Source organism: Amphiprion ocellaris, chromosome 16 (genome assembly GCF_022539595.1).
Source record: "Amphiprion ocellaris isolate individual 3 ecotype Okinawa chromosome 16, ASM2253959v1, whole genome shotgun sequence".
NCBI lineage: Eukaryota > Metazoa > Chordata > Actinopteri > Pomacentridae > Amphiprion > Amphiprion ocellaris.
The window spans coordinates 8,180,364-8,252,452 of record NC_072781.1 but is presented as its reverse complement, the minus strand read 5'-3'; the positions used below and the strand labels follow the sequence as shown (position 1 = coordinate 8,252,452).

General features: G+C 39.0%; 4 protein-coding genes and 2 long non-coding RNA genes across 7 annotated transcripts; 3 read left to right on the top strand and 3 right to left on the bottom strand.

Annotated features, from left to right (window-relative positions):
- Positions 1-1,657: 1,657 nt before the first annotated feature.
- On the bottom strand, positions 1,658-3,944 carry LOC129350851 (uncharacterized). Its single transcript, XR_008604407.1, has 3 exons — positions 3,864-3,944; positions 3,075-3,232; positions 1,658-2,152 (listed from the first exon to the last, which is right to left on the bottom strand). It is a non-coding gene; the product is annotated as an uncharacterized LOC129350851 (long non-coding RNA).
- Positions 3,945-16,132: 12,188 nt separating this feature from the next.
- On the bottom strand, positions 16,133-36,866 carry sgms1a (sphingomyelin synthase 1a). Its single transcript, XM_023299021.3, has 6 exons — positions 36,707-36,866; positions 22,640-23,515; positions 22,410-22,527; positions 20,979-21,132; positions 19,992-20,158; positions 16,133-18,609 (listed from the first exon to the last, which is right to left on the bottom strand). Exons 2-6 carry the CDS (start codon positions 23,251-23,253, stop codon positions 18,436-18,438), a joined length of 1,227 nt encoding a protein of 408 aa, XP_023154789.1. The 5' UTR covers positions 23,254-23,515; positions 36,707-36,866; the 3' UTR covers positions 16,133-18,435.
- Positions 36,867-40,054: 3,188 nt separating this feature from the next.
- LOC111588571 (multiple inositol polyphosphate phosphatase 1-like) lies at positions 40,055-44,445 on the top strand. The gene is made up of 5 exons (XM_023299015.3): positions 40,055-40,697; positions 40,775-40,969; positions 42,674-42,771; positions 43,421-43,551; positions 43,987-44,445. The coding sequence occupies exons 1-5, from the start codon at positions 40,118-40,120 to the stop codon at positions 44,366-44,368; spliced, it is 1,386 nt and encodes a 461-aa protein (XP_023154783.2). The 5' UTR covers positions 40,055-40,117; the 3' UTR covers positions 44,369-44,445.
- Positions 44,446-48,436: 3,991 nt separating this feature from the next.
- Positions 48,437-57,121, top strand: LOC111588570 (multiple inositol polyphosphate phosphatase 1-like). Its single transcript, XM_023299014.3, has 5 exons — positions 48,437-49,076; positions 49,154-49,348; positions 52,238-52,335; positions 53,842-53,972; positions 56,334-57,121. The coding sequence occupies exons 1-5, from the start codon at positions 48,488-48,490 to the stop codon at positions 56,710-56,712; spliced, it is 1,392 nt and encodes a 463-aa protein (XP_023154782.1). The 5' UTR covers positions 48,437-48,487; the 3' UTR covers positions 56,713-57,121.
- LOC129347256 (uncharacterized) lies at positions 53,484-68,271 on the bottom strand. 2 transcript variants are annotated; one of them, XR_008604344.1, is made up of 3 exons: positions 68,130-68,271; positions 57,597-57,837; positions 53,484-56,180 (listed from the first exon to the last, which is right to left on the bottom strand). It is a non-coding gene; the product is annotated as an uncharacterized LOC129347256 (long non-coding RNA). The 2 variants fall into 2 exon arrangements; XR_002748189.3 differs by lacking the exon at positions 68,130-68,271 and adding an exon at positions 59,165-59,302.
- Positions 59,306-71,559, top strand: LOC111588569 (bifunctional 3'-phosphoadenosine 5'-phosphosulfate synthase 2-like). Its single transcript, XM_023299013.3, has 12 exons — positions 59,306-59,494; positions 62,178-62,292; positions 62,405-62,640; positions 62,807-62,945; positions 63,149-63,267; positions 65,452-65,565; positions 66,239-66,350; positions 67,770-67,975; positions 68,171-68,306; positions 69,555-69,823; positions 69,916-70,145; positions 70,635-71,559. The coding sequence occupies exons 1-12, from the start codon at positions 59,306-59,308 to the stop codon at positions 70,774-70,776; spliced, it is 2,007 nt and encodes a 668-aa protein (XP_023154781.2). The 3' UTR covers positions 70,777-71,559.
- Positions 71,560-72,089: the final 530 nt, after the last annotated feature.

Genomic DNA, 72,089 nt, shown 5'->3' with positions numbered 1-72,089 from the left:
TTTTTAGCACCACAAACCTTTAGTATCACACTTTATTATCCTTTATTAGGACTTTCATGGAATCCACCAGCAGATTTAGTTTGTGTTGAGAAACTTTATTCTTGTCGTCGTGGGACTGCAGTATTTAAAACTGTTCCTTCTATTTGACCTCATGTTTATTAGTTTTAGTGGAGAAAGTTTGAATTGTCAAATAGTCTCTTAAAAACTAAATAATAAATTGGATTAGTCAAGAGGTTCAAATTTCTTACTTTGTCATATTTTAAATATGACAAAAAAATATAAAAATAAAGCATCTTGCGACAATTTGACCTGTAATTGGCATTATATAAATAAAATTGAATTAAAATTGTATGTATCTTGTAATGTTGGAGTAATTCAGTAATATATGTTAGAGAACACATTTTCTTTGTCCATTAATCTGTCGTTTTCTCTAGTAATTCATTTCTTGTTTTGGATTATAAAATGTCAAGCCCAAATATATTCAGCTTACGGTCATAAAAACTAAAAAGATTTACATTCATGACGCAGGAATCAGGCAGTTTTTCACTTTTTATCTTAGTTTAGTCAGAAAGATAGTTGATAATGTGTGAATTGTTGCAGCTTGTGAGCCGTAGAAGGTTTTAATCTTTGGGGCCGAGTGTCAAAAAACATTTAGAATACAACATCAACAAAGCACTCAACAAAGGGAAATCCAACTTTTGCATGACAATGTCTAATTAAAGGACATTTATTTCCAACGTAAATGTGTGATATTCATCCTCTGGAGCTTTCTCTTCGCGTCGTCTTCCACCTGGACTGGTTTGGTTGGGAGCATGTGCAACAAACATTTGAGAAACTGCACTTTAACATCAATGAATGACACTGAAGTTTAATCTACATAAATGAGACTGAGTCTGGATGTGCTGCTCTGTCATTAACTCTTAAGTTTAGGGAAAGTTAAAACAAAAGAAGACAGTTCAGATAAGACTTGAGAATGAGCTTATTTTGAACAAACATCTCAGACTTTCTGAGCTTCAGCACCTACAGCAAGATAATTTAACAACAAGCAACTAAAGAGATCCAGAAGTTGGCGAGAGTTAGCTTTAGCTGAGCCAAAGAACATGTGGGATGCTAACCTAGCAAACATTTCAGACTTTTCTCTGTGAATTCTGAGAAATAATTTCCTATTTAATGACAGAGCTACACATCTTAACTCAGTCTCATTAAAACAGACTCTAATTCAGTGTCATCCATCCATATTAAAGTGCAGTTACCCAAAATGTTTGTTGCATGAGCTCCAACAAAACCTGTCCAGGTAGAAGGCCACTTTGACAAACAGGAAGTGGAAGATTCCAAGCAGATTTATAGAAGGGGGAACCAGACTGTACTAAATGATGTCGAGTATAGAGGGGTGTTTTGTGGGTTTTTAAGGCTGATAATGATTATTAGTGAGACATTTGGAGTATATTCATTTGGATATTCATTTGCAGTAAATGAAAGTATTTAAAATCTTGAGTTAAACTTAGAAGAACACAAGCTCTAACAGAAAACTTTGATACGTTTTTGTTTTGTTTACAGATGTTAAGTTAAAGGAGTTTTATTCGTGACAGATAACCAATCAAATCACTCCAGAAGACAGAGCGACCACAGGTAGATAAAGGTTCAGAGCCGAAGTAGCGCCATTTTTAAATGTATTTATTACCGTAAATCAGTAAAAAATAAAATACTGATAATCAGTAAATCAGTCAGCCCACAATTACTACAATTCTACAATGTATGTCTCTTTCCTTTGACTTCTTATATGTACAATATACGATGATATGATGGCGTTTTTTCATACCAAAGGCTATACTATGATGTTTTCTAAGAGACATACGATGCTACTCTGGTTGTTCTGGCCCTGCACTCCTCCTGTGTTGTTTTCTGGATTGTACTCAGCTTCATGCCTTCGTCCACCAGGCCTCCGTTGACTCGTCCCGCCTGCCGTCTCTGGAGCTGAAGCTGGATTGGAACAGACCAAAGTACAGTCCAATCACGATGCCAGCTGCCTCTCAAAAGGCTCCTTCATCTGGCAGGTGGCAGCACTTCTTCTGAGGGGAAGCTGAGCTGGCCCGGCAGAACTTTGGAGATGTGTTCCAGTGGTTGGTGGATGTGTGGGGAGATAAAGAGGGACCTTTGAATTGTTCACAAAGGAAAACAGGGAACCCATTAGTAGTTTTAGTTTAGGGTGCTACTGCAGTGTGTTTTTGGGTTTTAAGAGGTGAACAGGAAGAGGTTTTTTTTGTATTGATTATCTTTTACTTTGTTCCTGGTTGGAATGCCCATCAATGTCAACATGAAGTTAATTTTTAGTTCTGTTCATTTATTTTTATTTTACCAACGCCCATTTGTTTTTAACCCCCTCACATGTTGTGTTGTTGTAAACTTACTCTTTCAAATAAATTCTCGTCTAACCCTCTGGAAACCAGCGTTTGGACTGTTTTTGTGTTGCTCCTCACCTACTGACAGCTGTGGACTAAAGGCTATACTGTGACGTTTTTAGAGTGACATGCTATACTATGATGTTTGTTGGGCGACACGCTATACTATAGGCTTTTTTAATTGACATATTACTGTGACTTTTTTTGTTTCAGTTTTTTTAGCAACATAAGAATTCGAACAGTTTTAAAAGTTACTATACTTTTACTTGTGCAATGAAATTATTATTCTATGGCATTTTTTAGATGACATATTATACTCTGTTTTCTTGAATTACATACTATTTTGACAATATACTGCACTATGACATTTTTTGAACCACATATCATACATGACAATTTTAGGCAACATCCTATCATTTTGCGCTTTTTGAACCACATAATAATCTATGTTTTGTTTTTTTTCTTGCCAAAATGCTGTACTATGAACTACAGGCCACACTATGTTATTCTTGAGTAAAGCATACTATACTTTGGCATTTTATGAACTACATCCTATACTATGGTGTTACACACAGAGTGCTTTGGTTACATGTTGATTTATAATCTCGATTTTTTTCTGTTTTGTTTTTTGACGGGATTACCACAGACCTGACCGTGAACACCGTCGACACCCACCTCAGGGAGACGCTGTCTAAGATCTCAAGGCTTTTGGTTGTGGTCTTTCTGGCACGTACTCTTCCAAGATGAGCCGGGAAGTTTAACACTGATGGAATGACACCAGATCTAAGCCGACAAACTTCCACTTCCTCCTCAACCCATAGTCTCTGGGAAACCTACAGGGAGTAAGAAAAGTAGACAGAGAAGTAATTAAGTCTGTACACAACATATTAAAAAGAAATCATGCTAATAAATTAAGTACAAAGAACCGAATTCGCCAATATACTGGAGACCAGAGCTATTTAATTTGATAAGTATAACCTTGTTTAGTAACATTTCAATTATTTGAGAGCAGTCCTAAAGAACTGCCTGTAATCCCAATCATAAAATGGGTTTGGAGGAAGAACATAGATGGTAATCTGGATATACATGAGTTAGGCTTTATAACTACTATTGGTAGTATTGGTGGTAGTAATAGCAATCTGACTACTACTAGTAGTAGCGGTCTTACACCCAACTACTGCTGCTGATACTGGCACTGCTACGACAACTTGTAATATTATTACAAATACTGATACTACTTCTACGACTCTAACAGCTGTTTATACTACTACTACTGCTTGTACTTTTAGTATTACTACTACTGCTTGTACAACTATACTACAGCTACTATTAATCGTCTGGTATTTGGTTGTCAAGCTGCTAGCTCGCCTTAGTGTTTTGCTAGTGGCTAACTAGTTAGCTCTCATAGACTGGAAGCTCTCAACAAGATTTCATAATGAAAAAAGAGCTAAAAACTATTCTTACCTATGAGAAGTCATTCCAAGTTTCCTTGTCTCAATCGTACGACGTAGTGTGTAATTGTATGCAGCACAGTGAGACGGCATACTTGTTTCCGTTTTCACGCCGTCTACATCAACGGAATGCACTAAACTTTGCCCCCACTAGCTTAGCCTCGCTGTAGCACGCAGCTCAAAGGGGCGTGTCCTATCTACTCATTCATATCTATGACAACAACGGTAGCTACACATAAGGACGCCTGACGTTGATTAGCTGCGTAAATACCATTATATACAGTCTATGGTAAATACGTATGTGAATCGCATCATTGGCTGCAGCAGCCAGTCACCGGTCACTCACTGACTCACACTGAAAAATAGCACAGAATGAATTGTTACGTGTTTATTTTATTTACAATTTAGGTTGGATTTTTTTTTTTTTTGTGCGCAGCGCAGATTTTCTGTGCGTGGAGACCGTGTCAGCAGTGCGCAATTGCGCACGCGCGCAGCTTAGAGGGAACAGTGGTCTGGAGCCAGCTCTGACAACAGTACCTCAGCGCGCCTTCACTTCAACACACTCATAAAAGTCAGCTCAGCTAAAGATAGACACGGGCGGTCATGTGGACAGCAATAAATCAGTAGGAGACCCCCAGGGCCAGAAGAGAAAGAAAGGGCCCTCCGATGATGAAGCTCAGCCTGCTGCCATTATGTTGATCCTCCTGCCTGTCACTGAGCTCACAACCCGACTCTCCATGTGCACTGTGACCTAAAGACCTGGCTGTAGAGTGTTTTCCTTTGCAGTCACATGGTCTGAGACTGATCATAGCACTTTGATGTTCCAAACAATGATATGTCATAGTAATAGCACTAGCTTTAGCTCTTTTCTCTTTTCCTGCCTGCACGGGTGATCCTGGCTGCTTTACGCCCCAAGGGCCTCCACATTCCTGGCTCAGCTGGACATTCAACAGGCCACCACCTGCAGCATGTCAACAGGCTACACAGGTTTAACAACCCCCAGCCCCTCGCACTGTGAAACCATTTACCGACACCCCTGACCAGAGGGTGCTGTAAAAATAGTGTCTGAAAGCACTTACGGGACCTGTTAGTGAACGCTGTAAAGCAATAGTTGAAAAAATAGAAACAGTGGAAGGATTATGAAAAACATAAACAAGGAAAATATACTGCCAAAAAGCAGAAATCAAACCAGTGTGAAAAGATAAGACACGATGAGGAAAGAGATGGAAGATGAGGAAGAGATGAGGAAGAGATTTGTTGGAGCTCCACACAGCAGGCAGATGTGCCTGACTGACACTTGCCCATGGCTGTGCGTGCTAACAGTGGAGGAAGGAGAGGCATGGTGTCATGTCTCAGCTGTCATTTCTGAGCCTGTGGTGGGAAAAAACTTGAGAAAAAACTGCTCACACTCTGCCTCTCAGTCACATCCACACACTGTGGTCGCTCCAGCACCTTTATAAAACCACAATGGAACATCTTTTGTTCTCCTTCATTGCTTTGTCTCGTTCCTTTTGTTGCCTCATTCGCACTGGTATACGTCAGCGCGTGTCCATTAATAGCCTGAAACTTCTCTTGTTGAAGAGAAGATTGACTGATTTTTTTTTTTTTTTAAATAACTTACTTTGACGCATGAACGCACCAATCCACTTTGATGTCCTGATTTAAGAAACCATCCTTCACCAAGAAGGAGCTGGCTCACCGTTGATCACTTGCAAATGTAATTTCTACATTTGCATAACAAAGACAAGACTGATAGATCTTATCTGCAGTTCCTCTTGGATTTGTTGCTGATTTGCGCTGCATTGCAGTTGCCTAGTAGCCACCGATGCCCTCTTCATTTCCAATCGACATCACATGGCGCCAGAGGAGCTCACCCAGAATAACCGGACAGGCTTCCAGAGGCAACTCCTCACTAATGTAATATACAAGCCCATCTCTTTCTTGGACGTGGGCTAGTGTGAGAGATATAAGCAGAAACAGAGAGGCATTCTTTTCTTTACAGACGCTCGGCTGAATCTGTGCCAACTGTATGTTACATAATAGTCTTTAGCATCTTCATCTTGAATTTAGTCGAGAGACCCTCGTGATTTTGCAGATGCAGTGGAAATCTGTTTTCTGGATGGGAACAGCATCAAAAAAACAAAAAAGAAAGAAAAAAGTTAAAAGCTGGTGGATGACTCAGCCTGAAGGAGCGCTGAGAGATATCCGGTTGGAAGTAAGGCAGGGCTGCTGGGAAATACTCCAAGTCTTCATGTTCCAGGCGTGATCGCTCTTCAGTTGCGTGTGCTGCAGTAAATCAGCCGTGCAGGTCTCCATTACTGCAGCCCTTTGACCTGTACATGCTCATCAAGACAAACAGCATCGCTCAGCTCATCCATTCATCATCCTGCATAGATTTCAGCTGCGGTATCTGATTTCTACGATTATTGCCTCATAAGGCACGTCAAACATTTATATTTCTCTTTATCTGATCTCCATGTTTTGTTTTTTATTTTTTGCTTTTATTGCTGGGCAAAAGGTTATGCTCCCACACTCCAAAAAAACGCATAACAGATGACAACACAATGCAGTTGAGAGTCTCAGGTGCATAAATCAGCTTTTAAAAATACAATAAAGCTGAAAGTGAAGCACCTTTTAAAGGCTCTGCTTTGGAGTTTGTTTTAAAACCCTTGAGTAAAGCAGCAGAAGACCACCAAAAGACCTGGATGACCTATAATTTCTTACTACTAAATTCAGAAAAGACTGAAGTCATTGTATTTGGCCCCAAACATCTTAGAGAATTGCTTTCAAAGCATATAGTTACTCTGGATGGCATTACATTGGCCTCCAGTACTACTGTGAGGAACCTCGGTGTTATCTTTGACCAGGACATGTCCTTTAACTCGCACATAAAACAAATCTGTAGGACTTCCTTTTTCCACCTGAGAAATATTGTGAAAATCAGGAACATCCTGTCTCAGAGTGATGCAGAAAAACTAGTCCATGCATTTGTTACTTCTAGGCTTGACTACTGTAATTCCTTATTATCAGGTTGTCCCAATAGCTCTCTGAAATATCTACAGCTGATCCAAAATGCTGCAGCCACAGTACTGATGGGAGTTAGCAAGAGAGATCATATTTCTCCTATACTGGTTTCTCTTCATTGGCTCCCTGTTAAATCTAGAATAGAATTCAAAATCCTTCTTCTGACATATAAAGCTCTTAACAACCAATCTCCATCATATCTTAAAGACCTGATAGTACCATATTATCCTAGCAGAACTCTTCGCTCTCAGACTGCAGGCTTACTTGTTGTTCCTAGAATCTCTAAAAGTAGAATGGGAGGCAGAGCCTTCAGTTATCAGGCACCTCTCCTGTGGAACCAGCTCCCAGTTTGGGTTCGGGAGGCGGACACCCTCTCTATTTTTAAGACCAGGCTTAAAACCTTCCTTTTCGACAAAGCTTATAGTTAGGGCTGACTGGGCGACCCTGACGGGGTGAGCTGGTGTTTTCATTTGCACAACTGACTTCCCCTCTTGACGTCCCTTTAGTTTGCCCCTAGTTATGCTGCTATAGGCCTAGGCTGCTGGGGAACCTCTCTGGATGCACTGAGCCCTTCTCTAACTACCTATGTATTTACTACATATACCATTATTGCATTACATTCACTCTGTTTCTTTCTGTGTCCTTTCTCCGAGTGTCCCTGGTCCCAGAGCTGGATGCTGGATGCTTCAGATGTGTGGCTGTGTTTTATGGTCCTTGTGTCCCACCCCCCACCTCTCTATCTCTACCCCTCTATCTGTATCCCTCTATCTCTACCTCTACCCCTCTATCTCTACCTCTCTACTTCTTCTGTCCCTCTCAACCCGCCCGGCCAGCAGGCAGATGGGTCCCCCCACATTAGAGCTGGGTTCTGCTCGAGGTTTTTTTCCCTGTTAAAAGGGTGTTTTCCTTGCCACTGTCGCCTTTTGGCTTGCTCTGGGGGTCAGGCATATGGGTTCTGTAAAGCGTCTCGAGACAATTTGACTGTAATTGGCGCTATATAAATAAAATTGAATTGAATTGAAAACACCTCCCCTGAATGTCAGGAACGGTCGATTCAGGCTAAAACAACTTGAAGATTGTTTTGATGGGTTGAGATCTCTTCAGCGCAGTGCCTTATTCATCTAAACTGAAGCTGGAAGTGATTCAGTATCTTACTCAGTGACCCTCCATGCATGGTGGATGCTTTCTGGCTTCAACATCCTCAGCACTCTCTATATATGGTCATTATTCTGTCTGCGGTAACTTTCTACCTTCCTGAACTAACATGACGGTCACATTCAGCGTTACGTAAGTTTCTATGGAGTGTCCACTTATCGTTGACATTTCCACGTTCACCCGTCCGCTGACCAACGCTTTGTTCCTCTTTTGTAGTGTCCAAATGCCATCCAGGGCAAAAAAGTCACAATGTCATCTAGGATCAAAGCCAGTTCTCTCTTTCTGTCTGTGACTTTTAAAGGCTTTTGGTGTTTGAAAATGAGCCGCATGTCGAAGTCGTTCTGACAAGTGGGGATGATGCAAAGTACACAGCAGCTGCCAAGAAGAATCACTGCGAATGCTATTCATCAACCCACTGATAATCATCAAAGGAGGAGAAAATAGGAAGAGGAGGAAGCCTGCTTTCAGTTGCAGTTGGCTGCCATATTTCAGAATCTTTCAGCATTGATTGATTCCTCGCAGATGGGCCTTTTTAAAGCCCGATCAGGTCATCAAATAGGAAGCAAGAACAAATTCTGAATTCAGATGCTATTTACTTTTTGTAGTGGGCGAGTAAGTTTTTAATTTGTCTAATGACCAGCGAGCAGGTCACTGGAGGAGGAAGGCCAACATTAGCTTTTCATAATGTCTTGAGAGTCCTGTGTTGTAGAAGCAGTAGACGAATTAACCCTCTGAACCCTCAGACCTGCCGGTAGGTTTGAAAGGCATGTTATCTTTAAAAAGTTCACCAAATTGCATGATTTATCTGAGCCAGATGCTGAAAAAAAAGCAGAATTTGTGTATTTTCAACTTTCCAATGGTCTTTGGATGAATCATGTGTCACACGAGGTTCTGCCAGAAACAAATTAACCAAATCTAACCTTAAAATTGTGATATTTCATCAAAATCACTTTATGTCCCATTTAAAAAGCACTTTCAAAATTGCCAAAAAATAAAACTTTTTGATTAGCCACATTCTGTTGAAAAATAATAATGAATAAATAAAAACTAAAGATTCTGAAGCCATTAGTGACCCAGCTAAATTTTCAACAAAAATAGGCTGAAATCCAGAAAGAAGACACAGATCGAAACAAATTAAAAATTTTGGTAGTAAATAAAATGTATGTAGTATTGGTAACATATGTTGGGACTTTAAAAAATATAATAATATATGTTGATTTCAGGATTTTTAAAAATTTTGTAAAATAAGTATCCAAATTGATTTAACTTTGTTTTCTTTATTGGGATTTATGGTATGAAGACTGTGTCTTACTACACAAAATACCATTTGTGAGTTCTTTCTATTTCTTTTCATGGTTGTGCTGTTTCTGTAGAGTGCAGGACTTTATATCGCTGTGAAAAATGAGCCCACAGTGAGAAAAGACATTATATCAGCAAAAAACACTCAGAAACTGCTACTGGTTTAGAGGGTGAAAAATAATTTGATACTTGTTTCAAATGACATAACATCTGTCATTTGTACACAATACACAAATGCGATATAAAATGTTTAATATTTCTATTTTTGTTTTTTGTTTTTTTACCTTTAGACGGAGACAGGCTACCTGTTTCCCCCAGTTTCCAGACTTTATATTTAACTAAATTTAGTGGCTGCTTGCTGTAGCTCCACAACAATGATTCAAACAAGTATGTAATGCAAAATAATAATAATAATAATAATAATAATAATAATAATAATAATAATAATAACTTTATTTCTATCATTTTTCAAATCATGTTACAATGCGCTTAACATGAATAATGATATTTACAAACTGATTTATATAAAAATCAAAGCTGGGTAGGAGGGTAAAAAAGATCAAATAAATAAAAGACCTTTAAATAAGTCTCCAGGATGAGAATGCCAAATAGGTGCAATAAATAAAATAAGAGACAGTTCAAGAAAATTAAAACTCATGTAGTATCAGGCAAAAACATGTTTGAGCTTTTGAACCCTGACAGCAAAAGTCTTCATAGTGATGAATTCACAGATAATTATCACTGAATTCTGCAGTTCACATCAGCTGTAGCATTTTAGCATATTCCAACTGTTTTGATTCACTTTTATTAGTCATTGCATTGACACCTGTTTTCTACACAAAAAAAGATGTAACAACCTGTTTAGTGCCTGCTTTGCACTAAACAACAAAGCAACTAGTGGTAAATATAGGGCAGCTAAAACACCAAGTATTGGTAGAGACCAAAAAATGAGCTAAAAGAAGATTATTTTGTACTTAAATTCATCAGATGGCCACACGTGACTTTAAATAAATGATCATTTCGCTTCATGCTTGTTTGGTGGGGAAAAAAATCCACAATAATTATTTTATAGGTTGATAATAGGTTATAAAAAAATCCTTTAAAGGTTCAATGCAAGGCCCAGACCAGTGGGTTATGGGGTTTTTAATGAGGATGACAAACTGAATCCACATTACTGTGATTACCGGAATAGCCACTGTTCAGCTGTGTCGTGGTGTCTATCTAAATGACACTTTCACACCTAGGACCTGACAGGTTTCAGGCTGCCATCTGCTCACCCAAACGGGCCTACAATGTGGCCTACTTCCAATATGCCTCAATAAACTATTCAACAGCTAGAGATCAGTGTGTGTTCAAGGATGATGCATAGAAATCGTCCTTCCAGGTATTGTGGCGAGACAACCGAGGATGCCTGTGCTTGTTCGGTCTGCTGTGCCAGCACTGGTGGCGAGGGCTGTCGACAGATGGCACAGAAAATGTTTCCATCAGTCATGAGAGTGTCCCCCTCAGTTGGCGTGAGCTGACTTTTGACTTGTTACATCACACGGCATGTCGTTCCTGGACGCAATGCCAGTTTAGCCAGCGATGCAATCCAAAATTACAGAAGGTAGAGGAAGCAAAAATCACTCGCATGCATCCCAACGTAGCAGCAAACACTAGCTGGGGTCTCGGAGCGTGACAGGGCCCGCGGGTGACCTCAACCACTGAAAATCACCACCTTGTCATATTGGCTGTAATGGCTGCCAGTTACTGAGTCACCTCTCCAGTGGTAGATTGACCGAAAGTGCGATGCCATTTCAAGTGGTTAGAGGCTTCGAGGAGTGTTGGCACAACTGACAGAGTGTGGCGAGATGAGCGAGCTCTGAAGCGAGGATCAACTTCAGCGGTTGGGGAGGGAAAGAAGAAGAAGAAGGAGAGGAGGGGGGTCGATGATATGGCTGCCTCTTTAAGCTCCGGTCATTTCATGGCCTCTTGAGATGCGTGCGGAGGCCTGATGTTGGAGGGGATGACATTACATCTCACCAGCACTGATAAGGGTCTGAGTGATGGAAATAAGTACTATGAACTGTGCATTGCATGAACATTGGTGTTCAGATGCACCATAAGAACACTGGACTGGAGAAAGGACGGAGAATTCAGGTTTAAACATGAACTTTGTGCATGAAAATGTGTGTATATCTTTCTCTTCATTTACTATCATCAGTTTAAGCACGAGGGAGCAAGGTCTACAGTCCAGGACATTATTGTATACACCGTGGCAGTTTTATTACCCAAATCCTTCTTTCTCATACCACCCACTTTCCAAGGCATCCATTAATAGACAAACCTCCATTTGCACTCCAGCAACATTATCTCTACGGACTAAGTATGGTATTACGATGAAAGACCACAGCACTGCTGAGAATAGAATAGAATTTGCTTGCGAACCCATGAATCAGAGCGTTGTTTCTCTTGGCAGCGTGGCCTTGAGGGAGGGCAGGTTAGTAGTTGACACAATATTATGATGCAGTCATGCAACTGTAAAAATCTATTTTATTTTTTAACATTCTGAGCAATAGTCCGTAGAAATGTTCCTCATTAGGGAAGTGATTGATGGAGTGCAGAGACTGGCCACATTGGAAAACAGGCTGCTGCAGTGTGGACGCCAGAGCAGAGGTTGCATTTTCACATGTTAACACACATTTGTGTTGGAAAATCATCTACAAAATATGATTTGAATAATGTGAAGCAGCTAAAACTACCTGAGTCAAAAGGCAGCACCACGCACAAAGCACTGTAGCACTCCAAAATCTCAAATCAAATGCAAGGTGACAGTAATTAAGAGCGCTGCGTGTTTTCTGTCCACACTACAACCTGCACACACCTGCATAATTACATTATATTTTCAGACACACTGAGCTGCAAACCATCCTGAGAGCAACTCTGGCCTATTTAATGAAGTCAGCTGAAACTAGAAGATGTACAGAGCATAGCAGTGTGTGGGAGTTCGGCTTGGCTGGCCAAACCAGCCTCTCCAGGGTGCCAGCAAAGTCTCCAGTGAGCTGAGGAGCCAGCTCAAAATAAATATGTGCCCCTTTTCAACCCCAGAATTATGAGGACCTCTTGCTCTTTTAGCAGGCAACACTCCAGAGGTGACACAAACCCTCTAGCAACAGTTGATCTAATTAGTTTTGTTTGGATCTCTTGCTTCCCTGGAGGCTGCTGTGGTCAGAATCCACGATGATCAGTACTGGATTGATCCTTTGATAATCTGCAGGATATTTTTTTTTTTTCTCGGTTATGTTTATTTTGAGTTCAAAGAGAATGTTCACGACTTCGTTCCTTCAGTGAAATTGGGTGAAAGTCAAAAGCTACTTTTGGAAAGTCTACATTCTCAGTCAGCTTGTTACTGGGAGAAATGGTGGTCCAGCATGACTTTTCTGAGAAAGTTCAGACGTAGTTGGTTGTTTCACGTGAGACATTTCAGTTTTTTATAGTCACTGGCTGTAAATTAATCCGAAAAAAAGGGGACGGTTTATGTGCACCGATCATTTTACAAAGCCCCACAGGGGTGACGTGGTTGAAAGAAAATATTCCGGCCCTCAGTGGAGCCAAGATCAGGAAGTTTAGCAATCCATGTGTAGAGTTTATTGATGCATTCTCATCTAAATATTTATTTCTGTCTTATGACTCCTGTGGTGCGCCGTAGAATGTAGCAGCGTTTGAGCAATGTGACGTGGTTGTTGGATCTGATCAGCATACAATCCTGTTGACGCAGATGTTCGTAATTTAGCTGTCATTTTTACACATGCAGAAACTAATATTCAGTATTTCAAGCAAATAACTTCCAGGTGCTTTAGAAAGATTGCATTTCAAATCATTTTAAGTTCATTTAGCTTAGAAACTAAGTCCCTATGCTGCCTTAAAAATGTGAATTAACTGCACTTCACATGTTTAATTAGTTCAAAGTCATCTTAAGAGTTATGAAACTAAAATTAGATGAGTTAAATTATCTGAACCTGGCAAAACAAGTTCAGTAACCTCAAGATAAGAAGTTCAATCAATTACAAGTTTGTTGCAGACTGATTTAATCCTATTTTACATTTTCTAAGTTCAAAGAGTTTCTTCTTCATTAAAAACTGAAAACTTACAACTTCAGCTCTTGAAGCTATTTTTTACCAGAGTCAGTACAAATATGATCTAAAAGGCTGTTCCGGGTTACTATGAGATGAATGATGAGTCTGAGGGTGTTGGGTTGAATTCAATACTAACTTTTGTCATAGATAGGACTGTTTTGATTATTATGAAATGAAACAGCCACAACAAAGATCCATAGCAAGTTTGTCTGACTGTCTTTTCAAAGTACTAAAAACAAGAACCTCTGGATCAATATACAATTGCAGGACTTTTTGTACCATAGTTGACAGGTATTATATTTGATGTTTTTGCTGTTTTCAGGCCTAAAATCAACATGGCCGCCTATAACCAAACACCATATGGCATTTGAAGAGAAAGATTCTTCTAAAATATTATAAATACAATTGAAATTGAAAGTTATTCAAAAAGATATTATAGTAAACCTGTTGACATGCGCACACTTGACTCACACACTACTTTATTTTAAATAACTCAGAAAGCCTTGGAGTCTGGCCAGTCCTTTCTTCAGGAGGAAATGACATCATGTGGAGCAGGTCATGTGATCTGAAAATAACACACTTCCTTGAGAGGTGTTTTTGAAATGGGTAAATTAGTTGAAAGTGATTTCACAGATATAATTTGTTATTTTCCATATAAAATTTGATATATTGCCAAAAAAGAAATATCTGTCATGATTATCTCAACTTAATAAAAAGAACACAATCAAAAAATTTTTTGAATAATTTCATTTAATTAATGTTTAGTTAATTAGAAGGTGGTTGTTAAATTCGGACGGTTATCTAGTTGACATTTTTAGTGATACCCAGTCTTTTTTTTTTATTAATAAGTGATTGCTTCCAAAATAAATGAGAATAATTCTGGAATTTGTAAAGACATGATCATAATGAATGTGTATGTATGTGTATGTATGTGTATATATGTATATATATGTATATATATATATATATATATATATATATATATACATATGTATATATATATATATATATATACATATATATATATATATATATATATATATATATATATATATATATACATACATATATTTATATATATATATATAAATAAAATAAATATATATATATATACATATACATATATACTCATATCTATACACATATATATACTCATCTATACACATATATATACACATATATGTATAATTTTTAATAAATTTGTAAAGACATGATCATAATGAATGTGTATGTATGTGTATATATGTGTATATATGCATATATGTGTATATATGTGTATATATATATATACACACACATATATATACATATATATACATACACATATATATATATACTCATCTATACACATATATACACATATATGTATAATTTTTTATAAATATGTAAAGACATGATCATGAATCTGTATGTATGTATATATGTATGTATGTGTATATATATATATATATATATATATACATATATATATATACATACATGCACACATATATGTATTTATACATACATATACATATATACACACATATATACTCATATATATACACACATATATATATATACACACACACACACGTATAATTTTTAATAAAAATGTATCCCAAGGACTTCAAAAGTCCTTCAATTATATATCGACCCCTCTGAAGAGTTTTAACTTTCTGCTTATATGCTAGCTTTGTTTCTTAAAAACATAATTCATACTTCCATTCATTTCATTGATCAAAAAGTCTTGTTTTGAGGATTTTCAGTGAGGAGAAAAATTGATATTTTAAGTTCAATTAAGCAGAAATGAGCTAAACCGATATTTACATTAAGTAAACTAGAAAAGATGAGTTGATTTGACTAAATTCCTTGGTGTTTTACAGTGTAGTCATGAACCTACGTAAGGCTCACCACCTCAATCTGCAGCTCCCATCAGTTTTACAGAGCTTCATATCTAGTCTCAGTTGATTATTCAACTTTTAATCCACTTTTCTAGTTTACTCTCACAGCTGTCATAATTTCTAAGATAAAGCAGGCAGGATTTAGGTGTTTCTTGAGGTGCCTAAAAAGACACCTACAGAAACCCATTTTCTCCAAAAACAGACTTTAAAAAGCATAAACTTTGGATTTTCATTTATCAGGTGCAAAGAAACACAACAAATGAATAACCGTTTCTCTGCAGCTGCTAGATGTGTAACCAAGCAACTCTTCATTAACAAGTTTTGCCTTTTAAACTGATGATACACCACTGTTGTGACCTGTTTCACAGCCCCAATTGGCTGAAGATTTAAGTGCAAGTGTGTGTAGGTGGTTTGTGTTTATTCAAAGAGGCTCAGATTACTGAACTGGCTGACTATAAACAGCTGGGAGGACGAGCGGAGAAGTTAGAGGGAGACTCCAGCATTGAAACATGAGCAGGACATGTTTGAAAGCTTAGCGAGAGGCCTAGAATGAGCAAATGGAGGAAATAACTGTCAGACGTCTTGAAGTCCACAAATATAAACTGGAAGACAAAACACATTGTGAAAGGAGAGGCCAGCCCTCATTTCTATTAATACAGCTCAACGTGTCCACCTGCTGGCTGTTAGTGGCTCTGGCATGACATCATCGTTTTGCACGATGAGTTGACACGATGAGAATCTAATCTGATTCAAGAACAACAGACCATCGGTTTACCAGTAAAGAAAGAGATCGACGGTAAATGAAATGCATTATAGTAAAATGTTTTATTCAAAAACATCCCAAGTAGAATCCTTTATCATATCTTACAAACATCTGGTATACGCACAAAAAAGGGACAAAGAGGGTGAGAAGTTTACAGAGAAATGTACAAGAAAACAGACGTTCATTTCTTGTAGACAAAAACAAAAATAAAATAACTTGATTGGCAAACTAGAAGACAAACATTAAATCCCACCTTCATCCTTATCAAAGCCCTCAGATATTAAGAGAGCCATGTTTCAATCAAACGTCATCGTAAATATGGCCATAAGTGAGGAACCTCCTGTGCTCTTACGAACTGACAATTGTTGTAAAAGTGAAATGACTGGACGATGCTACAGGAAGGAGGTTGAGCCTGGACTATTATTTTTCTCAAACATTAAGACTCCTGTTGGCATCAAAAGCTTTTAAAATACTGTTTTCTGGCCCCCTTCCTTTGATTAAAGATCACGTCATCACTGTTATTTAGTTGGAAATTGTAGAATTAAAGATTAGTGCAGTTTTTCATCAGAGCTAACTAAATTCAGTCTGAAAAAAGTTTCACATAATGAGTTAAATCTTTCCCTATACATGAACTTGTGTAATACTTGCTCTTTACAGTTCAGTCATAATTACACAACAACAAAAAAAAGTCATCGTATACATGATTAGGATCAATGTGGACGCATTTTCACATTCATGGAAATCAATGTTTGCACACTCATGGCCAAATGTGTCACCAGCTCTGTGCATCATGGTTCAGCTTGCTCCCCACAAACAAGTTCCATATCGTATGTTTGCTACTTCTAGAGAGAAGATTGTTTTGGCATTGCACTTCAGGAGACACTGCATACAGAAGATACACCATCTTCAAACTGTAGAATAGCAGCTTGACTCAGTACAAGAAAAAAAACCAAAACGATAAAAGTACGAAGAGATTCAGACAGACAGTTTCAGACGCTTTGCCTGAAGCTTCTGTTTTCACAACTTTGACATCTAATTAGCTCAAGATAAGTGTCACATTGAACACTTTCCTCTCCATCTCATCAACAAGGAGGTTACAAAACAAGACAGTGATGAGGTTAATTCTGATTTCAAACAGGGAATCTATGTGGGGAACAAGAGAAAGGTTCATTATCTCCTGAGCAAGAGATGCTGCAATGACATGTCCAGGTCCAGAATAACTTAACTCTGCACCTTGGAGACATTTCTTGTCCAATTAGGCAGTGATGTTTGCAGATGATGTTGTGGTAGAAAGTAAAAATGATCAGACATGGTGATGCCCACAGGCAACTTAGCATGAGTGATCAGGCTTTGAACGTGGCTGGTGTTGGTTAAAAGACTGACTGGTAGAAATGAAATGCTACAGCTGAAAAAACAAACAAAAAAAATACAATTAACAGTCATTTTCTCTGTTAGAACTGCATTGACCAACTAAGCACAAACTGACATCATAAAGCATCGACAAACAAACGGGACATTTCACTCACTGCGCTTAATTTTGGGAAGACCAATCTTCTGGTAAGGCTGGCGTAGTTTTATACATTCATGGGAACGAGACTGTGACCGTGCCGCGGTACGAGGTGGTACCGTGGCAGAGAGACACAAGACATATAGTACTTGAACTGTTTTACAATCAAGCTAAGGAAGGCACTGGAATAACGTTATACCACATTAGATTCTTATGCTTTCAGTTATTCATCTTGAAAAAGATAAAAATCTAAAAATCTTTTGTTGGACATCATTTGCTTTTGAAAAATAAAGTTTGACATATTTAGAAAAATTATTTTTTGCACCTTTGACTCATTATAGCAAGGACAGTTTACAAAACGTAAGTTGCTATAAAAAAAAACAAAAGAAAATGCTTATGGCATTTTGGTTCTCAAATAAGCATCTGATTGACCCTATTTGCACTAAAATCTAAGAACATGAAGACATCACTTATGGTTTTTTTGTGCTGTGAGGGGAAAAAGTATTCGAGTCCTGTTCAATTAAAAAAAAAAAAAAAAGTTTTGAGTTTTAGAAGTTTGTTGAAATGCTTTGTAGATCTGCTACAAAATAGTAAACTTATGCGGCCTATGAAGAGGAAACTAAACAAATAAATTAGTGCTTTGTGTTGACATATACTACCAGAGAAGAAAGAGGACGAGAAAAAAAAATACTAGGTGGGTCACAGTGCTACCCATTTGGAAGGGATGCGTTTGTTACTAGGGGTGAAGGGACAGCGCTACATTGAACAGTGCCATGTTCCTTGGATAAAAACAGCACTTATGGAAGTCACAGTCCTTGCCTGCTTTAACATGACAGGGGTCACTGGATGTCCAGTTTGCTGTACTTCACGCCGCGGTTCCACTGCAACGCTCGCAATGAAAACGGCAGCTGATAGTTCCGGGGGACCATGCCGGTCACGTTCTCTTCAAAGTACTGGAAAAGTCTATACCACCACACCCGAGAGAACGGGTTGCTTTGTGACGTCTCCTTCAGCTGAAACACAACAAAAGACACAAATACTTAATTTCTGCTGAAATTTGCCTACATTTAACACTGTGCAAGTTGCGCTTTCTGTTAACAAATGCTTTGAAATGGAGTCTTATACACACATGGAAAAACAAAACTTTGGTTACAACCAGACACAAATTTGTGTATTTTGTTAATTCAAAAAGCCACTACTTGAAAATTCAGCATAGCTTTTGTTGCCAATAATACCACAAAATCCTCCCTCACTGTTTTACAGCAGGACTTTTAAAACAATCAGATATTATAGGAATCGTCGATCAATCTGGGAGGTATGCTTGTTTGCAGTCTTGCCAAAATTAGATGAGATAACCGACACCACTTGTGTCTATAGAGTACATACAAAGCTGCAATTGGCAGCCAACTGGCTTTGCACAGACTGGAAACAGGGGCCAACGGTGTCCAAAAATCTGCCGACAAGAACCTCTAAGGCTGAGTGTATTTCATAATGTTGCATAACGATACATACGGCACACTTTATATTATATAATGGATGCACAGTGATGCCACTTGATGAACACAGACTTTTAAGAATTAAATCATTCTACATAGAAAACAAACTGGTACATATAAGGGCTGATCAAAAATTACTACAGCTGTTTGTGGTGCACGTGCATGGACGTAACTGTCATGAGTCTGGATGTCATGTGACACCATGGTATCAACAGTGGGACCTGTGTTACACATGTTTTATGACCACTGGTAGGTGCACATATGTGATCTCTCCATAGACTGCAAACATCACTTTCTGTGTCAAGCAACAGCTGGGAAGAGCCAAGATGAACGTGGAACATCTGTACAGGTGATTTATTGGTGTCATTTTAATCAACTTTCATACTGTAGCTTTATGAAAACATCATCTGTCATGTACATAGTAGGGCTGAAGAATTAATCTCAAATCAACACTAAAGTTTTAGGTGATGCAATTAGGTAATTACAAAGGCTGCAATTAAAGATATGCATTATACACTGCATCTGATCCTGTGTTTAAACGGTTGTGTCAGTCGTTTTTACAGATTCCCACATCCTAATTGTGTGATAGTCACACATTTGATGGTATCTCAAATGGCAATGTTCCATCATATGTTTTAAATCTACTACAGTATAGATATTGAAGTAAAGCTTGACTTTTAAAAAATCATATCACACTGCAAAAGCCAAAGCATCTGTTAGAAAACTTTAAATTAGACATGTCCTTCAATTTGTTCAGGCCCAGTAAATACTTTACGTAACTTAGGTACTTAATGTTTGTAAGGTAAAAAGCACGAGGAATATCAAATAAAATGGATCTATTTTCACCTGCTTTTAACTTTTAACTAACTCAAAAATCTAGCATCACATGTTGCACTGACCTGCTGGTTGGCCATAGTGTGGTACCACCAGAAGAGACGTGTAGTAATAAAGTATGCCACGACCACATCCACAGTGTAGTGGTCATGGGCCAGAAGGATACAGAAAATCCCCACGGCACTCAAAGTCCAGCAAAACCAGTGGTACCACCAGAACCGCCTGGGAGAATCTGTCAATAACAAAAAACACATAAAACAAACTTAACACAACAACTCCAGAAAGAAGTGAAATCTAATCCCAACTTGTTAGTTTATCAGCCACTGATGTTTGTACATGACTTTGGACTAAATGAGCCACTGGGGCCAGCGAGTGTCAGCTAGTGGCTATGAGCAGCTGTGGTCCTAAGAGTCATGCTTCAGCAGTAATGCTACTCAAAGCCTTTCTCCTTTTCACCACTAGATGTCACTACTGTATCGTTCAGACACAAAGCATTGCAGTGTTGTGTGATGCAAGAAGCAACTTTTCAACTCAAGTTTTCCTTAGAAATCCTGAGTCTTCACAATTCAACCAAGCGACCAAAATGCTACAACTTCTCATCCACACGCTGACTTAGTGGCGAACTAAGAGGGTGGGTAAACCAAAATACGTTAGATAACGGAAATGCCTGCTGTGCTGAGGAACAGAAAATGTGATTATGTAACAGTGCAATGTCTTAACACGCTGAGACGAACATGTTATAAGACATGTGGACAGTGCAGAACTTCCTTTATATTTTCTTTGCATCTGGATCTCCTGACAATTTAGAGAAGTGCTGCAAAAGCTAGTAACATACCGAAGCTGCTAAAAGCAAAAAGTAATCAAAGTTTAGGCCACTTTTACTTGCCAATATTTTCTAACGTTGTGACATAAGTGACATCCATACATACACTCTTGGTCTTCAACAAATTATTACTGCGTATGTGGCTTGTCAAAATGAAATATTGCACGCTAGTAAACCACTTTCCTATACATTCTTACTTCAACTATCCTCTAGACACAGTGGAACTTACACTCTTTGATGAAGAGGTATGTTAGCGTTAACATGACGGTGTGGCCACTATATAGATAATCGCCACACATGGTGTGTGAACCTGTGATGGACAGGCCCCCACCAGCAATCATTTTCATTACTCTCCTCATCTGTGCCTCCCAGTTCCCGAGAAGCTGAAAGAAAAACCAGAGTCATAATTCAATTTTAGATTATGAATGCAGGTATAATAACTGAAAATCTTACTGCTGCCTTTTAAAGAAACAGTAGAACATAAAAGAGAGAGATCAAATACAGCAGCATAGCATAAACAAATCCAACAGGTGTGTTTAGTTCTTCATGGTATAGGTGCCAGCAGCTACTATTAAAGTTTCCATCGAGTCTGGATTCATCCGTGCAGCCATGCATCGCCTTTAAATTACTTTTCCACTGCTTTGAGAACAATTTACACTGCATGTGCATTTTTTTCCCCTTCCATGTCACTTTTCTACAGAAGTTGTGAAAGGTGATCTCATCAGAGGAGTTCAAATAGTGTACACAGTAGTTCAAATAGTGTATAACACTTGATTGTAAGTGAAGCTCCTGCATTCAAAGTTTTAGTGAAACTAATATAAAGTAATAGCAGCAAATTGCAGCAAGCACTGTAATGCTGCAAGGTATTCAAATGTATCAAAATGCATACCAATGTATACGTTTATACAGATTTCTTTATTATTTGATTTACTTTTAAGACTGACTTCCACTGACTTACAATGTGGGTTATCATTTAAATTTGCAGATCCACAGAAGGAGGAGAGGCAGCATCCTTAAAGACCAGCAAAAATGAGGGTGAGGCAGATCAAGGTGGAAGCACACAAAGCATGTCTGATGTCTTAACTCTCATGTTCCCCAAGCATATCAACATGTCTTATGCAATGCTATTTTTCCCTATCCTTACACAATGAGGGTTTTTGCAACAGTTGGTGCTTCATAGTGGCTTTTTGAGTGGGTACTCATATTGCTAGTGCTCCAGTAGCACACATCTGAAACAAAGTCATGAAAACTACAGTGTTACACAAGCTAGAGATGGATACGCATCATCCGCTTTCACTGGGGTTATCTAACTTTTTTATGAACAAGCGCAAATAATATTTGCACAGAGGCTTCAAACAAAAGGATGTGAAACTGCTTCCTGGCAGAACATTTGCAATATCATTTGATCGAAACTATAAAAAAAAAGTGAAGTCACCACTTCAAGTTCCTCTTACAAACAAAAAACAAACCAAAAAAACAATGCACTGGCACACATCACATCGTAAAATCAGTAGAGAGCACTCAGAGGGTTTCAGGTACAAGATTTCATTGTTTGATCACTATACTCATTACAAACGCATTTGTTCTAAACAAGAAGGAAGGCATTCATGCTCAACTAGCCTACAATGGTGCCAGAAATAAAAATGTGACTGTATCATACCTTTGGAGAGCATTTAAAGTGCATCCCAGGAACAGGCAGAGTCGTGATGTACATTGTAATACACCGGTACATATAGAGTGTGCCAACAATGAAAAAGAACCGCCTGCCTATAATTGACCTAGAAAGAAAAAATGACAAAGAAAATTAATTATATAGCAGAGCAATATATTATCTATACATATATTTTGAATGACTAAACTCCACGCTAAACTGCAAGACAATGACTCTACCTGTGCTTGAGTAGAATCCATTGTATCAGCCACAGTGCCACCAGCAACATGCCATTAATCTCACAGATGGAGAAGGCCCATTCCACCCTGTCAAACAGGTCGAAAAACTTATCGGGCAGTGGTGGAGTATGCTCCTTTGGTGGTACTCTCTCATGGACCACTGAAATTACAATAGTAGTGGTAACAAAGCACACCACTGCGTAGACAAACGCTACGCCCGTCTTCCCCCACTCAGCAGGGAACGAGGATCGCGTGGATTCCATTGTAGGCATGGGGATGTGAATCATCTCCATCCTGTGGTCCTTCATCCCCAACATGCCATTTCTCTGGGGTTTGGTAGTTCCGTTGGGTAGTCCACCAACGTGCCCGTTTGCGTGGCCATTTTTGTGAGCCTCGATATGAGTCTCTATCCGTAGCGTCTCCAGTCGCTCCAACAGTTGCTGTCCGCCGTCAGACGACACCAGCGAAAGAGGAGGCTTCTGGAAATCTGCCTCGGTGAGCCCGAGCAGAGCAGGGCCGTCTATCTGATGGAGGAAATCTATGTACTCTGGCATCCCCTCCTTGCTCAGCCAATTAGAGACATCCTCTTCTGACCATGCTGCCACCTTCTTCATCTTGACCAGGGAGCAATATGGAGGATTAGGAGGGTCCTCAGGCTAGAGGGCGAGGTCCACAAGAGGTTAGGCTGTCTATGGGGCACTGGTAGGTCCTCTCCAGTTTTGGCACATGGTGGGTCTAGCACCCCGAGGGAGCCCAGCCTCCTCTTTAGGTGATGAAGAAGGAAAAAAAAGGCAGCCGGTTCTCTCAGGGTTAAAGAAGATCGGTGAAGGACGGCGGCTTTCCTCAGTTCATCAGCTTTTTCCACACACTGCACCCCTGGTAACGGAAAAACAAAATGCTGTGAATCAGAATGCAGTCATGACAATAATATCCCCTTCCAGATATTTCTTTCCTACAGAAGACAATTATAAAGCATGACTCATGATGCTAGTGCTCACTACCACGTTAATCTCCACAGATTTACTGGGTGTAGTCCTGGACCGGATGCCTGGCCTGGAAGACCATGTGTTCACTCTGATTGAGTGAGAGTGGCACAGGTTGTCTTGCCAACTCAGAAATACTGGAAATCACTGATCAAACCACTTAAGGTCAATTTCAGACATGAAACAATAAATGAATAATTCACATCATTCTAATTTTTTTTTTACAGCAGCAGCAACAGTATGAGGACTTGGTCGATGAGCTGCTTTCTCCTCTTTGATTCTTGCTGCAGGGAAACCTTTCAGGTATCTGTGGCAACATCCTAAGTGGACGAGCTCTTTTATACATCTCCCTTCTCTCCGCTAAGAAAGAGTCAAAATACACAAGCATGGTACGTGATATTTTTGAATTACACATGTAAAAGGGATTCTGGTTCAAAACCACTATTATTATTATTATTATTATACAACCGATCACACAGATCTGAGGTGAATATAAAGCCAGAGAAAGTGATGGATGGGAGATGAAAAGAAAACATGTACAGTGAGGCAGTGATTCATCATTCATTTGATAAGCAAAACAGACAGGGCCGATACACAGATAAATCTTAATTTCTACAGTTTGATGGAGTAGTCTGTCAAGTCAGCTGGCCAAGTAATTTAGGTTACTTAACCAATTTATCACTCAAGGCAAAAAATGCTACGAAAGAAACTCCTACACTGGAAGAAAACAGGCCTCCAAGCTTCAGCCAAAACTTAGCAACAACAAGGAGATGAACTCACACATCTGCTACATATCATTCGTTTGTTTATAGACCGCGATGTCGGTGGTGGACACAGGGCGGCCCTGTTTGTGTTTGGGGGGGGGGGGGGTGCAACGTACAGCTGGAGACAAGTTTTGATCTACAGCATGGATAGGAGGAAAACGTTTGGATAGAGGAGGGAGGGTACACGGGACAGGCCGCAAAGAGGAACTCATAAATCAGAGTGAAGGTCGGGGCTGAGCATTAAGTCAGCCCCACCCCTGTCAAGAGGGCAGTCAGCCAGCAGTCATCAAGCCCCGACACAGCAAGCTCAGCTCAGGCCAACAGCAACTAAATACACTGGCAGGCTGAACAGTTGGCAGGACAACAAACTGCACATCAGTACCTCATCTCACCTCGACTCTGCTCAGAGGCCTGTTCATTTAGGCCACAAAAATAGGGCCAAATAAACAGGTAGAAAGCTGGGTTGTCTACAATTCTAACAACACCTTGTGTCAGATTTGTCTCTGCAGAGGTCTGATGAACAATATGACCTAATACCCTCATGATTTTAACGTAACATACAAGCATTAAAGAACAAGTGTGAAAATAAACACATGGATAACATGCAAACAGCACAGCGTGACCCTGGCTATTACACCAGCTACGTGACAGCCCAGCTGTGTTCCTTCACATAGTCTGAAGAGAGCAAAGGAAAGCAGCATTTAGAAGAGATAAAGAGAAATGCAGTGTAACAAACAGCAGTTACATCAATCTGTTAACAGTTTAAAACTCAGACACATCAGAGATTAAGCTGTAGCTGAGTCAGCTTTGTGCTGAGGACCTTTGGTCTACGAATCAGCTTACAGCTTGCGAAAAATAATCTCATTCAACTGAATAAGGCAATGGGGAAAACAAACCAATTCCATAACAGATAAAGTAGCTTATAAGCATGCATTTAAATAAAATATTTGGATAAAAGAGGGCTTTGAACTTTAAAAGTAGCCATGTTTTGTAACTTGTAATTTGCATGAGAATATGCAAATCTATTCTGATTTTGAACTGAGATAAGGGACAAAAATGCTTCTGAGCTGTTATTCCCTTCTCTCAGAAAAGACTTAAAAGTGCAGAAAAAGTACCTGGGGTGCATATGTAAGCGCTAAATTACATGTCATGGAAAATCGTTGGCCAAAAAGCAGGCTTAAATAACATTTTCTGCCAGAATTGCAACAGAAGTGAGGCTACTGGGACAATATCGTTTGAGGGCAAGGAACTACAAAAACAGAGGAAGGTCTCAAAAAGACACTGAAGCTTCTCCTTGGACAAAAGACCTTGAAAGGCTACATTTCCCCTAAGAACAACACCAGAGGAAGACAACTCAGGAGGGAAAGTCTATTACGGCCAGTGCTGATGAAGCACAAAAATCTTGTATTTTCAGCATAAAGGTTTGTGTTTACAGAGTTCAGTCTTCTTGTCATATGTTTACTTAATGAAGGCCAACTGCTCCTCACAGCACTGACATCAGTCAGTTAGCTGTGGATGTTTAAGGTGTTGAGGGAAGTGAAGTATGTTTAACTAATCACAAAAACAAACAAGTCACATGCTCACCATTACACAAAGACACGCGTAAGGTTTATAGAGTGACAAGGCTTTATCTTGATACTGCTCATAAAAGCAGCATGGAAATCACACCTACTGAAGTGATAAATCCATTAACTGGGTGTCTAAGTAGATCAATAAAGAGGAGGGAACTGTATTGATGCAGACAGCACACATAAGAATTTGATTTAACAAGGTTCGCGTATAGTCTCCGCCGTTGCCTTTTTCCTTTAATCGTGCAAATACAACTGCTACAAGACAGCGAAAGTGAATACCTGTCCAAAGACATTTACACTATAAACTGCTTCACAATCATCATTTCAAGGTCTCCTAACTTTGCCACCCTTCAAATCATTATTTACTCGAAAACGTGTTTTTCAGCATGTTGCTTCTCCATATTCATAAAATTGGGTCTGGTCTACCAGCAGTTAAGCAGCCACCTTCCTGACTTAAGATTACAAGAGCTTGTGGCTGTACAAAATAAGAGATTCACACCTAATTCACACCAGGAAGCCAGTGAGAAAGAAGGCACGGTTTGACCTTCTCTCTCTGGTTCTTCTCATTATTAATGATGCAACTATTGTCACTTTTCAAGAGAACTGCTAAGCGCAACAGTATGATGTCTAAAATGGTCTCATATTGCAACAATATCATGTCTCTTCCCTTTTTAGTACAGTTAACTTCTCCCTCCACGTGGCTGTGCGGATCAGGTGTTAGCACGTTGCACAACACACTTCTTTTCTTTTGAGCCTTCAGCCACCGTACCATCCAGACCAATCCTGCCAGTAAAGAACTGAAGCAGCGAACAACCAGATCTTTGCCAATGGGCGACATAGCTGTGAAGACTTACTGAGCCTGTCTGCTTTAGTGTTTGGAGTTCAGCATGATGGGTAAAACTTTGGCTAGCTACACCAAAAACTGAGAACTGGTTGAGGCTGATTATGCACTGCTGGCTTCTTCGACTCTCAAGTGAATAATTTATCGTTGTTAAACAGCTATAATTGTACCAGCCTGGTTCAGAGGAAACCGACACAAGAGAAAAACATCCCTATCAAAGAGGAACAGACCGCCAGAAGCATCTGGGTGGCGAGTTAAAAAAATAGGGGGGCAAAGATCACACCTTGTTTGTTGTCACGACTTCCTCCTTTTTTAACATATATCTCTATCACACGTATCATATCAAGCGGAAATGCCAGCGCGGACTTAAAAACCAATATAAACAGGAACAACAAACTAAACGCAAAGCGAGGAGCAAGCCAGCTAGACAGGCTGAGCTCACCAAAAAACACTAATAAATAAAGTAGGACCGTATCACAGTCAGATTAAAACATAACTGCTTCTACTTCATGCAGTAAATCTTTCCCTTCTGAAAGTTTGGTGGGGCCGGAGGGAGGGGAAAGGAGGCGGGGTTGGGTGGTTTAGCACAAGGCAGTACATATGACATCACCAGAAAAAGATCCCATCCAGGAGTAACAATATGTCAAGCTGACACAAACATAAACACACCAACCGGAGCCCATGTTTAGGCAGCCAAGAGTGGGAACAAATGACTCTGAACGGCCTTTCACAGATGTGGAGAGTCATTTTAGATTGGGTATAACAACGAACAAATGCCGAAATCCTCAGTGGCTCTGCTACAAATATCATCCAGACATTCACTAATTAAACATTTACAAGGGTAAATAGCAGGCTGGATACTCTCATGATATCACTAAGCTCTAGAGTTCTTTTTTTCCCCCTGTTGAGCATCCATTTATACACTTTTCAAAATACCTGACCTGAATTTGAGCTTCAAGTGGCATCTGCGTTGTACAGTTTATCACTCACTGTTATGTGTTCCTAAATGCCCTCCTCTCATTTCATCTGCTGCACCACGCTGGCCTCGGTGGGGAGGAAAATTGTTTCTCTGACCTATCGTCACCTTCCGTCTTTGAGTTTCCACCTCTTCCGTCGGTCTCCTCGATGCTTGTGTGATCAGGAGCCAACACCTATTGATTATACTTGATATCACTCTATCTCTTTCGCTGCACATTTGTTTCCTTCTGCTTTCATTCTGTGTAGTTATTTTTGGGGGGGAGCTACTGAAAAATAAACGGTTGCACCTTGTAAGAATTGAAGTCTCCTGGTGAAATGAATGGCCTTTGTCAAATTATCTGAAGTACAGACTTGAATACATTTGAGATTTGAATACAGATATACAGACTTTTACACAAGACACGCACGTAGACAGCCATGGAAATCCGACTGGCCTGAGCTGCCTTTACCAGTCTTATGTCAACTGGGTAGTTAATATCTGACAAACACAGTATGACTCTCACATAGTAATAGTCACTGAGCGTTTGGGTCCAGAAACAATCGTACGAAGGGATTTTCAAATCAGCATGTCTGTGCTTGAGCTAGAACTAAACCAAATCTCAAACCATTCCAGTGTTTCCACCAGTAACCGAACCATGTCTGCAGGGTAAAGTCATCACTCTGTAATACCGCAGATGTGAAGAAAGCTAGTATTAATGAGCAACAAAGGAAGCTTTGTGGAGAGAATAGATAAAACCCATAAATTCAACTTGATGGTCAAGTAATTCTCGTGTCTTGAGTCATTTTATTAAAGAAATAAATGTGACAACTCTGTGGTTTTATCCATTTAGTGTAATAACTTGTTGGTGTTCTTAGTCATTTCCAATTGAAAAGTGAATATTTTGAGGATTTGGACTTTGAGTTTGACTAAATCAGACACCTGCAACGGACATTATTCATTATTTTCTGTTATCTTATAGAAAAAAATTGCTTGAAGAAATTGAATGAGAAAACAATCTGTACATTAATCAATAATGAAAATATTTGCAACTTAATGAATGGCACATTAAATATATTCATACACAAATATGCTCCTCAAGTAAAGTTTCAATGAACTGGAAAGTTGCAAAGACACTGCAACAAAAGAGGAAACCTAAAAACCACGAAGCCATAAAACAGAACAATTCAAAATACTGACTAAACATATTTTCTTGCTGGATGGAAACGTACAAATAAACAGACTTGGTTACTCTGTGTTTCAGAAGATGTGACAGCTGCCAGCCATCACAGTAGATTGAGTTTTCTTTAAGTTACAACACAGAAGCAAATAAAGCAGAGCCACAAACCTAGAAAGATCAGCAACAAGTGTGAAAATTGATAAAGCATTTTAGGTTTTTCCTGCTTTTCTTTACCAGGAAATTGACACATTCATAATCTATAAAATGAAGATGTCGCTGTGAGCTTGAAGAGATTTTTCATTCACAAATTTGGAACCAAAATACATGTACAATAACAGTTTAAATCTTGGTATCAGATTTTGGAATAACACAAAGTCTAGCACAAGACTTTGTTGAAATGTATTTGTCCATTTGTGTTTTATGTGTGTTTAACTGGGAGAACTTTTAAACTTTTATCCTTTAGTGTTGACAGGCTAGCACTCTTGGTGTGTAACCAATCAGAATGGTGTAGGTGAAACGCACAGACTTTTTCTTAAAGGTTTAATCGGGTGTTTCAGTCCAGAATCACTAGTCACTGATGATATGGAACTGAAACAGCAAAAAAGGGCCACAGACCACTCCCACATACTGTTTCACGGATACTTCTCATATCTGACAGCTCAAGTTGCATTTACCATGGATGCTTGTGTGAGATACATTTGTGCAAAATGGTCTTGACATTACATAATCAACTGTGATTGTCAGTAGCATAGAAGTCATGAAATATAATGTTTCCCAGCTCTTTTTAAAAGGACGCACTGTTTGTCCTCTTCCCTGCCTTGTGTCCTTAGGGTGTCGTCTTTTTCTTTGTACACAGTTTTTGAAAGAGTAGCATCCCTTTATGTGGTGTTTTTCCATCTCATGAAGCGAACTAACAATGGGTGGACAACACGCTCTCACCTGTATCCCTTTACAACTCATATACAAACACCCAACAGACAATGTGAGGCCAATATTTAAATAACTGGGCCTGTCTTTTTGAAGTGATGGATAATATGGTTAACAATTAACTTGGTATGTCCCTGAGAATTGCACGGTAGCTCAGTCCTTGTCCAGCAATGAGTCAATATACATACACTGAGCTTTATGAAGTGTGGTGCTGTAACTCATGTTGCTGTTTCGAGAAATTGAAAGTCACCAAACAGAACCTATGTATATTAAGAAATGCCTTGGGGAAAATGACTCAATACCTAAACTTCTAGGAGGCTCAGTGATCAGCAGTACATAGCCTTTAGTTTGTCTGTTTGATGAATAACCCGCTTAGAATGCACAGTGTTTTAAAGATTAAACGGTCAGCTCAACAAACATCACAAAAAAAAAGAGATTGCTGCCACTGAACAAAAAGAATGAATTCACAATGGACTGATTCAAATAATAAAACATTTTTTTGTATGTGTGAACGTGAAGGAAACAACACAAGCACCCACCAGTGAAAAACATTTCTCTGTAGTCACAACATTAACACAAGCTGTTGCCATTTCCTTAGAGACGCCTGGATGTGTGAGCTTTGCCTATCAAACACACACACGCACCCTGACAATGATGAAATCAGCCTAGAGACAGGTAACTGTAGTGCTTCAGAGGTTTGGTCTGAAGTCACACAGACCGCCGTGGTGCTTAAAGTTTGTAAAAACTGAAAGTAGCAGTATGACAAACCTGTTTCAGCACCTGAGACAGAAGCACAGAGCAAAACGGAAACAAAGTGTGTCTCTTACAGATCACAGATAAAAAAGGAGATAACATTATTTGTGTCACATTACTCTGTATGACAAGACAGGGTACAGGTGGAAGGAAAGTACATGGTGCCTAACCCTTCAAAACCCTGGTATTTTATTACTTAACAATGTTTCCAAAGAATAATGGCCTTACAAGGGGTGCTCCTTTGGAGGTTTTGAACATGTAGCGCTATTACTCAAACAAAGGTGGCATTATTTTGATTTGCAATACTGCAACAATGAAAACAATTGTTTGAAAAGTTTCCAGGAGCTATTTCCTGGAACAAGGTGCAGGCTACTGAGAACCCTCTACAGTAAATAAATTCAAAATGTTTTAACTTGATTCAATTTAAATATCCTAATAATTTTGCAAGCCACACCTAAACTTTGAATTTGTTTCAAGGCTTAGGTTTCTATTGTCAAAAAGTAAATGTTTAATAAACTGCCTAGAGGGTGTTCACTCTGTGGCTTCCTTGAACAATACACTGCTCATTGCCTGGGGGAATAATGACCCACGACAGGGTGGATCCTTTAAATTGTCAAAAGACTGACTCCATGATGAACGGCGTATGGTGTGAACTAAACCATGTTCAGAAAGTATAGTATCTTTTTTGTGCAAACTGTTCACTGACACATGTTGTAATTAAAATGATCTACTTTTATTCCTGCGCAATATTAGTTTTTAATTTCAAACAAGACACTAAGTCCTTTGAGGAAATATAGATATGATAAAATCTACAATGGCAATAAACCTACAACAAAATGCATCAAAATCTTCATCATACAGATCTTAACAACCCTGCTATCACAGAACAACGTTGTGTATAATTTGGCAGGGACGGCTCTCTCTAAAGTCTCCGGGGAGCTGAATGGCACAACAGTCACTGGACTGCTAGGTGCTATCCGCTAATGAGAAAACCACCTGTAGCTTTATGAGTCACTGATGAGGATGTCAGGCCCTCACAGTCCCCAGAGGACCAACACACAAATTGCCGAGTGTCTCTGCTCAGCTGCATGTGGCGTAGACACATCAGACACCATATCTGGGATGCAACACAGGAGACTTGCTGTCAACAGGTTTAGCCCATCTTTTTACATATCAACAATTTGAACTACAAAGGTTTGTGGCGATGACTCTGACAGCTTGACAGACCTGCAATGACTTTGCATGCCGGGTTCAGAACATACACAACTTCCTGCTGGTTTCTGTATACTTGTTTGACTTTCACTCTTGAATTAACACTGCAGTTGAAGAATCTTGTGCTAGCACAGCAACTCCCAAAACTTGTGTCTTTCTAAGGTGTAAACTTAATGAGACTGTGAGGCATCTACCGTTTAAAACACAATAAAGTGACCTCATGACTCTACTGGCTTCGAGGTTAATACGTTTTACAAGCAGTTACTGTCACAACACACAGAGCCCTAGTTCTGTCGGAGTTTCTTTAACCTGCATGGTCTCCATAGGAAGATGCAATTAATGTACCCTTTGGATGACCTTAAAATTCAATGGCAGTACAAGAAAACCTACATTTTCTAATAAGGAAAGGAAAAAGAAAGAAAGTCCCACCCATATTATTCCATATTAATACCCTGAATAGTATTTTAAAAGCTTCCCAGACAGTGTAATTTAACAAAAAGGGACATCCAGGGGTGGTCAAAATTTCCAGTTGTTCCTGTCTTCGTCATGTTATCTAGACTTTGTACACTCACTCATTCTTAATACGAGAAAAATACACCTGGCTTAAAAAGGGTTAGGTAAGCGGAGCAGAGGCAACACCCACAACCACAGAGAAAGTTTGTATTCTCTTCATTGTCTTGTACAAACACGTACAAGATAAGAACAGCACATTAATACAACTACCCATCTGGGGACAAAAGGCTTAAAATCATTACAAGATAAGAAAATATAAACCAACTTTTAAATAAACTTTTTACGTACACATTAGCCTAGATTCACTTTGCTGCATAGAAGATGTGAATTAACATAGACTGAAGTTGCAGAAATCATCTTGTAATGTCTCTTCATTGCACTTTGGACCAACATGTTCTGATTTAAATTTTTCACACCTTTGGCAGAAGTCACACTGTCTACTCTCAGTACAACATCATGTTGATTTGTTGCATTTAAAATAAGCCAAAGTGTCCAAAAATGAGGTCAGGAGTCTACAGCAATTACACTACATAGTGGTTTGCTGCTGAAATATTGTCACACTCATGTACCTATACACCATGGGACACTTGCATAGCACAAATGGAATGCAGAGAGAAGTTACCCGAAACAAGCCAGGACAGGGAAATACCCAACTCAGGTGTAAGAAGGCTAGACAATTGCACAAAAAAAGACCTTCTCAAGCACAGCTTGTCCTAATTAAAATTCCTAACCGATACTCCCACCCATCACCCTTCACCACGTCATGTACCTGCATCATCCTGTCTGATACAGATCCTTATATACACACAATACCAAAGCAAATTGTACCGAATCATTCTAAAATCTGTGTTGCTCCTTCATTTATTCAATGGACAGCTGAGTAAAACAGCATTACACTACTTACACATTGCCCTTCTGTTCAATTATTATTAAAATTTTGATCTCATATTTTGACACAATTTCTTGTCTGAAAAACAAAAAATAGGCTAAATCAAAGTGCTACTAGCCTAGTTCTCCAAAAGATGTTGTAGGCCACAGGAAACTGGGGCATCATGTGATGATGGTACAACTTCATGTGTTTCTAATTATGGTGAGAAACAGCGCTGAAGCTATTGCATGTTGCTTCTCTGGAGGAAACCCTGCAATCAAACTATCATTGGTTGCTAACCAGTGATGATAAAACGGTGGTTTACATGCATTTTGTGCACGTATCACAATGTCAACATTTGTTTTGGCCAGTAATTCCTTCAAAAAACAAACTAGTCATTGTGATTTGCAAGGGATTTGCAAACAGGGTCAATAACAAATGTAATAGATTACTGGTTTAATCTGACAGCTTTCACTGCTTGATGCTTTGTCAAGCAAACCAACTATGGTAGGTAGATTGTTCTCCTATAAAAATCAACATTTATAATATCCGTAATGTAACTTGTTTGGCAACATTGTCACAGACTTGTCAATTCTACTATATCTTACCATTTAAGTCATAGTTAGTGGTGGTGTTGTACTGAACTGCAAAACACTGAAGTTGTGTTTCCATAAAATTGTCAATCAAACACAAATCAAACATGATTTATGATTGTTTCCAATATCTACTATGGAGCAAATAAATTACCAGGGGTAGCATCATCAGCTAGTGCAAGGTATACTATGCAGAGCTCTAATAAACAGATGGAAAAGCTGCATACAAAATCAGTTAATTGCCAACATCTATTTAAAGAAAAAAAACTGGAACAAGAAACTTAAAAAAATCTGGTCATCTACTAAAGAAAAATGGACAGAAGGCAATTGAGTATGTTGTAAATATTCTTTCACATCAGCAGGTTTTGGTCATATTTCGTGCTGAAGGGAACAAAAGAAGGGGAAACAACGGATCAGTCATGTGTCCTAAATGTCAGAATTAATTTTAATACAATGTTTCTATCTCCTATTGTGCACATTACTTCCTTTCTGATATAATATCATCTAAATTTTGTAAACGCAGATGCTATTGCAAGGCTGTTTGTATTTAACCATATTAGATTGTACAGATGAAGTGGTCAGGGAGTATATTTACCTCCTTTGTGGTCAGTGACTTAATTCTATTTGTGTCAGAAGGATAGATGGATGTTTAAATGTTGAGTCGGTTCATGGTGAAGACTTGTTGAGCTCACGTTGTCATCCATTTTCTTGGTACCTATAACATGCAAGCCTATGCACAGACCTTGCAATTATTTCAGGCAATTATTTTTCCAAAAGAAATTGACTGTAGAAACTATTAAACCAGTCTCTGTAGCCACTCTTTTTCAATTTTCATTTCTAGGTAGCTGAAATTAAAAAATATCACACATTTGTACATACATACAGCAAAAATGTTAATATTCATTCATGCATGGTAGCAAACTATGGTTAATTTTTAAGTGGCAGAGCGTATGGCTCAAGTCTACCCTGCTCAGGCAGTGGAGAAGCAATTAGTCAGGTATTAAGGGTTTATGGGCTTGACCATTACCTCAAAACACCCTGTGACTCTGACACCATAAATATGCACAGCTAACACTCCCAGTATGTCTTCAGACAGGTTGGAGACATTTAATAGAAAATCTGTTGCATGTATAGTCTTCGTTTTAGCCTGATGTCTCCCTCTCTTCTTCTCTGAGAGGCTGCATTAGTCTCATCCATCTCCCTCTGCCTGCCCTGTTGATGTATGTCTTCCCTAATTAGTCTCTCTTCTACAAAATCCAGATCAAAAATGTGCACAAGCTTGATAACTATCAAGCAATGTACAGCCGACACTAGAGAAGCAGGAGTATGAGATAGAAAAGTGTCCATGTTGTTTAAGTTCCAAATTAAAACACAAAAGTTAATGGAGCTTAGTTAATAACGAAATTGTTCAGCTCCTGCTTAAAGAAACAATGACATGAAAGAGCTTTTTCCTTCCAGAGTTTCCAGGCTGGAGTAAGTTGATAATCTAAGGTACTGCTGGTCAGTATGCTGGTTGTCTGCTGCGACAGTTTTCCCAACGCTGAACCACAGCTGTGCCTACAGAACACTCATTGTTTCCACTTAAAGACAAAAAACGCTGCTGTGCCTTGCTTGTCAAATGCACCCGTACACTGGCTTGTTCGGACTCTTACACGCTTTGCTTTGGCAACAAGGCTTTCTCTGCACAGGAGCTGGATACGGGGACAACAATAAACCCTATTTAACATTTTGCCCTGTCGACACCGACTGCAGTCACAGTGATTAAGCCTGTGAAGAGCTGCCTTCTCCCTGCTTCCTTCACACAGACATCTCCCTGTTTATTAGCACTTTCCTCTTTGGCTGATGTGTATATGACAGTCTCCAGGGCATTTCTTTGTGGCCTAAGTGGATCTTGGCAGTCATGTCTTGCTAATAAGAGAGCTTTTTTTCCTCTAACGACACAACTGTTTAAACAGATCTGTGATCAAGTTTTTCCTAAAAAGTGGAATGTGGAAAAAAAAAGACAGTGCTACATCAGGTCGCCTGCTCCGCCCTGTTTGCTCTTCAGGGAAATAAAAAAGAGGCACAAAACAGAGGTAAATGTGAGCCAGCCCGACGCGTTGAGGGAAAACCAATGTTTGTCCACCTGCAATACTCTAAGTTAATATTTACTGAAAATGAGAGACGGGGAGACAGGAATCGGCTGAAATGGTTCACCGATCCGCTGACAGTAACGTTAAGAGGCACACCTGTGAGATAGCGTTACATCAGAATCACGATTGACACAGGTGGGTTAACGTGCTAAAAACACCCATTTCATTCACATCGAGGCCTTTCCAGCCGCTGTATAGTGTGGCTTAAAGGCTTAAAGTCTGACCACCTATAAATAGATAGACAAGCTGGCGTCTTCAGTGTTTTAGCTAGCTAGCTCGCTAGCTAAAACACAGTCCACCCGGGGGTCTTGTGTTTATAGCGCGATTTGGGGAGAACTGTTAGCTACATGACTGTGTACCATAATGCTAAATTCGTATTTTAAAACCAAGAAACTGCGTTTAAAAATAACACAGAGAGAAACGTAGCGCCTCTGTCAATCATGTTGGATCGGAATTAACGATAACGGGAGATGTTTTATCGATAAAGAAAAAATGTTTCAACACAAGGCCAGTGAGCAGCATTAGTTAGCTAACGCCGTGTTTGGGAATAAATGTAATATTGAGCCGTGGTCGTGTCGCAAAGGAAAAGCAGCTTAGCGACAACACAGAGCTGTTGATCTGAGTTTGTGCCACAGCGCAGTTAACACATTAACAATTATCTCGCCACGACTTGGAGCCTCAGTGTTTACTAACCGAGCTCACACCGGGCTGAGAGCCGCTAGCTGGGGGCTCTTTTTTTCGACGAAGAGCCAGCAGAGATGTGTGGCGTGTTTACCTTTCCGTCGAAATGTTGAAGGACTTCTTTACAAATTGTGCTTGTTATCAGCGCAATGTGGTACGGATGCCTCCTCAGTACGTTCGGTGTTTTCACGGGGAGACGGTTTGTGACTGGAGAAGCGGGGAGCTCCCTTCATACCGTCACAAGTGCCGCCTTCAGGGACAAGCTGAAACCTCGGGAAGGTGGCGAACACGTCAACACCCGCACGGCAACGAAGTCATAAAATGTCGCATATAATAAATGATATGTGACATGTTGACAGTCTAAGACACACTCAGCTCACATCCAGCAACGTGTCACAACAAACCGCCCATCCACAGCGTATTTCTTCGTTTTAATTTACAAAAAGACATATTCATATACGAGTATCTCTGAGTTCGAAGCTCAAGGGGAGCACCTGAACGCATCTCCAGTGACAACTACGAGGAAAATGCAGCGTTGAACAAGAACAGACCAACCCCACTCACTCATGAGACCATCTATTGGTGAGGGGTTGACCACAAGTATTTTAAAATTGACACACTGTTTTAGAAAGTTAACCATACGTTAAAAAATAAAGCTCTAGTAGCCTAGTGCAATAATAAAAGAGGAAAAATTAGCAGCAATATGAATCTCGGTGTGCAGATTATATTTGCACACTGAGTCAGTTCTTTGTATTGATTTTGTTTTGTATCAAATGAGGAAAAGAATGGTTTCTCATAAATGTAAGGCAACATTTTCAAGAAGTTCATGAAATTGGTTTCATATTGGTTATTGTGAAACAAGGTGAGTGCAAAGGATTTAAATGCTTGTCCCCGTACGGTAAAATAAACAACTAGTAAATGCAATGAAATTCTGAGCTCACTGTGTTGCTATCCGGTGCCATGGTTCACCTATTTACATAGTGCACTCATTCAAATGAATAAAATACTGAATATACAAAGAACAGTGCAAAAAGAGTATGCACCAAATTGATTGTGCATGTGCAGTAGTGCATTTAGCTCTTTGGTGTGTGATGTGGGCAAAGGGCATTGTGGGACAAGGCAGTGGCTTGAAACTGTCAACTAGTCATATGGCCTGAGGGTAGGAAATTACCTTGATCTTTCAGGTTCTGTCAGGCAGCTAAAGTATGCAGAACAAACAGTATGATGAAATCATCCTGATACTATTCCACAGTTTATAAACGATTACACTGAAATGTATAAGATGCCCTGGATTTGTCAAAATAAAACATTTCTGACTGAACTTGTAGTCTGACCTTTACAAGGATCACTCCAACAAAACTTGATATTTTGATGCACTCAGTCTACTTTTGATACCGCTGACAAGCTTATACTGCTTGATAAGAACCCCACTGAGTACATTTTCTTCTATTGAATCTGACAGAGCTGTCACTGTGTCTACATGTTTACATCATCTACATGCCTTCCCTGACAGGAGTCTTTCACAGATTAACAGTAGATCCTTTTGTTTCATCTCTTAGTCAGTGATTGTAACATCTTTATCCAAAGATTTTGCACCATCTTTGACTCAGAACTTCAGTTTGCTAAGTAGTTGTGAGTTTTTCCAGTTCTAAATGAGATTTGCAGTCAAGATCACATATGTATGTTCTCCCAAATATTATAATTAGATTGAAAATTAATGATATATATATATATATATATATATATATATATATATATATATATATATATATAAAGATTAATCTAAATTACTCCACAGCAACCCTATGGTGATTAATCGGATTAAAAATTTTAATTGTTCATATATATATATATATATATATATATATATATATATATATATATATATATATATATATATATATATCCAGCTCCCACTTGGCTTTACATTTTATATACAAATTAATGAACTATAGTAGACAAAAATGAAGGCAAAAATGAAAAGAGTACTAAGGTATTAATCCCTTAAGGAAATTGCAGCATTGCAGCAGCAACTTGCATATTATAAGCTCAATATAAAAGCACAATTTACAAAATACATAGATTTAAAAAAAAAATTATGAAAAGGATATAGAGTAAGATATGAACTCTCACAGTGCAAATTCTAGATATACTGAAATGCATATCTGGTCAATAATTCATTTTTAGTGACAAGTTTAGTTAGCAAAGAATTGATTTATTATGTCAAAAATCTACAGATGGGATTCTTGAGCTCTCCATTGACTATTATGTCATTTTGATAACATCTAACAATCAAATGCATGTTGACATAGAAATTTCATTTGATAATGTCCAAGTACTGAAATCATCTAAGTTACCTTTGACTTTTTACCCCCGAGTAGAGTAAAAAGTGCGAAATGTGAAGTAAAGGCAAGAGAAGCAGCTATTAAAATAGAGTAAAGTGAAGTGCAACTGGTGGAATCATAGTGACTCATCCATAGTGTAGAGTGGATGGTGAAATATATGACAAATGTGAAGGTCATGAACCCGTGGAAGAAAGTGCAATGTTCTGCACACAGATGGGTGACAAATTAAAGGAAAACAGAACCCTTGACCCCTACAGTGTGATCTGGCGGTTCCATGTTGTCTGTGGTGGGAATTTTACTGGAATGATGTGGGCCCACTTGTCCCTTTAGAGGAAATTGGTCACCTTTATCCTATGATGAGACATTTCTACCCTGGTGGGAGTGGTCTCTTCCAGGATGACAATGTTTCCGTCCATGAGGGCGTGAGGGATGACTGAATGGTTAAATGAAAATAATGTGAATCACATGCGCAGGCTTTCACAGTCACCAGACCTTGACCCAACCGAACATCTTGTCTTCTGGAAGAATGTTATTCTAACTAAGCCACTGTGTGTGGTTTCACCTTTACTTTGTCATCCATTTGCACACATTGCATGCTGCATCTTGATGAGTCCTGTGGTTAATATCTATTTGTGTTATTTTAATTCCAAAGCAGTTGAAGTGAAACTACCCAGGGTGTTTTCATGAGAGTGTCATCAAACCAGAAAGTTGTGGTCAGAGTAAACAAACAAAACCAAGGTCTTCCCACAGCAGTGCCTCTGTAGAAAACAACCTGATACTGGCACGGACATATAAAAAGATCATTAACCACATGCTTTTTTGTGAAAGTGGAGCTTTGCAACCAATTTTAATATGCAAACAAAAGAGCCAAATGTATGAAACAAAAAGGAGCAGGATCATTTTACACAGGATATTTTCATAATCTGAGAAGATTTCTATATGATGTTGCAATTTCCATTTGGTCACTTTAATTTGTTTTTCTTTTTAAGTTGTCAGTCGATAGCTGTGGTACAGAAAACTTGTTTACTTTACTTTTTAGGTAATGCTGTGATGACATTCAGATAAAAAAGCTAGACCGGACTCTGCTCAGCTCTATTTTTAAAGCTATCACACAGTTTGTGGTTGTCAGTGCAGCTTCCAAGTCTCTTCACTGGTGCATCATGCCGGTTTTTTGGGGGAAATTTACTGTGTTTTATTTCTGTGTCATCTCTTGCTGTTCACTAAATTTTGTTAGGCTTGAGGATGACCTAAATATACCAGCAATCGCCAAATATTTCAACACAAAAGGGAGGTATGAAGAAGTGAACCCATATCTCAGAGATGACATACTGGCTGTAAACACATCAATTCTCCAGCTTCCATCTGCACAGTGTCGAGAAATCCATCTGACTGCGATAATAAGACATGGAACGAGATACCCGACCACCAAAAGCATCAAGGAGATGCAGGAGTTTTACAACATTGTACGACACAATGCCTCAGGTGAACAGAGCTGGCTGCAGGAAATCCAGACGCAGTGGACGATGTGGTACACGGAGGACATGGACGGCAGGCTGGTCCAGAAAGGTGTGAACGATCTCAAGCATCTGGCTGTCAGGCTGTCAAAGCTGTTCCCTTCGCTGATTTCAGAGAAGAATCTGCGAGGTGGACTCATCAAATTCATCACCAGCTCCAAGCACAGATGCGTCAACAGCACGCTGTCCTTCAAGGCAGGACTCACAGAGCTGTGGACTATTACAGGTACAAATATACTGGTGACACTATACTGATACTGTGGTGCAATTTCTAGTGTAACCTGTTGCTTTATTTTCATGCAGATCAGGAGTTTGAGCATGCAGTGAATGATGCTCTCATGAGGTTCTTTGACCAGTGCACCAGGTTTGTGGAGGAGGTTGACAACAACCCATCAGCCATGACAGAGTTGGACAAGTTCAGAGAGGGAGCAGAGATGAAGAGGGTGGAGGAGAAGATCGCAGACCGCCTCGGAGTCGAGTACAGCCTCATCACAGACGGTCAGTGGTGGAGGAAGTATTCAGATAGCAAATACAAGGCTTTAGAATGAAGAAAAGGCCTGCATTTGTTTGTGGCAGATTCATTCAGACAATAACCGGTACATACAGTCAGATCCATAAATATTTGGACATAATTTTCAGCATTTGGCTCTGTACACCACCACAATGGATTTGCAATAAAACAATCAAGGTGAGCTTTAAGCGCAGACCATCAGCTTCAATTTGAGGGTATTTACATTTAAATCAGGCAAACTTGGAAGGAATTACAACACAATTTTATACACTACCAGTCAGAAGTTTGGACACACCTTCTCATTTAATGTTTTTTCTTTATTTTCATGACTATTTACAATGTAAATTCTCACTGAAGGCATCAAAACTATGAATGAATGCATATGGAATATTGTAGTAAACAAAAAGTGTGAAATACATCAAAATACGTTTTATATTTTCGATTCTTCAAAATAGCCACCCTTATTTCACACTTTTTTGTTTCTTACAATATTCCATGTGTGTTCATTCATAGTTTTGATGCCTTCAGTGAGAATCTACAATGTAAATAGTCATGAAAATAAAGAAAAACATTAAATGAGAAGGTGTATCCAAACTTTTGATTGGTAGTGTATATACCCTCCACCTATTTAAGTTATTGGACAGTTGGCTGCTTAGCTGTTCCAGGACCAGATGTGTGTTATTCCCTCATTATTTAATGTACAACGAGTAGATCAAAGGTCTAGAGTTCAGTGTAAGTGTGTATATGTGTTTGGAATCTGCTGAGGTCAGCTCTCAATATGAAGTCCAAAGAACAGTCACTTTCAGTGAAGCAAGCCGTTATTAGGTTGAAAAAGCCAAAACAAGTCCATCAGTGAGATAGAAAAGAACAGTAAGTGTGGCCAAATCGACTGTTTGGTGCATTCTTAAAAACAACGAACGCACTGTTGTACTCAGAGATGCCAAGAGACCCAAAAGAATATGGAAAACAAGCATGGTAGATGACAGAAGAATGATTCCCTGGTCAATAAAAACCTTTCACAACAGTTGACAACAACCCATCAGCTGTGACAGAGTGGGACAAGTTCAAAGAGGGAAAAGAGATGAAGAGGGTGGAGAAGAAGATCGCAGACCGCCTCGGTGTACCTCACAGCCTCATCACACATGGTCATAGCTTCAAAAACACTACCTGTTAATTGTGATGTGTGCGCTCCAGTTTATTTTTTTTTTTTTGGCCTCACGTTCCAAGTCTTTTACAGCTTCCTGTATGAACACAATAATTTAGTTTACTGATTTAATAGTGTGTGTTAACTATTAATCTCATTAAATGCATGAATTGTGAAACAGTCAGTGCTGAACAGCTCAGTGTTCATTTTTCACATTAGGTGGAGCTGTTTCCACATTTGGAAGCACTGAGGCCTCTGCATCAAGTTACAATGAACTTTTTCATTTGATTCCAATTAGTATCATGAGCTTCTAAATGGTTTAACAATTAAGAAAGAAATGAACCTATAGGTGCTTCAGTTTTCAGATATTGACAAACTGCTTTCTGAGCAACTGTAGTGTTTCTAGATAGTAGTTTGTACTGTTTACAGAGGAAGTAGGCTTCTCTACGTGCTTCAAGTTTATTTTGTGAGGATGTCACCTCTCTGTATTTAATAATTGCTGTGTGCACAACCTGTCTAACTAAACCACTTAACATCTCTCCTGCAGATATGGCTGAGGCTGCGTTTTACTTGTGTGCCTATGAATTTGCAATCAAGGCAATGAACTCCCCCTGGTGTCAGCTCTTTGATGAGGATGATGCAAAGGTAGGAGCATTAGTGGTCGACTGTGTGCACATTTACATTTCTCTTATGATGGTGATCAGCATCACATGCTGATCACAGCGGTGAGGAGATGTTTGTGGTCCAGAAATGTGAACTTCTTGCTTCAAGTTTGTGCATTCAGTGAGTATGACTAAATGGGATGTTACTAATAACATTAACGATGGCCCTGGTGTTTAAATCTCCCATTAAACCATGACAGAAACATTTCAGCTGATGAAAGGGCACTTTGGGTCAACCAGTTGCGCAGGACTAAATGTGCAATGTCACAAACACATACAGGACTAAGAAAATAAACAGTGCTATAAAATGTAGCTCAGAGGTACTCGACATTACTGAAGTCATCCCAGCATCTTGTCACGTTTCTAATGAAGGAAGGAGAAACATATATACACGAGTCACCATGACCCTCTCTGCTTTACTGCAGTTCATTCGCTGGAAACCCTTCATCATTGTTCATATAAGAAAGACGGTTTTGTGTTCTGCAGTACACGCTGACCTGAAAGTCATTCGGCCTGAAAAGCTACCTCACATTATGCAAAACTGTCAGATTGCTATCTTGGAGCATTCATGTTTTCATTTAAAGCCCATCCACCTAACATACAGGCCAGCTTTGACTTATCTGATTCCACAGATTATGGAGTATGAAGCTGACCTGAGAGAATTCTGGAAACGAGGCTACGGTCATGATGTTAACAGCAAGTCGAGCTGTATCCTCTTTCATGATGCATTTAGTCGGCTGGACAAGGCAGCCAGCGAGAACAAGTAAGTGAACTTTTAATGACCTGCAGTTCTTGCAAAAATAGGCTGCTGAAGCCCTTGATGAAAACTTTCAGCGGAATAAATGATGTAATTACCGGAAATCCTTTTTTTTCTGGTGGCTTGCTTCATCTTGAACATTTTGCCTCTGTTCTTGGTCAATTTATGTTTACAATGTTCACCTTTTTGAGGAAAAAAGACAAACGATCTACCAAAAGGTAGGTATACTCTAAGTAGTCCGTGTCCTCTTACAGGCATATAGATTGAAAAACAATGGTGGTAAAGAAACTGGCCTAACAAGCTGACATTACTGGGGACAGACTGCGTCTTTGCAGGAAGTATTTTATCTTCTGTGTTTTATCTACACTATACATCACTATCTGTGTTACAGCAGAGGTTATGTAAAGTCTTGAACGTTCTTTGTCCTGTGTGTTTATCCAGGTTAGGCCAGCCGGTGACTGAAGCTGTGACGGTCCAGATCGGCCATGCTGACACCCTCCTGCCCCTCCTCACTCTGCTGGGTTTCTTCAATGACAGCGATGCCCTGACATCAACCAACTACGCCACACAGACCCAACGCTCCTTCCGCACCAGCCACATGATGCCCTACGCGGCCAACTTAGTCTTTGTGTTGTACGACTGCGGGGGAGGCGACCTCAGACTGCAGCCGCTGCTCAACGAGAAGCCTGTGACGTTCCCTGGTTTGGATGATCAGCAGCACTCCATGCCGCTCTATCAAGATGTCAGAAACCACTACAGGCACCTGCTCAGTGGCTGTGACTTCGAGATAGAATGTCGGCTGCTCAAGCACCCTGCCGTGTAGGCAGACAGTCACTGTGGCTATATTCTCTTATAATTGCAAAATCAAATAAACAATGTGCTCCCACAGTTAAGAGTCAACTTTGTCCCCTAAATGTTGTTGCTTACAGTAACCACCATTTTCAGGAAGCACTAATGTCCTTTCTTTTCTGAAGTGCTTTCCTCTGAAAAGCAAATCAAATGCTCTATTGCTTTAATTAGTCATTAGTTTGGTCAGTCACATCTATAAATGTCAGAAAGAAAACTGAATTTACTTCAATTCAGTAATCAGTAACTGTTATTGCAGGATATTTGACTATGTTGAAAACTGTAGTTTATATCAGTAATGTAACTAAATGTATACAACTTTAATTAGATTAAATCTAAATTATTTTTTTCACTGAGAACTGAAAGGTGTTGTTTTATTTTATCTATGAAACAACCAGACAAGTCATTTTGATTATGCAGCAAAAATTTTAAAAATCTGCAACAACAAATGGCAAGATGGAGCATGACATATGCATTAGCAGGCAACCAGGATATTGATTTTGACTGATTAAAATAAAGAAAGAACTGGAATGAAAGGAGTGAAATATAAGTACACTCAGGCAACTATGCTCTACGCAATCTGATGTATTTCTATGTTATTGTCCTTGTTTACTCCAATACATTCAAAGGGACATATTGTATTTTAGGTTACTTTTCAGATTAAAATTTTACATACGATAAGCTTATAGACTATAATGCATTGCTAGTTTGCAATATTTTTAAAACAGCTGGAGTGTAGAAAGAGGGGTTTCTCCTCTCAGTGTCTCAAATGTAGCATTTACATTTGACATTTATAGGTTGAGAACAACTAACTAACCCATAGCCTGCTACATCAGCAAAATGTGGTTTAAGTTTTGCCAGTAACAACGTCAAATACATCAACTCATCAGGTACCGGGTCGAGTTTCTGCAACTTAAATACTACAGTTTTAATATTTTAAGCAACTTTAGCTGATATCACTTCAGGTAGTGATAATAATAATAAAAAAAACACTTCTTCTACCACTGCAGAACACTGACAAGCATAAATCTCAGAGTTCACTCCAGCTTCAGGGCATGGTTTATTGTGTTACTTGGTGTCATAAAGTGGTGTATTTGAGCACGCTTCACTGTTGTCAAACTATAAAGTTATAGGGGGAGAGCAATCTAATGTATTTGTAGAAGATACAATAAAGCCACGTTATGAGGCCGAAGTGTAGTCATTTATGGTTACAGGGTGAACATCCCAGTTGTAAATTTCTTAAAGATCAAACTGAGGTTTGTTATTAGCAAAATTAGTTAAACTTTTTGCTGTGCAAATCTAAACTGTGGTCAAATGCAGAATTGAGATGTGTCTAGCATGTGACTAGATTGGACATAGTTTAGAAAAGCTCCTATCTGTATAAGGTCCCAGAATTTACACTGAATGTCAGGACAAAAAACAAGTCATGAAGTCCATAAATCTGACCTTCATGATAAAACTGTGGTAATGCAATGATCAGTGCAAGGAGAAGCATTTCTAAAGCTTTGACAATTTCCATGAGCAAGAAGAAAAGTCCAATAATTCCTTAAACATTTCCCTTAAAAATATTGTTTTTTAAAAAATTCCCCAAATTTGGCAAGAAAATTCTTGTAAATATTTTCAAAAAATGAGTACAAATCCTCCAAAAATCCTAAAAATATCTAAAATGATTACATATATATCAGTAAAACTTCTAATATTTTCTTTAAGAACATTCACAAAAAAATCAACCAAAACCCAGTGAAATTCGCTGGATTTTGTTTGATTTTTTTGGTGAATGTTCTTAAGTAACATTTTTAACATTTCTATTTTTCCCACCAAAAAATGTTCAAAGATTTCCCAAAAACGTTGAAAATGTGGACATCAAAAGTTTCACTGTGAAAATATATTTTTTTCTCCACATTTTCAAACTTTAAAACAGGTAAATTTTGACCCACAGGATGACAGGAGGGTTAATCATCCCTCTAAGAGAGCTTTACGAGTCACTGGTAGAGGATGGTGAACCTGACAGAAGGCCAACCTTTTCAGCTACACTTCATCAGTCAGGCCTTTATGATCAAGTGGCGAGATGGAAGCCACTCCTTTGTTTACAGGTTGCTGTGAGTTTGCCAAGCTAAACGTGAAGAATAGCAGGAGGGGAAGCTTCTCTGATCTTACAATTTATAAACTGAACTATCTGGACAGAACTCCAGGCCCTGTGACTGTTGAACACCAAACACTGCTCAGTGACTGCTAACGCCATCCCTGTGATGAAGCACGGTGGTGGCATTATGCATGTGGGGGTGCGTATCTACAGCAGGGACAAGGGGACTGGGCAGAGTTGAAGGGAGAATAAAGGGAATCATTTAAAGAAAGGTCCTTAAAGAAAACAGGCTCCAGAGTGCAGCAACCTGAGACTGGAGTGATGGTTCACCTTTCAGCAAGACAATGGCCAGTTGTACAACCAAGCTTGACAGAATCTGCCCTGAAAGTGTATCATTGCACATCTTGACCTTTTGCACCATAATTACTGCACACAGCATTTGTCTGTGTACCAAGCACTAGTGTGTTTGAATGAGTGCATTCCATAAACAGGCTCATCGATCACAGAACTAGTTGGAAAGACAGACTTCCTTTGCACTGATTACTTGTTTTAATCTGCGAATGACAATAAAAGCCTTCAAATCCTTTGAGATAAGCTGCCCAAATCCAGATGTGCAACCCAAGAAGAACTGAAACTGCAATGTCTGCAAAAACACTTTTTAGGCACTATTACCATAATATTAAAATTCATCCTGATGTAGACATGAATGTATCCACAAAAATGATGGCAGCCCAACCAATAGGTGCTGAAATATTTGAATCTGATCCGCAATAGTGAACCTCATTGTGGTGTGATAGAGAACAAGACACAGTCATGTAAACAATGACAGTAGCTAGAGCATCAAGTTATGGTATTACAGGAATGTCAACTTAACCATATTAAAACGGGTGCTTTGTGTGCGCAAACATTACAGGCATCTGCACAGAAAACATGAAGTAAGAAATAGCATTATGAACTAAATTAATCTACAGTCCATTGAGAAGCAAACAAACACCAACAACAGAGTTGTCCATTAGTTTTTCGCAAGACAAATCAACACAGCATTTAAGTCTTTGTTGAATAAAGAAAAATCAGTCAGCAGCTTCAGTACTATCTATATACTTTCTACATTTACAGGCAGGCGGAGAACTGAACCTTTTCCTTAATAGTTCCCACTTTCATTTGTGTGGTGTAGTGTCAGGATTACTACACAGACGTGGAAATGTATGTAAATTTAAAATGATTTCTAGATCTTGACAAGTTGTGAAATACTGTATTGTTCAGTTCCAGATATCTGTGACTAAATGCTTCCTGCCTTTGTAGACACACTGTGATTTGTAAGTTTTGATACATAAATGATAAAATGATGAACTCGTGACTCCAGGTTCTTCATAATGTTTTGTAAAAAGATAGTTCATTAAATGTGAACATTTTCAGAATTGTAATTTTTTGCACTAAAACAAAGGGAAAAATTTGGAGTTGTCGTTATCAGTTATTTTATGATTCTAGAGGATGACTGAAATTGATGTAAAAACTGATTTACATTTGGTTAAAACTATTTTCCACTTCCAGGAATGCATTGCAGCCTCCTTCATCTCAAAATCAGCCAAATCTGAACACATGGATGATGCATCTTATTAGATTCAGCATGACTTTAGGATATCTAAAAGCACTTCTTCAGGCAGCAGGCTATTTGCAAGTCCAAATTTGCCATTGTAGCTGTGTTTTGAGCTCAACTTAAGCACAGTAATGTCACTTTTGGAGGGAATCGCATGAAAATGGACACTATTTCTATATTTTTTAATATGCATCCATCCACATCATATACATATTTTGGATACTGGTGACAAAACTACACTGGAATGTATATATTTTGCATGGTAACCATCATGAGTTTGCAAAAAGGAGTTAACAGGCCTCCGAACTGCATGTGAGTTTTGCCCATGGTCCCCCTTGTGACGGATTGTTTGGACAGTCCCACTGAATAACGTCACTCCAGTCTGCGCACGGCCTGGCACACGAGCAACACGGATCATGCCGATCATTTTGTGGAAAATAATCGTTTTTCATTTCACCGCCATTCCCGCTGTTTCCTGGTGTTTCCTCAACGATGTGAATCCAGAGGAAAATCTGGACATTCCAGCGATCGCCAAATATTTCAGCACAAAAGGGAGGTATGAGGAAGTGAACCCGCATCTCATAGAGGACATACTGGCTGTAAACACGTCTATTCTCCAGCCTCCATCTGCACAGTGTCGAGAAATCCATCTGACTGCAATAATAAGACATGGAACGAGATACCCGACCACCAAAAACGTCAAGAAGATGCAGAAGCTTTACGATCTGGTCCGTGGCAGCGCACCGGCCAAAGACAGCTGGTTGCGCGAACTCCAGACGCAGTGGACGATGTGGTACACGGAGGACATGGACGGCAGGCTGGTCCAGAAAGGTGTGAACGATCACAGGCATCTGGCTGTCAGGCTGTCAAAGCTGTTCCCTTCGCTGATTTCAGAGAAGAATCTGCGAGGTGGACTCATCAAATTCATCACCAGCTCCAAGCACAGATGCGTCAACAGCACGCTGTCCTTCAAGGCAGGACTCACAGAGCTGTGGACTATTACAGGTACAAATATACTGGTGACACTATACTGATACTGTGGTGCAATTTCTAGTGTAACCTGTTGCTTTATTTTCATGCAGATCAGGAGTTTGAGCATGCAGTGAATGATGCTCTCATGAGGTTCTTTGACCAGTGCACCAGGTTTGTGGAGGAGGTTGACAACAACCCATCAGCCATGACAGAGTTGGACAAGTTCAGAGAGGGAGCAGAGATGAAGAGGGTGGAGGAGAAGATCGCAGACCGCCTCGGAGTCGAGTACAGCCTCATCACAGACGGTCAGTGGTGGAGGAAGTATTCAGATAGCAAATACAAGGCTTTAGAATGAAGAAAAGGCCTGCATTTGTTTGTGGCAGATTCATTCAGACAATAACCGGTACATACAGTCAGATCCATAAATATTTGGACATAATTTTCAGCATTTGGCTCTGTACACCACCACAATGGATTTGCAATAAAACAATCAAGGTGAGCTTTAAGCGCAGACCATCAGCTTCAATTTGAGGGTATTTACATTTAAATCAGGCAAACTTGGAAGGAATTACAACACAATTTTATACACTACCAGTCAGAAGTTTGGACACACCTTCTCATTTAATGTTTTTTCTTTATTTTCATGACTATTTACAATGTAAATTCTCACTGAAGGCATCAAAACTATGAATGAATGCATATGGAATATTGTAGTAAACAAAAAGTGTGAAATACATCAAAATACGTTTTATATTTTCGATTCTTCAAAATATCCACCCTTATTTCACACTTTTTTGTTTCTTACAATATTCCATGTGTGTTCATTCATAGTTTTGATGCCTTCAGTGAGAATCTACAATGTAAATAGTCATGAAAATAAAGAAAAACATTAAATGAGAAGGTGTATCCAAACTTTTGATTGGTAGTGTATATACCCTCCACCTATTTAAGTTATTGGACAGTTGGCTGCTTAGCTGTTCCAGGACCAGATGTGTGTTATTCCCTCATTATTTAATGTACAACGAGCAGATCAAAGGTCTAGAGTTCAGTGTAAGTGTGTATATGTGTTTGGAATCTGCTGAGGTCAGCTCTCAATATGAAGTCCAAAGAACAGTCACTTTCAGTGAAGCAAGCCGTTATTAGGTTGAAAAAGCCAAAACAAGTCCATCAGTGAGATAGAAAAGAACAATAAGTGTGGCCAAATCGACTGTTTGGTGCATTCTTAAAAACAACGAACGCACTGTTGTACTCAGAGATGCCAAGAGACCCAAAAGAATATGGAAAACAAGCATGGTAGATGACAGAAGAATGATTCCCTGGTCAATAAAAACCTTTCACAACAGTTGGCCAGGTATTAGTTTGTCCACTTACTTTTGGTCCATTAAAAAGGCTGAGAGGACATGTAAATGTGTTGTAATTCCTACACCGTTCATCTGATTTAGATGTAAATACCCTCAAAGCGAAGCTGGCGGTCTGCACTTAAAGCACATCTTGATTGTTTCACTTCAAATCCATTGTGGGGGTGTACAGAGCCAAAATACCGAAATACTGAAAATTGTGTCAGTGTCCAAACATTTATGGATCTGACTATGTGCTCAATACAAGTAAGAAAATGCACCATATACGTGTACTACAAACCAAAATAAAATAGAATCCCAAAGTGTTATTCTTTGGCACAGAGCCCTCCTCAAAGACACAGCTAAAAATTACACAATAATGCATTTGACATTTTCTCAAATTAAACTGGTAAGAAGTCCAACTTTTACACCCTTTTGGGCACCAGATCAGTTGGCCACTTTGCCTGGTTGGTAATCCAGCCTTGGTCTTATGTAATTTTACAGAATCATATATTATCAGATCACTTTTTACAAATGCATCAATGTTTTGTCGCATGTACTGTAGTAGTTGGTGTACAGCAATGCATTTTTATTAATCTGGTCATTTCCTTTTTCAGCTGACACATGTACTGTATGTAGTGGAATAAAATACGTAGTGTATGTTTTTTTTTCCCTGAAATGTAATGGAGTAGTGGTAGAAAGCAGCATGAAATAGAAATACTCCAGTAAAAAGCAGACTTTAACCCGATAATATTAAGTGTGCTGTGTGCATGGTGATTTAGCCTTCATTATAACCTCAAACATATGCCAACACCACACAGCAAGGGTCTTAATTGGACACTTCTGTAATTTCCCAAAGATTTTTCTAGAGAGAATCATTCTCTATAGTTTGGTACTAGTTACAGGAAAGCAGAGACAATGTGTTTGAGTGTTGTAGTTTAATTAGCCTATCTTAAATTACACAAAGCTGCTGGTTTCCAGAGGAAATGTCAAATGTATTTTTGAAAACGTTATTTTCTATAACTTCTGTTGACAGATTTCACATTTTTGGTTTGGTGCACATATTAAGAATAGGTCACAATAGCAGGTAATTAGAATATTGTGTACGTTTTCTGTGTTTATGACTAAATTACATCATCCCTACTAGAAAGCCATCAGTGAATTTACCATCACGTACGAGTTTCTTAATGGAAATTACCAAAATAGACCACCAAATTAAACATCCACAACAAACAATGAGAGAAACATCATTAATTAGACACTGAATACAAAATACCCTGCAAACTTCTTCAGATTCAGAATACATCTTATCGTTCACATTTCACAGTGTGTACTTGCACAGTAGATGGAGCTGTTCTTTAATTTTATAATATGAAAGCACCTGCATCACGTTCGTAATTCACTTAGCTTTAGATCATGTTCCCTCAGCTATATGTAGCTTAGTATTAGACTCAGGCCTCAAAACTGGTCAAGCAACATTTACTCAAGTATCAAGTGATTTTCAGACACTGGTATTTTGTGTATTTCCATACTTCATGCCCTTCATACATACAAAACATTGTACATTTTAATAATTATAGACATTTAAGACACTTCAGACTATCCAATAGTATATAACTACTTTTACTGGTACCTATCTTGTACTTTTACATTTGATATTTAAAGTGAAATCTAAATTCAGTACTACTGCATGTAACGATATTTTTTGATGTGCCCATATTGGTACTTTTGCGCAAGTAGAGGATTTTTCTTCAGACTAAAAGTGGTGGATTATGTTCTCCTGTACTTTTGGTGGTGTTGTCTGACCTCTGTAATTTCAATATTTATTGACACGCTGCCCCAATCTTTCACCTGCAGATATGGCAGAAGCTGCATTCTACTTGTGCGCTTATGAGTTTGCAATCAAGACTGTGAACTCCCCGTGGTGTCGGCTCTTCGATGAGGTTGATGCACAGGTACTGGCCTAAGCTAGATTTGGGTCAATATGTAATTGAGGGACTTTTGAGGTTTTTATGTTCATTATGATCATGTCTTTACAAATTCCATAACTATTTATTATGGAAACAATCACTTCTTAATAAAAAATGACTGGATATCACTGAAATGTCAACTAAATAAGCATCCGAATTTAATAACATCCTTCTAATTAACTGAACAATAATGAAATGAGCTTATTCAAAAATTGTTTTGTGTTCTTTTTATTAAGTTGAGATAATCATGACAGATATTTCTTTTTTGGCAATATATCAAATTTTATTGGGAAAATAACAAATTGTATCTGTGTCAGAGAAATCACTTTCAACTAAGCTACCCATTACAAAAACACCTCTCAAGGAAGTGTGTTAATTCCAAATCAGATGAACTGTTCCGCATAATATCATTTCCTCCTGAAGAAAGGACTGGCAAGACTCCAAGGCTTTCTGAGTTATTTAATATGAAGTAGTGTGTGAGTCAAGTGTGGATTTATTGCATGTCAATAGGTTTACTATAATATCTTTATAAATAACTTTCAATTTCAATTTTACTCAATTGTATATATATTTTAGAAGAATCTTTCTGTAAAAATGCCATGTGGCATTTGGTTACAGGCGGCTATGTTGATTTTAGACCTGAAAACAGCATAAATGTCAACTATGTTACCTGTCAACTATGGTAGAAAGAGTCCCGGAACTATATATTGACCTATTTAATGAGTCTGTGCCATCAAATGTCTGTTAATTTGTCTTGGAAAGCATCCAAGTAAAAGATTCCAGCAGGGGAGTTGAACGTATTTAACCTGACTGGCAATCAATTATTTGTCATAGTGAGGACACAGTGATGATCATTATGCAAAAATGTCTCTGTCGTTGCTACACCTCAGGCTTCTTTTTATTGTTAGATAATGTCAAATTAATATTATAATCATCATATGGCACAAAGTGTAAGAACCGAAGGCTTGCACTCTGTGGGAAACAGAAAACCTTGATGGGAACAGAAAGGAAAGCATAATATTTAAGGGAAAAGAAAAAAGAGAATAAAGCAATACAGACAGTGAACTGCCCCAGTGTTACTCAGATAGTCCTTGACCCTCAAATAATGTGAGGAACAACGTCAACAAAGACACTTGAGTCTGGTAATGTTTCATCTATTGGTTTGCTTTTTAAAAACCTAACCAGGACAGAGGTTACATTATGTCTTAGTATGTAATTTTGATCAAATAAAGATGAAGAAATACAGTAAATAAACAGAAGAAACTTTTGTAGGTCAAGTTAGAGAAAGATCCTGTAGTTTTTTTTTCTCTCTGCTTTGAGAAACTGTTAGCATTATCCTTGTCACAAAGAGTCTTACATGTCTTGTGTCCTGGGCTGACGTGGCACAGGTAGTCTCAAATGTTTCCTCATCCAATGAAAGACTGGCAGATTGTTACCTTTCATAGTCATAAAACACATTCCAGTAGTGATTTGTGCTCTCTGGTTCAACAGGTCATGGAATATGCAAATGATCTAAAGCAGTACTGGAAAAGAGGCTACGGTTATGATATTAACAGCAAGTCCAGCTGCATTCTCTTCCATGATCTCTTCAGCCGTTTGGACAACACAGTCAGCGAGAACCAGTGAGTATAACTTCATTGGTGTTATTCTATTTTTCACAAAACCAACAATGCAGAACTCCATCTTGATACTTTCCAACATTCCATCCCCTGTCTTTGGCACTCCACCCCAAAGAACATTCATCCCAAGTAAAGACATACAACTTGCTGGGTATTTGTTGGGGATTATTGCAACTGTGAATTAAGAGTTTTCAGATAGTGATTATTAACAGCAGCTGCTGTAGGACAGCGTACGTGGGTCCCACAGTAGCTGACTGATGTATTTTTATGACATTTATTTATGGACAGATTGTCTGCAGGTCTATTTATGGTCTATTTATGAAGGTATATCAGGCTCTGGATCCACAGACAACTCGAATTAGTAGGATAAATCCATTGTTGTTTGGTCTTGTCATGGGATTTGTTAATAAGACACTGAATAATAGATCAAGCAGAGGTACAATGATTAGTCCATAGTATGTTGATCAGCAGAAACACAATCACTAACGGTTTTGTAACAGACACTGAGCAAAAACGGCAAAACATTCTAGGTTTCATGCTTCTCCAATTCAATGATTTGTTCTTGAATATCTTTGTTAGTTGGACAAGACATCACGCTTAACTTTGGGAACATGGAACAGAACATTTTATTATCTCACATTTCATAGACTAAACAATGCACCATGAAAGTAAAATCAAGTGTTTTTTTTTTTTTATTGTTTCTTACTCAGTACATCCTGTACATCTGCCTCCACCTGGCTCTCATTAGCAACAGAGCATTATGGTGACACAACCAAACATATTTGTAAAAATAAATAAATAAATTCAAGTAAAATGAATTAATCTTCTGTGTATATATGCCAAGTTGTACTCCCACACTTTTCCAGGTTTCCGGTACATAGATCAAATTTCTACCCTGGCCTTCACGCCTCAAACTTAAAACCTTGTGTGGAACTGATGAAACATTTATTAATATTTAATCCGCTTTTCCTCTGATCTGTGTTGTTTCCCTGCTGCTCTTGCCTTGGTTTATGAAACTCTCAGTATTCTTTAACAAATTAGGTGTGAGGCATCAGTATTTGTAATTACAAGTAGGGAGGCGAAAAATGGATCCTTCTGCATACTGTAAGTACACCGAAAACCAGTTCTACTATCAAACAGGTCAGACATTACCTGGTACAAGCTGTGTACTAGTGCAGCTACTTTTCTAATTACAGTCTATCTATAGTGTAAAATTAAGTAGGGTGTAGAAAAAGATTATAGTTCATTATAATTAAAAGTTCCTAAACTTGTTTTCACAGTCCCAGTTAGTCAGTTAGTTAGATACCTAACTAACCGTACAAAGTGGAAAGATTTTGATACGGTTTCAGTTTCTTAAAGTTTGATACAGTTGCAGTTCATTTTTTAAAAAAATCCAAATTTCACAACTGAGAAGCAGGAGCAAGAGATTGTGTGCCCAAAAGATGTCCTAAATGAAGCACTGATTATCAAGATTGCTGGTAATGAACTTTCTGGTAATTAATCATTTTATTAAATAGTTTCAGCATTGATATTTACAACACTTAGTTGGAGGTAAATATTTGAAAGAAATACGCTTATTGTTTCAGTATCATCCATCCATTTTCTTCCGTTTGTCTGGGATCGAGTCGCGGAGGCAGCAGACGAAGCAGGTCATTTCAGACGTCCATCCCCCCCAGCAACGCTTTCCAGCCCTTTCTAGGGAATACTGAGGCGTTCCCAGGCCAGACAAGATATATAATCACTCCCAGGCAAATGTGTTTGGAGGTGCTGATCCACATCCCCACCGCTTCACACTCGGCTGCAAACAGCTCCAGTGCGCGCTGAAGGTCATGATGTGAGGAACCCAACAGAACCACATTATCTGCAAAAGCAAAGATGCGATCCTGAGATCCCCAAACCGGACACCCTCCTCATCCCAGCTGCACCTTGAGGTCCTGTCCATTAACACCACAAACAGGATCGGAGACAAGGGACAGCCCTGGCGGAGTCCAACACCCACAGGAAACGAGTATGACTTTGTGTTGAGTATGTGTTCACAGCTCTTACTTTGGTTGTACAGGGACTGAATGGCTCCTATCAGCAGGCCTGGTGCCCCATACTCCCGCAGTACCCCCAACAGAGCCCCTCGGGGGACACGGTCGTAGGTCTTCTCCAGATCCACAAAGCACATGTAGACTGGCAGGCTGAACTCCCATGACCCCCTCAGCAGCTCTGCAAGAGTAAAGAGCTTTTTCGTCAATTGTTTCAGTATCATGTTAAACTGATTCTGGACTATGTCTGGCAAACTTTATTCTTGTGAGATATAGTAGAATTCAGTCAGTGTCACATCCTAAACTGAACTGTATGCCCTGTGTGTTTATCCAGGTTAGGCCAGCCAGTGACTGAAGCTGTGACAGTCCAGGTTGGCCATGCAGAGACCCTCCTGCCACTGCTCACCCTGCTGGGTTTCTTCAATGACAGCGATGCCCTGACATCAACCAACTACGCCACACAAACCCAACGCTCCTTCCGCACCAGCCACATGTTGCCCTATGCGGCCAACTTACTCTTTGTGCTGTACGACTGCGGAGGAGGCGACCTCAGACTGCAGCCGCTGCTCAATGAAAAGCCTGTGATGTTCCCCGGTTTAACTGATCAGAAGGCCTCCATGCCGCTCTATCAAGACGTGAAAAAGCACTACAGGGACCTGCTTCAAGGCTGTGACTTTGAGACTGAATGCCAGCTTTTCAAGAGTCCTGCTTAAATTTAGGCAGACTGTGTAGATTCTGGAAAGGCAGACAGGCTTTATATTGGCTTCATTGTGTTTTACTTGGAAAAAGGAGTGAACATTGTGTTTCTAATGGAAAGATTGTAACCTGAATGCTTCTGCCAAAGTAACCATGAACTTATCACTGTTCAACCTGGTTTGTTACCTGAATGGAGGTACAGTAAAGCATTTTTGCTTCTTTTGTCTTATGCCTTAAAAATGTCAGATCTGGTGTTTCTGAAACAGTGATCACAGACAGACGTTCCTATACCAAATGCAGTATTACAGTTGCTATTTTACTTACTTTTGCAAAGTTTCTTTCCGTAACCACATAACTTAATTAAAGAATTTATTTTTGCAGTGTACATGTTTTAGATGTTCTGCATAAAAAAATCGAGCTACCAGATTCCCGCTTTGACTGTTTCCTGTTTTTTTTTCTGTTTTTAGAAAAGCAATGAAACATTTCCTGAAATCAAGTGTTCTGACATTTGTGATTGCTACTGAAGCAATAGCATTGCTTAAACTAATGGTTCATAAATCACTTAAAAACCACAAAAAAGAAACAGACTGTCCAAACCCCATTTCTTAACTTGAGGACATTAACATGTGTGAACCAGCTAGATTAAACCTGTTCCTGATTATTTATGCGCACTTATTACTGCAGACTTGACAGCTTATCAGAAAAACAGAAACACAGTTGATAATGGCCAACCAACATGTAACTGCCACATATAACAGAAAGGCACTTGCGAGTGGTATTGGAAATACCACAATATAGGCTCATATATTAACTTTTGACCCACAAAACTGCAATTTCGTCACTTAAAACATGCAGTTGCAGACACTTTGGACCACTGATTTCATCAAGTGAGCTTACTTACATCTCTGCAACGTGTGGTCAAGACAGCGGAGAGGATCGTCGGTGCCTCCCTCCCAGCTCTGCAGAACATCTACAAGGAACGCTGCATACGCAGGGCCACCTCCATCATGAAGGACCCCTACCACCCCTCACATGGACTGTTCGTTGCCCCTTCATCAGGAAAGAGACTGCGCAGCATCAGAACCCACACATCAAGACTCTGCAGCAGCTTCTTCCCACAGGCAGTCAGACTGTTGAACACCCTGCAGCGACAACACACAAAGACCCGCACACACCCATCACCTCCATTCCTAAAATTGCAGTTGCATTAATTTCACTCATTATCACCCCAGCAGCAAGTATGATTGTGTCTGATGTATACTTGTGTTTTTGTTTTTTGAATTTAGTCTTTTTAATTTATCGTGTATTTATTTTTACCTTATATTTAATCTTTTTATGATATTACCTTTATTTCTGCACTGTGAATGGATGTGAGAAACGTCATTTCGTTGAACTGTGTACTACATACATTGCTGAATGACAATAAAGCTGAAGTTGAGTTGAGTACTTAGAGCTTTGTCTGCAGCCGTTTTGATAACGCCGTCACTTTTGATTGAAATCTGTGAAATGTTTGCCGTTTCAGACTTTTTAAAAGTATGTATTTGATGCATTTTGGGGATTTGGACAGTTGGTTGGACAGATCTATGAACTTGAATATATAAACTTTGGGATTTTCACATTTTTACTGGCAAAACATTGAATGAAATCGGTAGTGGCAGCCCTAAGATAAGCACTGCTTGATTAAAATTGCATAATGTGTTGTGAGTTAATAAGTAACCCAAAGCACTCAGCACAGCTTTGCTTGTCACTTATTACTGCAGCCTTGGTGGCTTGTTAGTAAAAGGGAAACACATTTATTTACGGCTAACCATCAAGCAAAAGACAGTTGCCAGAGTGCTTTTCCACAACAGGGCTTGTTGCATGTCCACTGAATAAAGTACGAAAGATTTGCCAACCGTCAATAAAGCAATTAGTTACGACAAATAAACCCGATTTACAGCAAGTGGCACCGCTTTGGCGATACTATCCACGAAGAAATGATGTGTGGGTCTAAAACTGGAGGTGTCCTTTCATTAATCTGTGCTAGCAGTTCTTTTACTCTTTGACCATTAATCGCTACCTTTGGAAACGTATTTGAAACTACTGTTTACTTATGTCATTATTGCGCCGACTTTGCTTTCACTGCACACACTTATTAGCGTGTTCCTTCATGTGTCATTGCTACTTCATTTTGTGTGGGGGAAAAATGTGGAAACACTCGCTAAATAACCGCACTTTGCTGTTACACTTTTTCAGCTAACTTAGCATAACTTGCGAAGCTAACTGGCAGCTAGCTTAAAAAGTTACTGTTAGCTTACAGTTGGGTGTTTTTAACGTTCCGGAGACTACTTTTAAAACCCGAGCTGAGTATTAAATTAGTCGGTGTAGCCTCCTGGAGCGACAAACACAACTTTACCAACACTTTAAGTGAGACATTTCATCTAACGTTTTACTAGTTAGACAATACTGTAGTAGCGTATGTTGCCCAACCTCCGACCCAGTTCTGCCGGTTTCCGTGCTCGTCCCGTCTTGCCCTTGTGCCTGGTTGCTATACGGTATTTTATGCAGATTTTTTGGACGTCGGAGGAGGGAGGGAGGCTGGTTGGGAGGGTAGGAGGCTGGGCCAGCGGAATGCTACGTGTCTTGAAGTCCCTTTTAAAAAACCCTCATCCGCCTTCTTCGATTACCGTGGCCAAAAGTTTTACAACCCGAAGCGAGCGGCAGACTCCCGACCGTCCAGGCCTCCGTGTGTCCGAGCCCGGTGTTCAGCAGCGGCGTTGCACTAAGAGCGAAATGTCCGGGGTGAAAAAGCTTCGTACGGTGAGTAGATGTGGGAGATAACGAGGGCAGGGGAGGAGGGGAGACGAATCAAATAGAGGCTGTCATCAGATAAGGTTCAAAATGTTTGGAATAAGTGCAGCGAAGTGTGTACGAGCCACCAGCGTCCGAGATGTAAAACTCCTCCCAAATATGTGGCGAGTAAGTCTCTTATTAACAGGCACGAATAACACTGACCACCCGTTTTATGGTCTCGTTTTACCACACTGAGGTCTGATGATCGCACAGTGAGAAGTAAACTCTATTAGTGTCTTTTTTCCTCCTTAAAAATGACTCCAGATTGTTGCTTTAAAGCAGTTTTTCCCTGCAACGCCATGTTCACTTGTATGCCTCTATACTGTACTGTCAGGTGTGATGTTGTAGACTCGCCTTGGCTCTTGAATAGGCCGGTTGTAGTAAAGGATCCATGTGAATTTGTTCCATTCATAACACCGGGTGTCTTGTGAGGGGGAGAAAGAAGCCACTGTGACACGGCAGACTGATGCTGCACAGGAATGCTGCTAACTTGGAGAACATATGTGGACTCGCCCTAAGAGTGAGACAGCCAGAAATCTGGGAATGACCTTAACTGTAAAGCTCATGCAGTATTTCCATCCTCAAACCTGCCATGTCTTGATTTAATCCCTTAAAGCAGCAAACTGTAGATGCACTGGCTAAAGCGTGCAGACACTTTGTAACACTGATTCCACCAAATGAGCTCACTCAGAGCTTTGTCAGCAACTGTTTGGAGAAATGTCACGTCTGAGTCACTTTTGATGGAAATTTGTGAAACAGTCGCTGCTTCAGACTTCTTAAATGTGAATATTTGCTGTCTTTTTTTTTTTTTTAGTTTTTGAACATATGATTGGCCAGAACAACAAATCTCAATGTGCAAACTTTGATATTTTTTTCCCATTTTTCTTGGAATATTGTGAAACAGTTGCTGCTTTAGACTACTTAAGTGTGAATATTTGCTGTCTTGGATTTTGAAAAGTTGGTTGGGCAGAACAACAAATTTAAATATGCAAACTCGGGTATTTTTCCCAATTTTCTTAGAAAATTGTTAAGATGCAAAATAAAATGAGCAAAGGGATGAAAAAAAGATTAAAATGTTATTCTGTTGGTTCAGTTTTTATTGGAAACACGTATAAAAAAGGAAAGTATTTTAGATTTTGATGACAGCACACAGACTTGAAAAACACCTCATTTGGAAAAGAAACTGACCATTGAAAAGGAGGAAGGGAAGATGAGAAGTAGTGCATTGGCAGTGTGATGGAAAGGAGAGAAGGTGTCTCCTGTATTTGAAAGAATAGTGCTGTTTGTCTACGTCTCACCCACATTGTGCCGGGTCGGTACATTGTTAACATTGTGCATCTCCACCCTCACTAGGACAGCAGTCATAAAACACCGTGATGTGTGCCGATTCAGGGTGGTAGATTTTTTTTAGACTCAAGGCTGTTTTTGTATGTGAAAAGAGGCTCTTTAAACACAGGTGACTAAAATCCTGTGAGGGCAAATGGCAGCGTCTGGTGTGTTAAACTGCTGCAACACTGGGTGGACAGGTTATAGACGTAAGGGATGTGGGGACGAAGGGAGAGTGGGTGCAGAGGGCGAACGTGTGGGCATGAGCACTGCCACATCATCGCTGGGCTGCAGGCAGCACACTGGACACATTGTCCAGTCAGTCCTCTCCCTCCCTCCAGCCCCGCTATGCCTCCATTCCTCACCCCTCCCCTTTAGAAGTCAATACAGCCCCATTTATCCACAGCCTGGTCTACATAGTCACTTTAGGCATGGCATGTAAAAGCAGTTTTGCTTGACCAAACTGGGTTCCAATCACTGTATTAATTTCCATGACGTGTTAGTTTGCGTGACACAACAGTGAAATCTTATTACAGTCAGTCAGATCTAAGATTTTCCTAGTAACCATTCAGTAGATTTGCCTACAGGTGTTATGGGACCTGAAAGCAGAACATACAAAGCAGAGGTGGGATGTCTGTGTGGGTTAACCCTCCTGTTGTCCTCATTTACAGGCACCAAAAAATATTGTTTCATTTGTCTGTTAAAAAATCCCAAAATTTAGCAAAAAAATTCCCCAAATTTCAGAAAATTTGCAAAAAACTTCAGGAAGAAAATTCCAATAATTCCTTAAACGTTTCCCTTAAAAATTTTGTTTTAAAAAAATCCCCCAAATTTGGCAAGAAAATTCTTGTAAATATTTTTTTTAAATGAGTAAAAATTTTCCAAAAAAATCCTAAAAATGTCAAAAGTGATTACATATATATCGGTAAAATTTCTAATATTTTCTTTAAGAACATTCACAAAAAAAACCCCAACCAAAATCCAGCAAAATTCACTGGATTTTGGTTGATTTTTTTTGCAAATGTTCTTAAGAAACATTTTTAAAATTTCTTTTTTTCCACCAAAAAATGTTCAAAGATTTCCCAAAAATGTTGAAAATGTGTACATCAGAAGTTTCACTGTGAAAATATTTTTTTTTCTACATTTTCAAACTTCAGAGCAGGTCAATTTTGACCTGCAGGATAACATGAGGATTAATAGGTAACATAATCTGAGCTGAAGACATTTAAGTTGTAGTAGGAGGCCACCTCTCGAAGGTTTATTTTTTTACACCGAGTATTTGTGTCAATTGTGTCTTCAGTTAGCCTCTGGTCTTCTTTTTCAGGATCTCAACAGGTCGACCAACGTGGTGTACCAGGCCCACCATGTCAGCCGAACTAAGAGAGGCCAAGTCGTGGGCACCAGGGGTGGCTTCAGGGGCTGTACCATCTGGCTCACTGGTAAAGTCTTACATAACGTCCGCCCCTTTATTGTCAAGGCAGCTCATTCTTCTGCCACATAAGAGTCATAGATTGTACAAGGTTCAGTCTGAAACCATGCTTTGCTGACCAGGTTTGTCTGGCGCTGGGAAGACTACCATCAGTTTTGCCCTAGAAGAATATCTTGTGTCCCACGCTATCCCTTGCTACTCGCTGGACGGAGACAACATTCGCCACGGCCTGAACAAGAATCTGGGCTTCTCTGCTGAAGACCGAGAGGAAAACATCCGGCGTGTTGCTGAAGTGGCCAAACTGTTTGCTGATGCTGGCCTCGTGTGCGTCACCAGTTTCATCTCTCCTTTCACTAAGGTCAGAAAACATGAACATTTCAATTTTGGTGCATACTGTAGTTGCTTATTTAAATAGCTAAAAACTTTATCTAACAAAGGTTGATACATAACACCTGTTGATGTATAAGATTTGTAACCCAAAATGTATTTAAATGAAATATTTCTACTGTTTTTTCCCCCTACAGGATCGTGATGAGGCGAGGAAGGTCCACGCGAATGCCGGGCTGCCATTTTTCGAAGTATTTGTCCACGCCCCTCTTGAAGTGTGTGAGAGCAGGGATGTCAAAGGACTTTACAAGAAGGCTCGTGCTGGAGAGATTAAAGGTCTGTGTGACAATGCTCACCACAGCGAATTTTCTCCCAGTGTTTTGTGTGTTACCACTTTATGAGTTTCACGAGTAATGAGAAGGCCTTTTTACAACTATAGCATGATTCATTCATGTTCTAATTGTATTTCATTCAAGTTTCTATTTTTATATCAATGCTAAGGGAGTTTTCAGTGGTATTATTTTTACATTTGTTGCCAGGTTTCACTGGGATTGATTCCGATTATGAGCGTCCTGAGGCCCCCGAGCTTGTTCTGAAAACTGGAGAGCTCACAGTGAATGAATGTCTTCACCAAGTATTGGATCTGCTCAAGGAGCAGGTGGGCGTGACAAGCAAGAACATTAGGCTTTTTTGCTACACACTGTCAAATTTGTCCAACTTTTTGTAGGAAAAGGGCCCACTGTAGCTACTCTACATGTATATCACACAGCCTTCCATCAGAGTCAGTTTACAAATCTGTAAAGTTGAAAAGAAATGTTTTAAAGTATACAGTTCTCAACTATGTGGCATGAGCAAGAGGTCACTGTTTAAATAACTTAATGGTCTGATACAGTATATCCCCATTTAAACAAGCAGCTTACATTATAAAGTTGAATATAGTCAGTCAAGTCAAAACTAATTGGGATTTTTGTGACAGATATTGTGATTAGATTCGCAGTATCTTTTTAAGTCAAGCTTCAATTCGGTCTTTACTGTGTATTAGATTTATAACGTGTGATGGGGCATTACCACAGGAGATAACATCAATAGTGTGACTAACACACGGAGGACAGGGTGACTGTAAAAATATTGACACGACAGTTTAAACACTGGGTCACACGCACTGTACAGCATATATACTAAACTGCAGCCTTTGTGATTTGGTAGTTACGTTGTTTTGACCTGAAATCAATTGATTGTTCAGCCGAGTCAAGGACAAGCTACACTAGCTGACTTCCTGAAACCAAACAATGGTATAGATACTAAATATGAAGACGCTCATAATGTTCTTGGACAATTAGGGAAGTCAAACTGAGAAAACTTTCCCATAAAAGGGGATAGGTAGCAAATAGCTGAGAAGTTTAGTATTGCAGCAGCAGACAGTAATGATTCAGGTGAGAAATGATAGCTCAGACTTCCTTTCATCTCCCAGCAATAATAATCCACACCTTTCATGGATGATAAAGATATAAAAAATAGATATTATTTTGCCCTAAAACACATTTGATCCAAGGATAATTTATTCTGTAAATGTGCACCCACAGACATAGAGTTCACTACAATATTCAATGTTGTTTGGTATTCGCCATCGTCTAAATCACAAAAGTCAAACTGGAAAGACTGGTGCACCCTCGATCTTGGCTTTTCAAGTGCAAATTTTGAAAGTCAGAGTTAAGTACCCCTTAATTCACATTATACAAATAGATTGTAGTGATAAAAAAGTAAATGTGCTGCCAAGGCCCAACCTTTGCAGAGGGAAAGGTTCCTGATAAAATAACTGTGAAAACACATCAGCGCTAAACAACCCTATCACTGGGGTGACAGGTGACTTATAAAATAAAACATGCTATGTCATCACGAGTCAGTGAAAAGATTATGTAAAGTTGCCGTTTTATGCGTAGTGCTCTCAGGGATCCTGTTCTGTTGACTTCCAAAGAACAAAGTCAGATCGTTATTGTTTACACACATTTGAATACATTTCTAAGCAGCTATTGAAAGATTCAAGCTCATAAAAAGGCAATTATATATGTGTGTGTATATATATATATATATATATATATATATATATATATATATATATATATATATATATATATATATATATATATATATATATATATATATTAGCATATTATGGTTGCAAATGTAGACAACCTATTTCCAGTCATATTATATCATATATGCACTGTGAGGAAATATCTTGCTAATATCAAGCTAAAGAAGCATTTGTACATCAAAACTCAAAACTACACAGGTGGAATTCAGAAGGTAAACATGTATTGACATGCTCTGTACTTGATAAATGTCCCAAGGGGAGCTTGCTCAGTCTGTAGGCTCCGATGAAGTTGAATGATTGCCACATAGTGTGTGTCTAGTTCATAGCTGCGTCAGGTTTGCTTAATTACCAGAACAGTCATGACAATGCTCATTCTCAGGAAATGATGGAGTAACATAACAGTTTTTCTGTGACCACTGGAGATGATTCAGTGGTTTGTTTAATGGCTTCAAGGATAACATTGCAAGAATATTGACATAAATATTCCCTACTTGGGAAAGATCCATCAAATTATTTTACCAATTTGTCAGTTGGTTTCATGGACTATTTAGAACTACTCCTACTGGTGTGCTGTACAAAAGATTTTCTTTTGTTTGTTTTTTTGTGTGAAATATAACTCGAAAAATTCTACTCTTTAAACTGTTTCTAAGGATGGATGAAATAAAAGGATGCTTGATGATTTAAACCCTGCATTGGCAACGATATCTGACTAGAATATTAATATTCCCTCTTTCTGCCTGTATGTAGAATATTGTACCAAGCGAGATCATGGAGGAGGTGAATGAACTCTTTGTTCCAGAGAACAAACTGAATCTTGCCATGGCTGATGCAAGCACTCTACCCACCATCAGCATCACCAAGGTAACCTATTCAGCACATAGGTTTGTTTTTATTACACAGCAGATGAACGAGGGGTCAATATTTGACATGGCAGAGAGCTGTTCATGGTGGCATTTTCTGCTGCTCTGGCTTTTATAATACTGCCTGGTCTGTCTGATCTGTAGCCATCGAGTTCAACATGTTAAAATTATATATTCATTAATTTCAAGAAGGTTCAGTGGACTTAATACTTGTTAATTCCCTTTTATTAATGCTGTGATGCGTTTATAAAATTGCACTCCATTATTCATCCAGGGCTGTACATTCAACATGTTTTTTTTTTTCAGAACATTTTGCTGAAAGAGAGCTGCAGAAATATGTCCTTTGTATACACAAACAGAATTTTATACGGTTAAGCACTGAAAAGTCTTTTAGTAATGGAGAAAGATCAACAGTTTAAAGCCAATATATAAGTTTAAAAGAAAGCAGTCGATTAACTGTGTCTATTTTGTGATATTCCCCTGCTACCTGCCAACATTCCTACTTTTACAATTTTTTGATTTTATGAAAAATGCAATCAGACATGAAATGTGCATGTTATTAATACACAACTATCACCAGTGCAGTTAAACCTATGGCTTTCCTGAAGAGGAAACATGCCTTCAGTATCATAGTTTTTTCATGCTGTTTATGTGGAATTATTCTTTGTCCACAGTTGGATCTACAGTGGGTGCAAGTTTTGGCCGAGGGCTGGGCCAGCCCACTGAAAGGTTTCATGAGGGAGAGAGAGTTCCTCCAGGTCCTGCACTTTGGCAACCTGCTTGATGGTAAGAGTCGATCAGACTGTGATCTAAAGATGCATCATCATTGGTGTCAGCTGGTAAAAGCTTGAAAATGAAATATAAACATCAGTCCCAAATTATAAATGAGTTGCTGATATTGCCAAAAAGGCTAAATGTTTACAGTTTTGAACTGGTATGGCATGTTTTACATGTAAGTTGAAGTACTTTTCTTATTGTGCACAGTGAATATGTGCACTGTAATATGTTAATTCCACTACAGGAGAAATTTGATGTTCTCTGCAGTTGAGTGAAAAAATACATGCATGTGGCAGTATCAGTATCGGCAGTCAGTCAAACTCAGTTGGTAATTATAAGATATGAGCACAAAGCTGATACTACTGTACTAGTACTCGCTAGTGTCATCCTAATTATTCTTGGAATCTGCCAGGATGTATCTCTGTAACACCCTTCCCTAAAGGGCAGCATCAACCAGATGAGTTGAGATGGATTTACGAAGTCAATCACAGTGACGATTAGGTTTGCAGACATTTTAGACTTATGGTCGGTTAGGAAAAAAAATGGGTTGAGTATTGACGAATCCCTAATTTTCCTACCATTGAAATGGTGCATGCCATGTGCAACAAATAATCATTCCATATTTAACTAAACTTGCCTGGTAGCTCACTACTCATAACTAAATACTATACAGTGATGGAAAAAAGACCCTTAAAATTTTACACAATCTCAAATATTATCGTGACATATTTGTGAAAAAAATATTTTTTGTGTTTCAAAAGGTGTGGCTGCATTAGACAGACACAAATACAAATTATATTTTTTTGTTTATTGTTTACAAGAAAAACTAACAAAACTAAATTCTACCAAAATGACCCAATACTCAAAATGTCTTTTTTTTATGGAACCAATCAATTTTAAGTTTTAATGGCTTTTTTTGTATTTGTTTAGTATTATGGCTGTGATTTTACTAAAAGAAATTGCAATTGAAGAGTGCACCTAAGACTGATTCTTAATGCAATATTTCACAGAGTATGGGGTGTCTGAAAACTTTATTCCACCACTGTATATGTTCCTATAGTAAAGAACAGGCTACGACAAAAATATTGTCCTGCAATGCAATCAGTGCATCAGTTTCTTTGTTTTTCATATCACTGTATAGCTTCTGTCTAAGACCATGATTTCGGAGACATTATAAAACAATCCACTTCTTTTTCTAATTTATTTAACTCAAAAAATCTGACCCGGTTCTTTTCCTAACTAAAAAAATCCAGACGTACAGTAGCACCACATTTCCTGGCAGAAAATGTTTTCTCTTGGTTTCTCATATATTATAGAGCGAAACTCAGTTTTTATTTAAATGTATTTTCTGAATTTTGCCTTTATTATCATTAGCTACCAATATTTTCTCTGTCCACTGATTACTCATTCCATCCTCTTCACTCTCAGGTGGAGCCATCAACATGTCTGTTCCTATTGTCCTGCCTGTTAGCAATGAAGCCAAGCAGGAGCTGGATGGCTGTGCGGCTATAGCTCTGGAATACCAGGGTTCACGTGTTGCTATTCTCAGGAACCCAGAGTTCTACGCACACCGCAAGGAAGAACGCTGTGCCAGACAATGGGGCACCACTTGCCCACAGCACCCTTATATTAAGGTAACAAGACATACATCAGATGTCTTTAGTACACACTGATAGCAACAACCTCCAGTACCTACATCAATATTTCCCTTCAAAGCTCTGAATTTTTTGGTTGTGTTTCAAACAAAACATACATTAAACCCCAGAATAATATTTTGTCAGTACTAACCCTAATTGCTGTTCATGATATCTGCTTCTCATCTTGTGTAGATGGTTATGGAAGGAGGTGATTGGCTGGTAGGCGGTGACCTGGAGGTGCTGGAGCGAATTAAATGGAACGATGGACTTGACCAGTACCGCCTCACTCCACAGGAACTCAAGCAGAAGTTCAAAGACATGAAAGCAGGTTAGAAAATCTAAAACACTACACTGCAGTAACATTTAGGGAACACAAAATGGCATACAACATGTTACCTGTAGCTGCTGGTGTGACACTTTTGATTAATGCAGTCTTTTAATAAAACATCTATTGCAACAGGTAAAAAAGTAAACATTAATATGAATGTAGTATTTTTTAGTATGCACCATTTGTCTTTCAGAAGAACTTGACAAAGGACCAGATGAAAAAGTAAAATGGTAACTAGAAAGCTGCATGGTGATCTCTGTGATGTGTTCAGAGGAGACAAACGGTGTCTCTGGAAAGCAAGAAACAGTGAAATGTTATCACCTGGTTTTCCTCTGATTCACTCACTTTGACATGAATGCTGTGCTCAAGATTGTTTATTTTTTTCATCAACACAGTGTGTATTTGCTTTTCGATACTGAGTTTTACCACTGGTACAAGCATGTTGTGATCTGTTTGTTACTGGTCTGCTGTGATTGGCCTCCCCATCCTGCCTAGTGTTTATATACTGCTCAACTGCTCTCACCTCAACTCAACCGGTTGAGACAGTTGGCCACCGACCCTGAGTCCTGCTTGCTCAGTGGGAATTTGTTTGGTTTCTCACTATAATATTCTAAGATCTTGACCTTATCCTAAAGTGTCCTGAGATGACTTATGTTTGCTGACTAATCTGAGATCTATATTTTCATTGTATAAAGAGGCTAAATGCTTTCCTAAAACAGATGGGCTCTGTTGTTTTAGCAAATATTACTCAAACAGAAGGAAGCAGTGCATTTTTGAAGACTATGTTCTGCTGCAAACTTAGTATGATTGTGAGTATTTAAAAGGGTGTATGTGGGAATAACGCTAAATCAACGACAGTGCTTGTGTTCACGTTAGTGATAAATGGAGCTATGTCGTCTCTAATTAATGACTCCCAAAACTTTTGACATAAAACTACCCACAATATTGTGTTTGTTGCTTGTTTGGAGGTAGAATTGACTGTTGTTTTGTGTTTTCATGAAATTTGTTAATAGGAAGAAAAACAGAATGTCAACAAATGTGTCCTTAAACACAAAACACAAGCAATTTTGACCCAGAATGTATGATCTAATACCACATGATGGTCATGTAAAAAGGCATGATGACCACATTTACTGCAACAGCTTTTTAAATGCACAACTGCCAGGTCATGAAGCAGTGCAATCAGCCCCTAGTATTACTGCTGTTATGTGAACTTTATATCATGCTCCTTTTTGTTATCCTCCCCAGATGCAATATTTGCCTTCCAGCTGCGTAACCCAGTCCACAACGGTCACGCCCTGCTTATGCAAGACACCAAGCGCCGTCTCTTGGACCGAGGATACAAAAATCCAGTCCTCTTACTTCACCCACTCGGTGGCTGGACCAAAGATGACGATGTGCCTCTGGACTGGAGGATGAAGCAGCATGCTGCTGTGTTAGAGGAGGGCGTCCTTGACCCTGCTAATACCATTGTAGCCATCTTCCCCTCACCGATGATGTACGCTGGACCCACAGAGGTGAGGAGCAGTGGTCGATTATGGTTCGGTCGGAGGTTTTGACTGTTAAGCCATATGATATGTGTTTGAATATCAGTCTGTATATGTTCCAGGTTCAATGGCACTGTAGAGCCAGAATGATCGCAGGAGCAAACTTTTACATCGTTGGTCGGGACCCTGCAGGCATGCCTCACCCGGAGACGAAGCAGGACTTGTATGACCCCACCCATGGGGGCAAGGTCCTTACCATGGCCCCCGGTCTCACCTCTGTGGAGATCATCCCCTTCAGGGTGGCTGCCTACAACAAGGCTAAGAAAGCAATGGACTTTTACAGCCCAGAACGGTGAGTGAAGAAAGACTTGCAGCTTTTAGGGGAGAGGTTTATGTAAATTGCAGTCAACATTTAGGTGATAAAAAAAGCCTGAAACTCAAGATTCTTATGTGGGATGTTGAGAGAATTTGAAAGTATAACTGTCTGTATGTCTTTCTGCCCACTACTTCTTTGTGCTTACAATATTTTAAATGGTTAACCTGAATCTTCTTTCGTAGTTTTCTTGCAGTGTTTGTTGAGTAACAATGTTTCACCATTGATGGAGCATTACATTAGATCTTTCTTTGCCAAGTTTTAAGTTTCCAAGCAATACATTTTCTGTGAAATTATAACCGTGTAAATTTTGAGGCTCACTTATATGTGTGTTTAGATTTGTTTTTAATCATTTTTTAGTATTTTTGTGCAAGTTTATTTGCCATTATCAGTGTTATGTAATTTGTAAACACTGACTTCTAATGCCCTTTTCTGCCCACTCCACACTCCTTGTCTTCAAACTCTTAGACAAGCTGATTTTGAGTTCATCTCTGGAACCAAAATGAGGAACATGGCTCGGAGTGGAGAGAACCCTCCAGATGGTTTCATGGCCCCCAAGGCCTGGAAGGTGTTGGTCGAATACTACACCTCTCTTCAGAAGAACATGTAATCAACGCTTGGCCCACCAGTCAGCAGCACACTGATAAAGTTAGCTCTTAAAGGAAGTAAAGCATACATGCTGTCCTTCAGGAGGGTTCTAGATGGAATGAATTTTGACTTCGATAAATCATTCAAGTCAAATCATTCTGACAGGGTGGGTGTTTTGCCCTCACCAAATTAAAATGACTTGTCTTAAGAAGTTAAAGCATCACATTTTTACATTTCTATAAATCTGTGTGATTATAAATCCATTGTGTTTACATACATATTAACTTAAGCTTTGTATTTTAATAAATTAAGGGTAACTTCAGATTATTTTTTATTTCTATTTTATGAATTTAGAAACAGATCCCAAGACTGGGAAATCATTTTTGATATGTGATATTTGAAGGACATATGACAAAAAACATGTAGTTTTCACTTTTATAGCATTTTAACATGGTAATTATATCATTGTCTGTCAAGTTATTTGTGTGACCTGAATGGAAGTTCCATTGTAGTTTTATCACTACATACACTGCCTAATTGTTTTAGAAGAATGGATGTTAATTAATTTTTCATGTTAATGTTTCTTATTCTTGTGAGATACTACATAGTTTGTTTTTATTATAATGTGAAAGTGCCTTTCTCTCCAATGTCAACTTTGTAAAACTGAAATTGCTGGTTTTTGCCTTAAATGTCTATGAGAGTTTTGTGATATTAAAAAGTGGGCATGTGCAGTCATGTAATAAAGACTTGCAGTTTTAGGAGGCGAGAGCGTGTAAAATGCAGTAATAAAGGAAATTATTTGTTATTATGAAGCATTACTCACTGCCTGATACAGCGATGTTAGTGCACTTGATTTAAATGTTTCAGCTGTTATCTCTGTCCTGATTTTGTCTTTGTGCCATTGATTATGCAACATACTTGGCATTAACTTCTGTCTGTACAAGGTGCAGAATTTAGCAGAGTTGGATTAATGGTCAACTGGATAGATTGGAGTTTGCAGGTTGTAAAGCCAAAAGTACAATGCTGCCATCTGCTGGAGAAAAAATGGCACAAGGAAAAAAAAAAGACAAAACAACTGTAAATGGATGCATGTACAAGGGCTCAGTCACTTTGGGTTTCTCTGATAGTTGGGCTCTATAAATGCAGCCATCATGATAATTTCACTCACTGAGACAGACCAAAGACTGCCATATGTTCCTGCATGTTAGCCTAAAGCAGCCAGATTTCCTGTTAAATAGTGAGTGAACCACACTACAGCAGTCACAGTCAAACCCTGGTGGTGGTTTTTAAAATGCTCCAAAATCCTTTGCACAGCTGCTCTAGAGAACATTGGCT

Coding starts and splice junctions, on each gene's coding strand:
- LOC111588570 (XM_023299014.3), top strand. CDS start 48,488: ATGCCGATCATTTTGTGGAAAATAATCGTTTTTCATTTCACCGCCATT. Junction 49,077..49,153: donor AGAGCTGTGGACTATTACAG/GTACAAATATAC, acceptor ATTTTCATGCAG/ATCAGGAGTTTGAGCATGCA. Junction 49,349..52,237: donor GTACAGCCTCATCACAGACG/GTCAGTGGTGGA, acceptor TTTCACCTGCAG/ATATGGCAGAAGCTGCATTC.
- sgms1a (XM_023299021.3), bottom strand. CDS start 23,253: ATGAAGAAGGTGGCAGCATGGTCAGAAGAGGATGTCTCTAATTGGCTG. Junction 20,159..20,978: donor ATACCTCTTCATCAAAGAGT/GTAAGTTCCACT, acceptor TGTTATTGACAG/ATTCTCCCAGGCGGTTCTGG. Junction 18,610..19,991: donor ACACTATGGCCAACCAGCAG/GTCAGTGCAACA, acceptor GTTGTGTTTCAG/CTGAAGGAGACGTCACAAAG.
- LOC111588571 (XM_023299015.3), top strand. CDS start 40,118: ATGCCGGTTTTTTGGGGGAAATTTACTGTGTTTTATTTCTGTGTCATC. Junction 40,970..42,673: donor GTACAGCCTCATCACAGACG/GTCAGTGGTGGA, acceptor TCTCTCCTGCAG/ATATGGCTGAGGCTGCGTTT. Junction 43,552..43,986: donor AAGGCAGCCAGCGAGAACAA/GTAAGTGAACTT, acceptor GTGTTTATCCAG/GTTAGGCCAGCCGGTGACTG.
- LOC111588569 (XM_023299013.3), top strand. CDS start 59,306: ATGCTACGTGTCTTGAAGTCCCTTTTAAAAAACCCTCATCCGCCTTCT. Junction 62,293..62,404: donor CTGTACCATCTGGCTCACTG/GTAAAGTCTTAC, acceptor TTTGCTGACCAG/GTTTGTCTGGCGCTGGGAAG. Junction 67,976..68,170: donor CACAGCACCCTTATATTAAG/GTAACAAGACAT, acceptor CATCTTGTGTAG/ATGGTTATGGAAGGAGGTGA.